Source organism: Podarcis liolepis, assembly GCF_965112155.1.
Source record: "Podarcis liolepis genome assembly, chromosome: 1".
NCBI lineage: Eukaryota > Metazoa > Chordata > Lepidosauria > Squamata > Lacertidae > Podarcis > Podarcis liolepis.
The window spans coordinates 106,884,021-106,937,677 of record NC_139554.1 but is presented as its reverse complement, the minus strand read 5'-3'; the positions used below and the strand labels follow the sequence as shown (position 1 = coordinate 106,937,677).

The 53,657-nt window shown below is 43.4% G+C and overlaps 1 protein-coding gene across 8 annotated transcripts; it reads right to left on the bottom strand.

Annotated features, from left to right (window-relative positions):
- Positions 1–1,005: 1,005 nt before the first annotated feature.
- On the bottom strand, positions 1,006–38,646 carry TANK (TRAF family member associated NFKB activator). Of its 8 annotated transcripts, none has more exons than XM_083494766.1 (10): positions 38,519–38,646; positions 31,050–31,152; positions 25,217–25,378; positions 21,400–21,508; positions 20,487–20,587; positions 13,598–13,777; positions 12,465–12,538; positions 11,280–11,398; positions 8,744–9,312; positions 1,006–3,714 (listed from the first exon to the last, which is right to left on the bottom strand). In XM_083494766.1, the coding sequence occupies exons 3-10, from the start codon at positions 25,313–25,315 to the stop codon at positions 3,541–3,543; spliced, it is 1,425 nt and encodes a 474-aa protein (XP_083350892.1). In that variant the 5' UTR covers positions 25,316–25,378; positions 31,050–31,152; positions 38,519–38,646; the 3' UTR covers positions 1,006–3,540. The 8 variants fall into 8 exon arrangements, with proteins under 8 accessions (XP_083350892.1, XP_083350890.1, XP_083350895.1 ...); XM_083494764.1 differs by lacking the exon at positions 38,519–38,646 and adding an exon at positions 34,746–35,092; XM_083494769.1 differs by lacking the exon at positions 38,519–38,646 and adding an exon at positions 34,746–34,902 and having other exon boundaries at positions 11,313–11,398.
- Positions 38,647–53,657: the final 15,011 nt, after the last annotated feature.

Below are 53,657 nucleotides of genomic sequence, written 5' to 3'. Positions count from 1 at the left end.
TGGGGGGGAGGAACCATTCTTTGCAGCATGGAGAAATATGATGACAGAAAGATCAGAAGAGCACAATGCTGACTTCCTCTCAAATATAAATTAAGTCAACTGCTTTGCAGTCCTTCCTTGATCTTTTATACACTGGACTGCTGGTGTATCTTAAGAGTTGGAAGATGAAAAAGGAATGTGAAAGCTTCTAGAAACTGATATGCAACCAAGTGTTTCACCCCTAACAGAAAAGCTCCAGTACAGAGCTTCAGCTAGTCAGCCTTGCAGGACACTATCTAAGCCAGCCTTTCTCAACCTGTGGGTCCCCAGATGTTGTTGAACTACAACTCCCATTACCCCTAGCTAGCAAGGCCAGAGCTCAGGGATGATGGGAGTTGTAGTCCAACCACATCTGGGGACCCACAGGTTGAGAACCGCTGGTAGGGAACCTGTGACCCTCCCTCCAATTGTTAAAATACAGTTTCCACCAGCTAAGGGAACTAGGCAAGCAGATGTAATAGGAGTCCCAACAGGAAGGCCACAGATTCCCCCTCCCTACACTTAAGATGTAAGGGGGCCAAGCAAGCAAGCTCATTCCAGCCCATTTTCATTTTTTTCTACCTAACTCTCAGTGTTTGTAGTACCTTACTGGCCTGTTTCTATTTGTTTTCTTGTTTTGGAAGGGGAATCCCCCCCTTTAATACTGTGGTTTTAAAAAACATTTTTTTTTTGTATTTCTGGGGATTCTGCTGCCCCACTTGTTTAAGCCAGCAGTGTTCCTTCATGTAGAGAGAGTAATATGTGCCAGCTCACAGGAAATATGTGTAGAGAGAAACCTAGGCAATGCAAAATACATGACTTAAAAAAAAAATCCCAGTTAGCCCTTTATTATACTGCCATCACATCTTACTACTTTTAACTTCAAGATGAAGGCCCTTTTTCAAGAAATGCGGTTTGTTCTCTTTCCAGAGTACACCCTGAAGAGAACAATTCATAAGCAAGCCTAAAGAAAAGTCTCAGAACGTGTTATGTCATACATGGATTTTTAAAAGGCTTGGCCTGGTAGTTTTATCGGAGTAAGACCAAACACACATTCTGGGTCACACCAGAGCCAAAACCCTGCACAACGCAGTTTATTTTAGCACAAAGGCAGTTAACAGTTTTTCAGAAACAGATGAGAGGCCGTAACCAAAGTTGTACAAAAATGTCTATATATCCAAATGCGTTTAAATTATGCAAGACATCCGGGTTCTCTCCATCCTTTCGATTTGCAAAATTGGGACTTTTATGTAAATACTAGACATTTGGGAAAAGTGAAGAAGTTTAGATATTAACAGCATATACAGACAGTTTTTAAACTCCTAACTATATAAAATTATTACATCTGGGCAAAAAAGAATAACAAACCAGTCCAAGATTATCACGTTGCAAACATAATCAGCTTGTTGAAAAATATTATACTGGTGGGGGGGGGGGCTTGAAGTGTCTCAGGTAAAGCCTGATGGCTATAAAACGCTCAGAATTAACAACTTATTTCACCTCTAAAATGGGAATGTTTTGTTTTTCAAAAAAACTCACCACAAACCTCCCCATGCAATACCCCAATAAAGCTAAATGTTTGTGTACTCATTATATATTATTAAAGCCTTTTACAATGTTCATCTCAGCCCCATTTAGCTGGTGAGACATGTTTTTTGACGCAAACAGATTGTCTTCATCCAGGGCCATCTATTGTTCTGACATTAACTATTGCCAGATCATTGACAAACCTAGTCCAACATTGCCTCTTCTGTCTGGCAGAAGATGTTCTCTGCTCTATTGCTGGCTTACGGCTCCTCCCTGCAACTCCTGGGCCCTTCATCTACTGACAACCCTCGAGGCCTCAGGTCCTCCCCACTGCCCACCAACACCAAGACTGGCAGCCATTTCTGCCTGCTCAATTGGCAGGAATTAAGGCATGCTTCCAGCTTCCTAAAGCTGGGAGAAGGGGATGAGGAAGGAGGAAAGGTAATGGTGAGGAAAGTGCAAAAGAGCTGCCTGGGAAATTGTGAAGGATGGACCTAGGATCCCTATCTTCCCTCAAGATGCTTGGGAAGGTAAGCATAGGAACACAGGAAGCTGCCTTATATCAAGCCACACTCAGTACTGTTTGTACTGGCTAGTAGTTATTTGCCACGTTTTTCAGCCCTATCAGGAAATGCCAGGGATTGACAGTGGGGTCTTCTGCATGCCAATAATATGCTCTACTATCGCACTACCACTTTTCTCCACAAAATTAACATTTATTGCAAGCAAATGCTATTATCCTCTACTGATACTTATCAACTATATCGGATAGGGGGACGGGGAAATCCACACAGAAACAGTTTCCCTGTGTGAAACTGCCTTCTCCACACCCAAAATTAAAGAGCTTGCTTACACATCATCGCAAAGTCAGTGACCTGGCTTATGCAGTTTACAAATCACAGGGTGAATTCGTTTCAGTTTAGGCACCATCTTCTTCCCTTTGCAACAGGGAATTTTTGTTTTTTTGAGATTGGGAGAGAAGACACACAAACACTGATTGTGCGAGTCCAATATTTATGCGGTAAACACGACACCATAGGTCAGTTTGAATATTCTATGCTAGCCTTAAACAATGGAATTTATGTTTCAGGAACAGGAATCCTCATTCCCAGAGGCAGGTTTGTTACTATAGCAGTGATATAATTTAAGTGAGATCACCTATGTGAGACCACTCACCAATCCTGAAAATGGACAAAGTGAAACAGCAAAGCCCTGCTCTAACTTTTTATTCTGTTCCAAACAGCCTCCTAGGAAATTGCTTGATGGCCACTAGTCACGGTTAATGTCTTTACTAAAGGCACTGATCCATTTATGTGTTACACTGGCACACTTAGGACCAGTAGCCAAGAAGGATGGGCCACTGGGCCACTAACACTAAATGCAAATGAGCCAGCCCATATGGCAAATGCATTTCTACGTGATAGGATCAGCACAGAGTAGGAACACAATTAAGGGTGCAATTCTAAACCAGGTGGAAAGTGAAGCTCCACTCTGACTAATTCATCTTCCCAAAGCCCCCCCTCCCCCTTACAAACCTGGTGCACAGGGTGGGAGAGCTGAATTGCTCTGAAAGCACTGCATCACATCTGTTTCTAGCTGGAGTTCAGTACTGTATCATTCACAATGGCAAAAGTAAATATTTGTTTTGATGATCAAAAAGATCCCAGTGAATAAAAGTGAAAGCAAAGGCACAATGGTGTTATAGTTACCAAGTCAAGTCCTTCTTCCCCCCCTCGACCAGATAGTCGCAATCTTCAGTTCTTCCCAACCCCTGTTCTCAGGAAGATATGCCTTTGTTGGTGGCATTGCAGTTATTTTCCTTTTACGCATTTGAAATTGGCTTAAATCGTATTAACATAGCTCCGGGTCGGTTCTGGTATAGATGTTGCGCAAAGCTCTGGAATTATGATGAGCAGTTGGGCTGGAATCAAAGTACAGCAACACCTGGTTTCAACAACAGCAGCAACAACAACAAAAATCTGTACTCCGGTGACACTAGGACTTCAAGTTGAAGTGTGAATTCAGATGCCTCAGAAAGTCCTCTGATGTACTAGATGGCGGAAAAACTTTCTGACAGAATTCACATATTCCAGTCTGATCAAGTTCTGAGTCTGCAGAAGGAAGTGCCAATACATCATTGTCTTGAGTGTGATATGGCTCCCAGAGCGGCTGTAAGAAGCAGAGGGTAGAAAAAGAAGAGTTATGAACGCAAATATTTCACCAGCTAGGGATGTTGCTGCTAGGTAGATCTAAATATGCGGCCTCAAATGAATACTCCTAGAATGAAATCTTGCCAATATTTTCATCAGCTAAAACATATATTCTTGATAATTCTGGATTGATAAATGTATATACTATACTTTCCTATTTCAATGCATGTTTATATCAGGGCACTGATATTCAAATTACATGAGAATTACGACTGAAGTGGTACCCCCATTTTAAAAATAAACACCAAGAAAATATATCTTACCAATCACTTCGATCATGTAACTTATGAGGGCATACAAGCAACTTGGATTTGGAGCTGGAACAAGCAACTTGGGCTCAGAAGGCTTTTAAAAATAAAATGTATATAATTTATGTATCTAATGTGTGAAAGTGTGCCTATGTACATGTGAGTGTGAGCATAGCAAGCCTCTATGTCATTCATATGTACCAGTATCTCAAAAATTCTGAAGCAAAGTGGTTTATTTTTTAAAAAAAGGGGGGGGGGAACACTCACAATTTCTCTGAGTAATTTTTTTGTCTAAACAATATTTAATACTGGCCACAACGCCTTAGCAGATTTCTGTTGTGGCCTTTTTCCTTTTTACTCCGGTCAGTCATCAATCCACGAAGAACACAGGCTAATTAGGTGTAATTACATCAAGTTCTAACAAACAGTCTACTTTTCTGTTGGTGTAAATTGCTTCGGAAACCTGTCTAGGCACTGACGCGTGTTTTAAATATCACTGCGGAAGTGTGCTTTTAATTACTTATTTGCAACTCCACCTTGATTTAAACTGGCAGTTTTAATAACTGTAATAGGAGTCATGACTAGATGGCCACAATATGCATGCTGTATTTGAAATATTTGATCAAATTCACACCAGCTGGAGGGCCTTAGCTTGCAAGTATTTTACTCATTGAGTTTTGAGCTTGATTCAGGCAGGCTCTACTTCAGGGTTCTTGGCTAACACACATTTATTCAGGATTTTTATTACTTTATTGTAGATGGCATTCAGCTGCTACTGTAATTTTTATTTTGGATCTCTGCTGGTAACCCCACCCAATAAAAGTATGGCTACGAATATTTGCAAGAATGTTATTGTTAGAAGTGTGAACCAATTAATTATCTGCCTTTTAACTGACTGAAGTTGTGGTAACATGAGAACTGATTGGATTAATCAATGCTGGTGCTTATTTTTAAGATACTGAAGAAAGCATGCACTTAAAAACATGGCTTTCAGTTTGTGAGCGCTTGCAGTCCTAAAGATGAATTATAGCTCAAAATAAATTTAACTATGCAACCTTCCCCCTGCCAAATAACACTCATGCAAATGTTGAAGTGTTGTGTTGAACTGGAGCTACATGCTCACATTTACATGGATGAAAATGCTCTTAATGTTTGTGTGTCTCAAAATCAGGAGCCCTGCTTGCTAGACTAGCTCCCCAGACGACACAGAATGAAGGGATGAATCAAAATCCTAATCCTTCAATTCAGTCTCTACTCCTGTTTTCAGTATTACAGTTTTCAATCCAGGTGTTTAAGAAACTGCTATATACTAAGGAAGCAGGCTCAAGTTTTTATATTTAGTGTCTGCAAGGAAGAGCTAAATTTATTACATCAGCTGAGAGCCACAGCTCTAATGACATACGGTTGCCAATTACACTGCATTTAAGTTTCCTCTCCTCGTTGTTATTTGTTAACGCATGTACTAAATGCATGACAGAAAGCTCTTGTCTACAGGAGGGGTGGGAGAGAATATCAGGCAAGTAAGATGGCACTATCAGGATGTCAGCAATGGTGAATAGTATAGAACAAGGACTTATGTGCTTTCAATGTGTCTTCAACCTGGCCATTTTTTACCATGCAAACAGGATGGTGGGCTGACTCAAGCTGTCTTTGTGTGAAAGTGAAGCCATGTTCTCCACCAGGAATTGCTGTCACTGTCTTACAAAGTACATTTCAAATCAGACCCTGCAAAGGTTTTCAGGCCAGCTCTACAGTTCGTATGGGCAAGCATGAGGCTATCATCGCAGCTCTCTCAGTAACAGGGACAGAGCCCTTTTAACATGCCTTGTGAATTGGGACCCTTATTTTCAGCAAGTATTTTGTGACTCCATTTTTCACATTTTCCCTACTGCCGCTAAAAAGAAAGGGGGGGGGCTAGGCACACATTTTCAAATGATGGAAACTTTATGCAACCTATTGTTAACTGGACTCAAAGTGATGAGATTTTGCATCTGTTAAAAAAAAATCACCCTTAAACTAAAAAGGTTCGAAAACATTGAGGAAGCAACAAGAAAGGTAACAACATGTTTAGCAAATCTATGCAGCTGTCAATTTAGAAGATTTTAAAGGAACGGTGGCTTTTATTTGCCTAGGTGATTAGAGAAAATGCACAACTTTAATCAAAGACCTTCCTGTATACAACAAACAAATATTGGAAGTATTTTCTGTCACCAGTTGTCTCTCCAAATGTAGACACATAAAATATCAAGGCTTCCTGGCTACTACTAAATTACAGCACAGGCCACTTATATTTTAAAATGTAAGCTTTTCCTTATTTTTCAAGTATATGAATTTTTATAGTCTCATGCCCTGCACATTCTGACAGTTCAACACCAATTCTTATGCACTTTTAAAGCTGCATGCTTCTCTATCAACTTGCAATCACATACCAGCTGTTTCACATGCTTTAATATACAATGCAGAGTGCCATCTACTGAGAAATGAATAGTTAAAAAAACAAGCAGGAGACATGATGGAGAAAAAGAGGAAGAAGAACGAACAGATGATTTACAAACCACAGGAATCTCAGTGGTAACAGAAGAAATAGTTTCATTTGCTTTGATTCAGCCCAACTCAGAATTTGGTGCGGTAAAGACAAAAGCAAAAACTATCCAGGCATCAAATAATTCTAATGCAAAATCTAGACCCCTAATATAGGATGAAAAAGGAAACTAGTATGAATATATAATAAATAGTGCATTACCAAACTGCAGGTCATCATTATTATTTTAGGATGTAATAGATTGAAGGCACACTCAGGAATTTGGGCATATGTGTCTAAATTAAGAGTGCTACAATGAACTTGGGAAAAAAGTAAGAGGTGTAGCTCATTAAATCTTCAATAATTTGTAGCGAGGATCCATTACTCATAAAAGTGGTGACTGTAATTCATGACTACATTAACACTACGCAGTGTGATCAATATGCCTCTTAAAACCTGCGCACGCTTGCACTTTAATTCATCTGCTTTCAACAGGGTTAGTCGATTTAGATGACAGTAACGCCACAGTAAGTATGTTAAACAGATCACAGCAGAGTTTTTAAGAGGTATTTGCAAAAAATGACGGGCATGCTTATCAGTTTTAATATGGATCATTTCAGATCAAACTATATCCTCTCATTCTGTGACTGCCGAAAATGGCAGATCATCATCAAATAAGTTCACATGGGTTTAAACCAGATGTAGCACATGGGTTTAAACCTGCCAAGTTCCAAGAGGTTAACTCCCTATAAGTGTGTATAGGATTTCAGCCTAAAATAAACCAAAGGAGGTCCAATCTGCCACTAGGAACAGATCTTGAGAGGCCACCTCCCTTTTTCTTAAACATTGGAGAGGCAGCGCCATGAGAGAGGAGAGAAAGAAAATAAGAAAATTGGGGGTAGGGGGAGAAGCAGCCTGCAGTGAGGGGTGGAAAGAAAGGAGCAGACAAAAGGATGGGAGAATGGCACGTAGCCAAATAACTTTTTTTGGTGAGTTTTGAGGAAGCCAAACTGGAGTCACTTCCGAATTGAAGCCATACATGTTGCCTGCTCACAAAACTGCCTAATGTGGAAGGATTACATGCACACAAAAATTCAGCAGGAAGCTAAAATAAATGAACATTGGTTTTGTACATATGAAGCAGGAACAGTTATCAACTTAGAACTGACCCTGGAACACGGAAAAGTGCATGCACGTGTCTTTCATCAGCTTCTCGCTCCATATTAAAAAAGCGGTTGTGCGATATGTGCAGGGGCTTTTGAAAAATAATAATCCTCTGTGCACATAATCCAGAGCAGACTCCCAAAGCATGGATGAGAAGAAGCAGTGTGCAATGGTTAGAGCGACAGGTTATGGCCTGAGAAGACATTGAGTTCAAGCCCCCATTCAGCCTTGACTCTCGGTCACTTTCTCAGCCTAAGCTACCACAATGGGTTAGGAACATAGGAATCAGGCTCCTACTAGATCAGACTATTTGTCCAAATAGCCCTGTACTGTCCACTCAGACTGGCAGCAGCAGTTTGCCAGGCAGAGATGTGTCTTTCCCATCACTTTCTTTTAATGGGAGGTGCCAGGGACTAAATCTGCAAACTCCTGCATGCACTGAGCTATGAGATGATAAAGGGGGGGGGGGAGAAAAACATATAGACACAAATAGAGAAAAGGCAGAATAAAAATGTAATAAAAAACAAACAAACAAAAAGAGCTTCCCTGTTTTCTACAATTCCAGAGATGACTATGCACACGCACCTACAATGTGCACACAGAAATGCCTGGAAGAAAACCTGCACTGACTGGAAGAGAGGTGTGTACAACAGACTGCCTGTGTGGGCATTTGGCCTGGGGTCTACATACAAGAAATGAGCTTAAATATACTCTTCAGTCATTCAAATATCCCTAGCTAGAAGGCCCCAAAAAATTAACTTGCAGCCTAGTTTCAAAGCATGCTGCATCAGCAGATGGAAGGCTTAGAATAGGGAATACCGGCTGCTGGTCTAAACACAATATCACAAATTATGACATTACAGTGGTGGCACAAGGATATCAGGCCGTTGTGCTAATGCAAACGTTTTGAATCAGAGCAGTGGGCAGATGGGAAAAGAAATGTTGCACCGGGTATGCATTAGGTTGAGCAAGTTCAGCTACCTGCTCAGTTTTACAGCTTTACAGAATCATCACATCATACGTAAACACAAAAGGAAATAGAAAACAGCAGATACCTGCTGAGGGACTCCAACAGGGCTCTTGTTATCTTCTAAAGACGGAAGTTTTATTTCAGGGATATCTTCATCTGGAAAGACAGTGGCTCCAAAGTTGTATGCATAAGGCACTTGAAAACACAGAGGCTTGTCCACAGGACTCTGTACGAGTGCGTTTGTGTGGGCGGCTGATGATTTGGCTGGCAGGTTATGTGCGGCTGAAGTGCTTGAGTCAGCGCCATGGCCCTCAAACATGTTGTGCTTCACCTCGCTGTAGCTCATGTCCTGGTCTCCAAGGTCCCTATGAAACGGCTGATCTTGAAGCATGTTCTCAGTCATCACAAGACAGGGGATTCCTGGAGCATCTGGGGTGCTCTCCAAGAAAGCAGCATCGTTGTCTATGGGCGGGAACTTGACATTAAACTGAGAAAGGGACTCCACAGAGTTTTCTTCCTCATCCTGCCCCATCCCGCTTGGAGTGGTGGATGGGAAGTGTGGGGCACCTCTGTTTAGATCCTTTTTAACCCAAGGATTACAGAGGTCATCTGCTTGTTCATCAGTGCACTGGATAGGCGTGGAGAATGGAATTTCTGTAAAGACAGGTGAAAAGGAAATGATTAAACAGTACCTAAGTCTCTGGTTTAAAGCACGTAACTTCAACTGACTGACAAATTTAATTTCTCCAAAGACCAGCAAGGTCAATTTATCAGTTTGACACACCACAGACTGATACTGTGACTCCTCCATGCCAACCCATTGACTCCCCTATACAAGAATAAAATTTGCCAGAACTCTTGTTTGGGGCCAAAATTTCAAGCCCCGCAATTGCCCTTGTGCCTTGCCATCCCCAACGCTCTCCACTAACAAGATTTATATACCGCTTCAACAACAAAACTTCTAAGCAGTTTCCCTAAAATGTTAAGATTTAAATATTAGATATACTATATTTCATTTCCATAAACTATTAGATAATATTAGATGTTTAAAAACAAGTTAGGCTAAAACTTTTCAAAATAAAATCCATTCGCCAGACTTGTTTTTCAGGGGGGGGGGTCCTCTCTCACTACTTAAGATAGAATATAATGATGATATTTATATTCCATGCTATACAGAAAGCATTTTCTAGACACTATGAATAACTCTACCTATTATTGCGATTTCATTTTGGCAAGAATTGGGTTGCGTCACAGATAATTTGTCTCTAGCTGAGGAATGACAGGTGACTGGATTGGTGTGTGTGTGTGTTTCTTAAGAAACTGTGGCTTATGCAACCATTTCAATACACGCCTAGTGTCTAGCCATGCACATCCATTTGCCACAGGGTGCCTTCAGTCCACTTTTGGGAAGCTACAAAAAAAGCAACTTAAATGCAGGTTAACTGTGGCGCACCGAAAAGGCAAACCCGAACTGAACTGATCCCTCGAGTGAGCGGTACATGGCTATCACCAGCTCAACACATGCTGGCCTCCTCCTATGGATGCTGCGCACTGAAGTTAGCTGTAAATGCCAGTACTAGAAATTAGGTGCAGTTACTGTTAGATGGCAAAAGTGTGGTATACAAGGTTTTGAGCAGCAACAAAACGAGTGGATTAGATCAAAGATGCTCCCCAGAAGCCTCTAACCAGTCGTTGTTGGGAGTGCTGGTGTTGGTCTCTTATGAGAAGGGTTGAAAAATGTTTATAAAATAAAGACATTAAACAGAATTAGGCTGCAATCCAATACCCAGTTACCTGGGAGCAAGCCTCACTGAACTCAGCGGGGATTCATTCTAAGCAGACATGCCTAGCACTGCACGCCTCCATCTCCAAAACAAAATGCATTAATTCAAAGTGCACGCAATGAGCTCAGAGCATTGCTGCACAAGCCCTGCCGAAATCAGTTTACATTACAGACAGGTGCTCCGCTCTCCTGCTTCAACAGAAATTGAGCATCTAAGGTTGTGCGGCAAACCGCAGCGAGGCATACACAAAGCAGATATTAAAATGCACTCCGATAGGTATCTGCACAATCGCCTTTCCACACAACAGGCCAAAAACCTGCCGTATAAATTCCGATCTATATTTTTGCTCCTAGCCAGATAACTAAAGGCAGCGTCACTGATCATGTTGTTATCGAACGGAGGTGATCTCTGTACGACAGATAGGTGTGTGGGAGAGAGAAAACAGGGGCAGCCTTCACTGGCGAAGGGAAGAAAGAGCGTTCACTGTGTTGCAAGCAGATAGGTCAAGAAAAACAAGGCAACCGGCAGCTTCTCAAGACATGCACTTGCAGCAAAATGAACAGTCACATCACACTGCACAAGTGACGTGTGTGTGTGCGCTCTCTCTCTCTTTTTCTATCACACACACACACACATTTCTTTTTATATTTCGGTCACCAGGGTTATTGCAATGTAGGACCATTTCATCAATTATAGAGCGCCACACAGAAGTCAGGGCAAGTCCCGGGTAGCGCTGGAAAGCGCATGCATCATATATATCACATTCCAAAAACGAAGCATGTTTTCCCCCCCAACTGAAACAGCTGAATCACAGTAAGAGCTGCAGTAAAGCGATACCAGTTACAGGTTCTCTCCGTAGTTTAAATTTACTCAGCTGGTCCGTCTGTGCTTTAGCTAGTGCGCGTATGTGATGAAATTCTTCCTTCATGCCCCAGAAAACAGCCTCAAGTTCGTCCCTTCCAAAAACAAAATAAATAAAAATACATTATTTCAGATATAAAGCACCACGTTCTGTTCCACTCTTTTGTCTTTATCAAGCCTAACCCTGGGAAATTTTGGCACCCGGTATACCTGAAAGCCAGACTCAGGGAATGGAAAGAGACGTGATGTACGAGATCTGCGACCTGATATTGCAGCGTTGTTGTTTTTTATAGAAAAACAATAATCTGTAAAGCAGCCGGCGTGTGTGTTGTCGTCTCCCATTTTGACTGCATTTAACCATTTCCCCCTGCACAGTCTCCTCGATCTAAATGGCTGCTATGACCCCCTCTGGGGAAAACAAACATATAGGCATGGCATAGGTACTGCACTCATCTTTTTCTTTCTCTCTCTTTTTCCAATAGGCCTTAAATACCAGGAACTGGGAGCCAGTTTATACTAGGGAAACGGTGCAGATAGATGTGTGCTAAAATCGCAAGCACCGTTGCTCTGATTAAAACAACAACAACAACACCACAGAGTGCTCCAAGAACGGCTGTGTGCACGTTTCACAAAGCAGTCTCTGCCATGGATGGAGACAGGCAAACCCTGAGCAGGGCTGCTGTGGTACATAGCACAAGAGGCCCTAGTAGGGCAGGTAGTGGCAGACTTTGCCCATTCCCCCTCCATAGTGATAGAAGCTCTGCATTGGGGAGCTCCAGCTCAGCTCCCGAGTCCCTCCTTGTTTCAGGGCTAGAATGCCCAGGTGAAAACAGGTTCATGAACACTAAAGGGGGCAAGCAAGGGCACAGGGAGCCAGCCACTTGATCTTCCATCCGGACTTCACATTCAGGGGACAGAGAAAGGGATGAGGGCCGTGCTGAGGCACAGGGTGCAGCCACTCCTTTGACCAAACCTGCCGATGCTCAAAAGTGGCTCTAGATACCTTTTTTCAATATTTAGCAGTGGCAAGGGAGAATAGGAGCGCTCCTGACTTTTTAAAAATCAGAGAACAAGGGTAAACATGAGATGACTACTAAAAAGAAAACAGGTTCCTTAAATAAATAAATAAAAAATAAGGGGGGGGGGATAAGTGTGATGTACCTTTCACAGGCAGCTGTACCGAAGGCCCCCAGAGATAATTCCTGCCTAGATGAAGCATGTTTTCCATTCCTTGCCTTTTAAAAAAGATTGTAAGTATAAACAAAGGAAGAAGCTTGCATTTATAACAGCCTAACAAAATGAATCAACACATTAAACAGGCGCGTACAGTAGCAGCTTAACAATGGCACTAGCCTTCCCCTCCCCTTTTAATATAAAAAAGTAAAATGCAATCGTTCTAAATAATGGCTTGGAAAATGTCTTAGATGGAAATTGAACATGTCCACACCTTCATTTACATGAAGGCACCAGAAGATTCCCAAAGTATTTGGGTGGATGTTGAGATGAGTGGGAGATGCTATATACACTGATACAGAGCTTACACAGAGGACATAGTTAATCTGCAGCTCCAACAGTTAATTCTCTGAGCTTCATTTCCTTTTCATTAGAAGATTTTGTCATTATTCACCCCCCCCCCTTTTTATGGAATATTTTTGCTTCAATGTTTTCTGGTATTTGATCCAATCCTCTTCAAACAAATGATAAAACTGGGACAGAGAGCCACATTCTACGCATCAAATCATAGCCATATATATATATATATATATATATATAGCCAGAAAACTATGAGCAGAGACTCTACTACATACCTTCAATAAGCTGGGCCAGGGCTGAGACCGTGTGTTTTATCATGCATGAAGAGAAGTTATTATATTTGACTACCACCTTGTGGGTTAGCACAGTATTACATGGGCGTTTTATTCAAAAGCCTGAAACTGAAGTCGTTACGATAATCCGTCTTTTATATGGCTTTCAGAAACTTTGAAAGGTTGTCTGGCAAAATGAAGCTAACGTATTTGTCTCTGAAGCACAAACACAAAAGGCAAGGCTGAATGTGCACTGGCTTTCGAAAACCATACTCCGCAACAGGTAGAAAAGCATTTGAAAAACGACTGCTTCCAAATTATATGCAAAAAGGAGGGAATACAGCATGTGCATAATACACATGCGCCAAAGAGCCCAAATACATGGCCTAATCCTCATTCTACAAGGATCATCTGCATGAACAATTTCCATATGCATACAGTGTTATTTATAGGCAGAGATTTGGGTCTCCCTCCCCTTGATAATCTTACCTCTTTCTCGTTTCTTGGTCCTGGCATGGAATTTTGTGCCTCACTTATTTCTTTCAGCTGTTTCTTCAGAAGCCGTATTTCATCTTCTTTGATGGCGATAATAGATTCAAATTTCTTTTCTTTCAAATTGCTTTCCTCTTCGGTTTCTTTTAACTTTACACTCTCACTGTCCAATTGTTCCTGAAACAGAAAGAAGCACATACAGCACAGTTGGCTAATTTCTCAGTCTTTGAGGAACGCCGTGGCAGAATAGACTACTGCAGGCGAAATTAAGTCTTGGCAATCTGTGAAAAAGGCAAATTCCACGTCAGGGATCATTAGGGAAAGGATCGAAAACAAAAGCTGCCAAAATCGCTAACACCTTTGTGCAGATGTAGGGCCCCACCCAGTACAGTACTTGGAATCTGGCATTCAGTTCTGGCTGGTGCACTTCCAAAAGGATATTGCAGATCTGGGAAAGGTTCAGAAAGGGGCAAGCAAAATGATCAGGAGGCTAAAGCAGCTCCCCTATGAGGAAAGGTTACAATATTTGGGAATTCAAAGTATGGGGGTCAGGGGGGAGAAAGGCAAGTGAGGTGTATAAATTTATTTATTTAGTTTGACTTACATGCTGCTTGCTTGTAAAGAACCTCAAAGTGGTTTACAAAAGCATATCGTTTCTATGGGAAATTTCCAACCAGTGTGGTCTTGTAGCTATTTCGAATTCAGCCCAGTTTCAGCTTACCTTACTTCCCTGTAGATGTTACACATGGGTGAAAACAGCACCCACCTCAGACATATAATTAGTTGTCGTACTCAAAACACAGCCTGATCCTACACACTCGGATCCCCTTGGCATTTTAGCAAATTTCCATCTCGTGTGGTGGAGGAAGATACTCTTTCCCGATAGATACCCTCCAAAAGCAAAAAATCTTAAATATTCACTGGAGCAGGGGGACAGGATTTCTGAATCGAAGAAGTCTAAAAAATAAATACTATGGAGAAAGTAAGACAAAGAGAAGTCTTTCTGTCTCTTTCATAATACAAGAACAAGGAGGCCATCCAACAGAGGTGAACGCTGGGAGATTTAGGACAGACAAAATGTGCTTCCTCATAGAATCCTTTTGTTTAAATAACTGTCTTGTTGCAGATGCCTTTGTCACTTTGTGTGTAAAACACACAATTGAGCTATGGAATTTGCTATGATGATGGCCACCTATTTAAGATGCCTTTAAAACAGGATTCGACAAATTTGTGTATGATAAGGCTCTCTTTGAGGTTCAGCATGCCTCTGAATACTAGTTCCTGTGGAGCCACAATGGGAGAGGGGTGAATGCGTTTGGGGGCTTCCTATAGACACCTGGTTGGCTACCGTAGCAAATGAGATGCTGGACTAGAATGGTCTTCAGTCTGATCAAGCTGGTCCTTTCTTTACATATCCTTAAAATGAATTCAGCCTGTACGCACTACCCCATCAGGTTAGGCTGAAATAATTAATAACCATTTATGGCAGCATGAAGTTACATCTCATTGTGGACAATTATTCAAAACAATGGTGCGTTATTTTGAATACTGAAAATAGTCACCATAGCGGCGTGCATATTAGTGCCTATAAATGTGGGAAATGTTGTCTCATTCCATTTATACACTCTGCTCACTAATATTTAATTAGTTTTAGGATGTGCTGGAATCAAGATAAAGTACATTTAAAGAAGGTGACAATAGTCTTCAAGGGTTGTAATTTCTGGAACAGTTGGAATGTAGCTATTTAGCACTTAATGACTTAGGATTTTTGCAAGACTCAAGCTATAAAACTTCAAAAGGGGAGAAATTAAGGCTTTTAAAAAGTCGGCTCCTGCAATGTTATACCATTAATTTTCAGTTTTTTGTTTTGTTTTTTACAAAAGGGAAACAGAACCATAATTCACTCAGCATGTGTGTGTAAACTCAATTTTATTTTTTTTGCAGGCTAAGTGGGAAAGAAAGGCACATGCAAGGCATAGTCAGAAACGAGGAAATAAACAGCGCCCTAGATTTTTAAAAATGACACAAAATCAGGGAGCTGATGGAAACTTGAGAGGCGTTGCGCTCCCTTAGGGTTTTGTCTGTTTATACAACGGCAACTAAAATATCTGAAATAAATTTGCTACTGCTCAAACTCTGAAAAATAAAACAATCTTATCAAAGTAAGCAGCGCCCTTCACCAGACACTTATATTTGGTTAAAATAAAAAAGTTAATCTGACCGTAATGGTCCTTGATCCAGAGTGTGTTATTTGGCCAACCCGCTTACAGCTCAGCCCACAATCCTGATAAGTCCCTCCACTGAGAGCTGAGGGAAAGATTCCTTGCAGGAGTTTTGCCTCTCAGTCACACCACGCTAAATACCATCCTTTTGTTATTGCTGCACTCCATGCCAATGGCAAAAATAACAGAAGCCTCATGAGAGATTTGCTCTTTAAGTGTAAGGCAGGACCAAACATAAAGCAAGAGAAAAAGAGGGCTAGCAAATGTTCTTACAGCACCCCCCTCTGTCTCACAAACTCCTTTTCCTTTTGTGACTTCTACTGGGCTGAGGGGCCAATTCAAACACTTCACAGAAATGAAGGCCGCCAGCGTGTCTACCCAGTGTTAGGATGGCACCTGAGGCAGGAAAAGCGACTCCACGGAGCCAGCCAAGCTTGGCGCATCCCACACCCCACTCCAGGAGAAAAGGACCTTGCTGAGAAATACTGTACTTTTCTGCGTATAAGACAAGGTTTTTCCATGTTAAAATAATGTGAAAAAATTGGGGTCGTCGTATACATGGGTAGTGCAGAGGAGGGGGGGACAAGGGATTGTTTGCTACCGCGACCAGGAGATTGAAAGCGGTGATAGTGCGGGTGATTGGTGGCTGCGGCAATGGCTGCTGCTGAGGCAATTGTGTGGGTGGCTGATGGCGAGCGATGGCTGATGGCGAGCGGTCAGACGATTGGTGTCTTCTGGGTCGCATGCTATCGGAAGTGTTGGTCAGGCGGGTCAAGAACTCTGGGCAATCCTCCCCCCCCCCCAAGCTCAACAACTCTGGACAATCTCTCCTCATTTTCTTAATTCTGAGTCTCCAAAAATAGGGGGAGTCTTATACACGGGGGCGTGTTATACAAGGGAAAATACGGTAGCTAAACCCTGCCCTTGCACCCAGAGCCCCACTGCCCCAGGCCATTGCTTCTCGGGCCTGTTGCTCCATGCACAGCCCTGGCAGTCAGAACGGGTCTGGTGCTCAGCCAATTCTAACAGCGACAAAACAAAACAAAAGCGTACTCTCAACAGGAAGCCTCGGCAATCTCATCTCTCTCTCTCGGTGCCATCTCTCTGACAAGTGTAGCTGTTTCTAAACACCTGTTGGCTGCATTCACAATTTATATTTTAGGTGCGCTCTTTAAAAACGCAATGTGCGAAGTAATCCTAAGGCAATTACCTTCAATGACTCAGTGTCAGACGGAAAGAAACTCAGTAAGGTTACTCGGGACAGACTTGGTTTGATGCAATAGATGAAAGGGGCTTTTCTCTACAGTCCCCTGTGGCTGCCCTCTTCCTCCCAGAGGTTTGATCACCCAAGCAATTTTCAGCTGGAGGTCTAGAAGTGTGGCATCAAAGCACCACCCGTGTTCCATTAATGTGAGCACAGTCGGACCTTGGTTGTTGAACGCCTTGGCACTTGGATGTTTTGCCTCCCAAACGCCGCAAACCCGGAAGTGTTCCAGTTTACAAACGTTTTTTGGAAGCCGAACATCTGTTTCGCTTGTTGTCATTGTTTCCGGGACAAATCAGCCAATCATAAGCCGCGCCTTGGTTTGCATCTGTTGAACAACCAAGTTATGACTGTATTGAGATGTTACAAGATAACACTTCCATCTCCAAAATGTGGTGTAGTGGTTAAGAGCAGTAGTGTCGTAATCTGGGGAACCGAGTTCGCATCTCCGCTCCTCCACATGCAGCTGCTGGGTGACCTTGGGCCAGTCACACTTCTCTGAAGTCTCACAGCCTCACTCACCTCACAGAGCGTTTGTTGTGGGGGAGGAAGGGAAAGGAGAATGTTAGCTGCTTTGAGACTCCTTCGGGCAGTGATAAAGCAGGAATATCAAATCCAAACTCTTCTTCTCTTCAAACAGCCTTTGGCCATCGTTGCAAATTGTAGTCCGACCAGGCAGACTTAAACGGATTGCTCTAAGGCAGGCATGTCCAACCGGTCAATTGCGACCTACTGGTCAATTGTAGGATGTTCCTGGTCAATCCTGGTTGATCTTGGGATCCTTAGCGATCACCAGGCTGCCGCCCCCAGCTTAACAACTCTGTTCTCTCCTAAAAAAAGCTGGGCAATGACAATGGGTAGATCGCTGCCAGTTTTATTATACCGGGAGTAGATCGCAGTCTCCAGATAGGTAGATGTGCCTGCTCTAAGACATGCCTTATGCGGCAACTCTTCCTATCTCAGTTCAGGTTTTATGGGCTACCACGTGATGGAGGTGGGCAGCAACTCCTTCTGGATTCAAGTCATTGTAACTCCAGTTTTATCAACCATATTTAGCAAGAAAGCTGTGACCATGTTAGCCTTTCTCACCCCCATTAAACTTCATTGAATTGTTTTCATTATACATATAAAACCCCCAAAAATCTAAATAAAACCAACCCCCCCCAAAAAAAGAGAAAATGCAAAGTCTGCTATCAAAGGTAGAACTTAATCCTTGTCTCCTACTATTAGTCTTTGAAAGCTTTTGTGAAATTGAAAATGGACACCAAGACTGGATTCAGACATGGATCTAGCAACTAAGCACCATTTTCCGAATATTGGATTGTGTGGGCCCATGTGTAGTCCTCTTGATGCATACAAAGTAAGGTGGATGCACATATCTTCCATCCTTGTCTTCTATCCTTTCTACCTTTTCTAAACTGGGTGCACAGATATCCATACTTAAGCCTGTACAGATGTCACACCATGTGTGTGACCAGGGGGTGAACACGTGACCCTTCCAACATATTTATAGTATCGCTGATTTGTAACTGTGTAAAAGACTGAAGAACAGTCTCAAAGATAAGCAAACAAAAACAGAATCAGAAGTGAAAGGAAGATTTTGGCACTGGAGTGTTCAAACATCATGCCTTGCAACCCAATCTTAGCACAACAGGTCTTAATTTTAAAAAAACAACACATTGGAAAGAAGAACTTCACTTCCTGATCTGGTGTCATAAGAGAATTGTGTGTGTAGGGGGAAAAGGGAGGGAAAATGAACTAGCTATAGTAAGTCAAGTCAATAAAAATTTAGCAGGTAGCACTAAAAAGCAAGAAATGAGTACCCAGTGAGAACAAAAAAGGACAGAATGCTGGCTATAGGACACACTGCCATGGAGAGAGAGTGTGAGGAACTGTAAATATCACTGGTACCTCGGTTTACGAACAGTCCTGTTTACGAACAATTCTGTTTACAAACTCTGCAAAACCGGAAGTAGTGTTCCAGTTTGCGAACTTTACCTTGGTCTACGAACGGAAGCCGAACCGTGGAAGGGCACCAGTGGCAGGAGGCCTCATTAGGGAAAGCGCGCCTTGGTTTAAGAACGGATTTGGTTTAAGAACGGACTTCAGGAACGGATTTAGTTCGTAAACTGAGGTACCACTGGTATATGCATTCATGAATAATAGACTTTGCATTTTCACAGAGCATTCTATGCACGTCCAAAACCAGTTGACAGCTTGCCATTTGAAATAGTGCAACTATGTAGGCAACTATTAAAGAACTATGTTGCTCCCCGCTGTTACCCACGTAACTACTCTGTTCTCAACTCATATTGCTGGCTATTCAAAGGTTTTTAGGAGGGCAAACTGATAACTAGACTTCATAGCAGAGTGAGTCAAATGACGAGTGTCTTCAGCAAAACAAGGGTAAGAAAAATACACCTATAAAACGACACGCTATCCATATCTGTATGAGTGCTGTGCCAAGCGACTCTCCTGATTTTTCACTCTTTATCAATCAATGAGAAGAAAAGTTGCATTTGAAAATTATCAAAGGAGATTAAAACGTTGGTGAAAAATCTCGTGGGTGGGGTGCTTACCTTATCTTTGGGGTGACAGAGGGGCGTTTGTGAGCATCTTCTCTTTCATTCTACATCATCTCACTAACGGCCTGCATTCTGAAGTCTCCCCAGCTTTCCAAGTGTCAATTAAAGCTCAAGAAATGTTCCCGTGGGACTTTTTCAAACGTGGAAGTGCGGGCAGCCAGGGAGGCTGCAGCACACTGGAGAAATGTTTATGGGAAAGAACAATGCACGCACACCACCCCTTGGCCAGCTCAAAATGACAAGCTCAGCTGAAAACCACCTCAAATTCCAAAGAAATTTTCAAGTGCCCAGAGAAGGCAAAGAGTACTGGAAGCCTTTTCTGCAGAAGAAAACCTCGTTCCAGTTCCCTCCATTGCCAATTCTGCATTATCTGTAGCAACAAGATTTCTCATCTGCTGGAGACTTCAATGCCATTCAGATACGTAAAAAGAACACTGGAAAGAGTCACAGAACCAGATCATCAACTCTTCCACGTTGGTATAACTTGGGCAACTTCACCATAAGCGCAGAAATTTACCAGGCTTAATCGATGATAAAGGAACAATAACAGGCACAAATGTGGATGTTGCAATAAGTCCCCCATCCTGACATGACTGCAAGGAGGTTGGAAGTTTTCACTTCCTTTTTAATTAACCATAGTTTGTGTGCCATCCGTACCCTAAGCTGTGCGATCTGTCGAAGCAAGGCTCATGGTTTGAAGTTGGCTTGTTTCTAACAAACCATAATTATGATTCATCACAGTTTGTCTAGTTCAAATGTGCTTATCATGCCATTATTATTTTTATTTTAGAATTATCTTGTGAAAAGCACCCTACCTTTAAAAGCTTCTCTCTTTGCATTGCCAACTGCAGCTTTTCATACAGCTGATCAGCATTCAAGTTCAGTAACGTACCATTTCTTCTGGTTTCGCTGTCTTCTGGTAGGTGGTCATGCACATATGAAAAAAACCCAAACATAATGGTATATCATACATGGCGTTTCACACATGGCATACAATAGGGAATCAAATAATGCAACTTCCACAAAATCAGGTTGGGATTGTTCTCGGTACACGCAGATAATCTCTATATAGGAAAATAAGTGCACACTAACATTTGAAGTACAGTGCAGTTTCCTCCTTAGATAGACAAGGCAGCAGTTTTGAGACATGAGCATGCTTAACACAGTATAGCACTGCAATCTTCTTAAAATGATGTCTTCTAGGAACTGAAGAATGCCATGTGATATAAGTATTTATTTTCAACCTGCTCCTCTTAAAACTATTCAAACCCTTCATCCCCCATTCCTTTTTTTCCTATGGAATGCTTTTTCTTTCTTTTTTCTCTCCCTCTTTATTATTTAGCTTTTTATACTCCCATTTTCTCTTTTCATAAAACCGCCCACTTCTCTCTCCCTTATAGCTTCCTTCTCCAGAAGCAGGACTTTGCCAGGACACCCCAAGGCATGGATCCAGAAGCAGGTGCTTGAAGGTATGAAGTGACCTAGACATTGTTCTCCTCAGCCCTTCACTACTGAGTAATCACAATCAGCAACCATTCACTGGCCCCTGAGTCCAGATACATGATAAAAAAGCAGTTTGTGTTGGGGAAACCCAGTGGATTGTGGTGGTGTAGATAGATAGATAGATAGCTAGATAGACAGATGATAGCTAGATAGACAGATGATAGATAGATAGATAGATAGATGATAGATAGATAGATAGATGATAGAGATTTGAAAATTACCTACCTTTGTTGCAGCTCAAAGAAGCCAACTGTGAGTTGAGTTTTGTGACAGTGCTTGTAAGAAATACAATTTGGTTTTGTTGTTCACATATCTGCTTTTCATAGCTGTCTGTCTGTAAAGATAATTTAATTCGAAGTAGTCATTTTGTGACGACAACAGGCTAACACAGGGAAGTACAACACCTGGCTTTGTCACAGCAGCTATGCCTATAAAAAAGTTATCCCCTGTGCTATTGCTCTGGCTCTCCCTCTGTAGAAATTCCTATTTCCCTCCCTCTGCCTCTTTATTTATTTACTGCATTTTCATCCTTTCTCCAAGGACAGGCATATAGGATTTCATTCCACCAACATGTTCTCCTCACCACAACCCAGCGACGTAGGCCAACAGATATAGACTGGCCCAGGTTCACCCAGAGAGGCTCGTGGGCTGAATGCAGGCCTGTCTTCACAATTATCCAGCTCTAGTTTAGAAGTTAAGCCCTGTGCCATCACAGGGGTGTACTGCGATGCCAAGTTATTGCCAAGATAAAAGTCTGCCCTCTTGCATGATCAAAAGTATTTGCTTGGGACATAGGAAGTTTGTCTTACACTGAATTAGACCATTGGTCCATATAGCTCCGAATTTAACTACACTGATTGGTAGTGGCTCTCCAGGATTCCTGACTGAGGTATCTCCCAGCTCTACTTTGAATTAAATGCCCCAGCCCCAGCCCTTCTCCAAAAGCTGGATAATGGAAACCCCATGATTTATTTAGCCACTTTCATTCTTCAGAGGGGGAGAAAAATACCCTCTCAAACCCCCAATACACCCAAGAGTCTCCCTACAGCCTGATTCAAAATAAAGCACCAAACAGCTGTTGCTTCACCAACCCATTAAAAAGCCAAAGAGGTCAGCATTTTCCAGCAGCCAAGGAGACCTCAGGAAACAGAAGAAGAAGAAGAAAAAGTCACCAAGACCCAAATTGAAAATGTACAACAGCAATGTCTTGTCAACACTTCTGTACAGAGCACAGGCATGACAGCTAAAACAGACAGAAGAGAAGATGCTTTTGACAGCCAGCGTGCACAAATAATTCTTTTAGAGTCAGATGGCAGCAACAAGTTACCGACTAGAAGATATACTTGACAAGCAAACATCCCTCTACACCCAGCGCCATCTGGCTGAGATGACTCCGGCTTCTATACACGACACAGTTCCAATCGTCAAAGAGTAGCAAAACAAGCAGCCAATCAGCTACTTGCGGAATCAGCTATTGGCCACAAGCTGGAGGGTATGCCAACACAGAATCGAGAACATGCAGTAAAGGTGTGTGTGTGTGTGTGTGTGTGTGTGTGTGTGTTGGGGGAGAGAACAAGAATCAGAGCAAAGTCAACTTGTGTGGGTCATCTGAATTCCAAGTTTTCTATGGTTTGTTCCATAGTGTTTATGGTTCTGTACCCAATTTCGGAGGCCAATTGCCAAAGAAGCAGGCTCCCTGCCTTGAGAATAAACCTGGTAAGACTGTGTTGAGTAAGCAGGCCAACAAACAGGATTTTTTATGGTGGGGCTGTGAATCATTATAGAATAACCAGAACATTAAAAAAAGGTGGCCAAATAGATTTAAGGTTATTCACTTGTATTGGTGAAAAAAGTGGGATACTGAGGCAAACTTTTATCCCTTTTATCTCCATGAGGAGAAGAGATCAATTTTAAGGGTTTTTTAAAACAAAAAATAAAAAGGAATACAACCCTATCCCATTTTTTGAAAAATGAAAACTGAAAATTTAGGGGGGAGTGTGAACTATCCTGGCAGGGGACAGCTACCCACGGGCCTCACTCCAAGACTCCAACACTGTGAGTAAGCAGAGTTTGTACAAAACCCAACAGGGAAGCTTGTGTAAATTGGGAGGAAAGTGTCAGCACTCTTCTCCATTGAAGCTATCAAGTGATGAAGATCGCAAATGTGCTTTAACTACTGCAAGCACTTAGCCTTCAAGGCAAAGGAGACCTAGGTTCAAGTCCATGCTGGGTGACCTTGGGCCAGTCACTACCTCGCAGGGTCAAACAGGGAGAGACACACACTATCCTCCTGCCTGTCCTTAGGCCATTCACCAGCCTAGTGAGGGGAAGGAGGGTGTAAATGAAAGCTGTTAAATGTGCTATAAATCTTAACTTTGAAAGTTGCAAAGCAAAACAACGACAGCCACATTTCAAGGGGATGTCTGTGGGCACACTCCATATGTTCTCGACTCCCACCAGTCCTAGTCAGCATGGCCAATGGTTAGGGAGATGAGAATTCGAGTTCAGCAACATCTGGAGGGCCACAGGTCCCCAACCTTGTTTTAAGGGAACAAATATGTGTAGAGGACGGAGTGGAGATCTGATTTCCCTTAGTACAAGGGTGGGGAACCTCAGGTTCGGAGACCAAATGCAGCCTCTCAATTGGCTCTCAGAACTCTCCCCAGGGCCACAGCCCTCTCTGACCCTGTTTCACCCCCCGCCCAAGTGACTTTGTCTGGCTGGAATGTGTCTTGGGATGATGCCTCTCAACTGCCGGGAGAGGATGGAGAGGCCGTACATAGAAGCTAGCCTATTGGACGAAGGTAAATTGTTGCATTTGCTGCTCCGCCCACTTTAGCCTCTGGCCCCACCCACCACTGGCACACATTGAGGGGAAGGTTGCCCAGAAGGGAATGCGCGTCCCCATCCCTGCCTTAGCAGGCTCAGCCAATCGGAGCTCAGCCAATCCCAGAAGCGGCAAGAGTTGCTATCTCCTCAAGCATGACACACTCCGCTTCTGGTGCAGCAAGCAGTCACACAGTCCACTGCTGTAGCTCTCAGCCATTTCAAGTCCTTAGGTTTTTCAATCTAAGTGCCAGGCCGATTCATCTCTGAGGATTCCTGGAAGGGACGCAGAGCATTAGTGCCGTGCGTCTTGAAAATGCTTGCTGGGGTTGTTACAAAAGGCTCGCCAGCACATTCCTCCTCCTGTCGTCTTAATTATTCAGACAGGGTCTAAAAGTGCAGTCAGTTCCAAGCACCCAGAAGCCACAAATGGCTTCCTAGCCCAAAGTGCCTTACATGAAGGCAGTCTGGGGGAAAAATAAAGCTGGCTCTTTTTAACAATAAATGCTGGTGCTTTTTAAAAGCTTTTAAAATTCTGAATTTTATCAGAAAACGCTGTTTCTGATAGTTAGGAAGAGCTGGTCTGGCTTTTGGTTTAAGTAAGAATTTTTCAAGCAGCTTGGAATTTGGGGTTGCCGGCTGGTGAACTACCCAACAGCACAATCCAGCCAGAGTAAATCTTATTACTGGAGAAATTAAGCCCATGCTTAGCTGCCCCCCATGGAAACAAATGGGGTTAATTCACAACCCTTGGCATGGCATCCAAGCAATTTTTCTCTTTTGAAATAACGCACCAGCTATATTTAACACGAAAGTGGGGAAGTTCCAAACGACTGCTTCTTTTCGCACTTCCTCTTGCAAAAAGGAGGGACCCTACTTTACTTTGCTTCCGGCCAGGCACTGCCTGCTTTGGGGAGGGAAACCAGAGAAGCAGTATCTATAATATGCATTTCAAGGCCTCTCCACAGTTAAAAGCTGGTAACAACCTGCACCCCAGACAGCTGCAAAAACCTCCGTTTTATGGACAAGGGCCGCATGGCACAATTTCACACCTGCAAGGAGCAGATCACCCCAGATAATTAACAGAATTTCCCTGGCGTTATCCAACTGTGTTGACCATTCCTCTTTGTGTGTGAAATCGGGAGTCGACTTTTCTTTGGGAGCCATCAGAAACATAATCTTAGCCTGTAGCGCTAGACATAAAACAGCCACGTACCTTTTGCTTCAGCTCTTTCACAGCGGAGTCTCTATCCATGCATGCCTGTCTGAAGGCTTCGTACGCCTTATTGAGCTGCTCTGCAATATTCTTATCCATGCTTCCTTCCAGCAGTGTCTCATCACTGAAGAAGTTACAAATGCAGCAGACCTGGCTGCGTTACTGAAAAAGGAAAGGAAAGCATTGGTTGCCTACACTGCAGTTTGGCCCAGGGCAAGGAGGACTTTCCCTCAAGCTACCCCAGCACTCAGCTGTGACCCAATGTACACTTGGAACGCAGCATTAAGTCCTCCAGTGTCCACGATACTTTCTCCACAAATATAGAGAGACTCCAACACAACAGTCATCGGTAAAAGCTACTACTAGGTTGCACCAGTTATTGACCAAAACTTTGCAGTTTGCCGTAGCCACAGACTATTGCTAGCTGCGAAACCAAATCCAATTATCTTTCCTCAGATCTAATACCAAACAAACAAGAACAGCTTCCAGAACATAATTAATTAAATGTGACAAATTTCTAATTTAAACAGAGTCAACTTTGGCACTAGCAGGCTTCTGCTCCCCCCCCCCCCACTTTTCTATTTATCATCTAAGGCAAACCATTATGATTATTTAAGGAACCTTTACCAATTTCTACAAGCTACAGAAGCTCGGATCCTTTGGAGGCAGACACATTCCCTTCTGCTGAGACTGCATTTTTTCCCCAATTAAAAACAGGTTACTAAAAATAAGGATTTCTGCTAGTCGAAGAGATTTAGGCTGCGATTCCAGGCAAGTTTACCTGGAAGTAAGCCCTGCTGAGCTCAGTGAGACTTATTTCTGAGTAGGCCTCAGTAGCGGCTGGTGTGAGAGGGCAGAGTCGCCTTTCCAACATTAGCATTTCTGTGGAGGGGCAGAGTTGGCAGTGAGGTCAGGGGCTGTGTGGGCACACTTGCAAAGTCAGTCTGGAGCACCTACCCACCCCAGTCTCACTAATGCCCCTCCCCAGCCTGGCCCTGATAAGCTGCAATGATTCCAGTGCTAGGTGGGCGGCTCTGACCTACCACACAAGCTGCTAAGGGTAGACATGCTTGGAACTGGATGTCTGCTCCGCCATCTTGCCATCTTTTAACTACCTTTTCTTTTCTTAAAATAAATAAATAAATCCCCATCTGCACTATACATATAAAGCAGTGCTATACCACCTTAAACAGCTTTCCCCCAAAGAATCCTGGGAAATGAAGTTTGTCCAGGCAACTGAGAGTTGTTAGGAGACCCCTATTCTTTTCACAGAGCTACAATTCCCAGAGGGGTTTAACAATCTCCCTAGGGAACTCTGAGGGGAATAACCTAACAAACTACCGTTCCCAGGATTCTTTGGGGGAAGCCATGACTGTTAAAAGGGGTATGACGCTGCTTAAAATGTACCGTGCAGATGGAGCCAAAGAAAGACAAGTTCAGAATGAAGTCAAGGCTACACTATTAACTGGGAGTATATTCCTCTGGCAAATATATTCCCTGGCAAATAGATGGGGAAGAAATGGAGGCAGTGAGAGATTTTACTTTCTTGGGCTCCATGATCACTGTAGATGGTGACAGCAGCCAGGAAATTAAGAGACGCCTGCTTCTTGGGAGAAAAGCAATGACAAACCTAGACAGCATCTTAAAAAGTAGAGACATCACCTTGCCGACAAAGGTTCATATAGTTAAAGCTATGGTTTTCCCAGAAGTGATGTATAGAAGTGAAAGCTGGACCATAAAGAAGGCTGATCGCTGAAGAATTGATGCTTTTGAATTATGGTGCTGGAGGAGACTCTTGAGAGTCCCATGGACTGCAAGAAGATCAAACCTATCCATTCTTAAGGAAATCAGCCCTGAGTGCTCACTGGAAGAACAGATCGTGAAGCTGAGGCTCCAATACTCTGGCCACCTCATGAGAAGAGAAGACTCCCTGGAAAAGACCCTGATGTTGGGAAAGATGGAAGGCACAAGGAGAAGGGGACGACAGAGGACGAGATGGTTGGATAGTGTTCTCGGAGCTACCAGCATGAGTTTGACCAAACTGCGGGAGGCAGTGGAAGACAGAAGTGCCTGGCGTGCTCTGGTCCATGGGGTCACGAAGAGTCGGACACGACTAAATGACTAAACAACAACAACAATATTCCACTGAACTCCATGTGACTTATTTTTGAGTAGGCATCTATAGGATTGCCCTGTAAATGCTCTGCGTAGCAAGCAGATTATTTCACATGCAATTAACCTATTAGTATTTTAAAAGGTTTAGAAATGGCTTGCAATCAGGGTTCCTGGGCCATATAAGACCTGCCTCCAGGCAATGAATTATTTTACAAAAAAATAACCAAACCCAGAAACACCCCCTGCCATTTAAACCAAAATAATTTTTCTTATGTACAAGATGGCAAATGACTACTCAAATCTTGTGGACCTGTAAATCTTGCAGACTTCCTTGCCTGGCTGGAGTTGATATGTGTATCTCATAACTAAAAGCCTAGCTTAGGAAATTGGCCAGGGATAAAACCTCCCTTAAGCTGTTCTTGGCGAAGTGAGCTTCTGTTGCTGAAGGGAGACAGAGGACAAGTCAGTTTCGCTCTTCCTGAGGAGCACGTGCCAGTTAAATGCAAGGAACCAGCCAAACAAACAAACACCCACACAGGCAGAGTGATATTTCCTCAACTCTAAAGCTGCCTGCCCTAGAAGGTGAAGATGGGGGTTAGGTTGGATTGGATATTATCTCTGTAAATTATGTTGGGTCTCCTCTTGTGTGAAGCTATACATATATTAAACAAAACATCTACAGTGGTACCTCGGGTTAAGTACTTAATTCGTTCCGGAGGTCCTTTTTTAACCTGAAACTGTTCTTAACCTGAAGCACCACTTTAGCTAATGGCGCCTCCAGCTGCCGCCGCGCCACCACAGCACGATTTCTGTTCTCATCCTAAAGCAAAGTTCTTAACCTGAGGTACTATTTCTGGGTTAGCGGAGTGTGTAACCTGAAGTGTATGTAACCTGAGGTACCACTGTACAGTAAAAAAAAATAAAAATCCATTATAATGAGACAGGTATACTGTAACTGCCTACCCGACATGATAAAATAAACCACATGCCCACACATACATCTGAACAACAAAAGTAAAACACCCCAAAGTCAGGCCATTTTTACTGTCCAAATGCCTGGCAGAATAAAAACACATTTGCCTGGCACCAGACAGAAACAAAGTCTGTGCCAGGCAAGACTTCCTGGTGAGGCCGTTCCACAGTCTTGCATGGGGGCAAAGGCTGTGGTTAGCAAACATTATTATAGCATCCTACCTTTCCTACCAAGGAACTCGGGGCAACTCAGCCACATTAGTAAAGCAAGAGGGGGAATGAGACAGAACCCGATGTTGGCAAGAATGTTAACCACTCCCTCCTCTGCCATGTGTTTGTGGGTTTAGCATGAAGGGAGATGATGGTCAGAAGCTCTTCTTCCTATCAATGCCAAATATGCAGCCTTGGCACGATCCTAGGATCCAGTTGCTGGTGCGATTGTCCAAACACATCCCAAGTGACTTGTCAAAAGTCAACTAGCAATTTGCACGGAGACCTGCTGAATTACTTCACCCCAATTGTACCACACTACTCTGGGTACCACACCCAGGGCAGACCATGTTCATCTTACAGCACCACTACCCCTGGATTGAGGAAGGCGTGCTTCATTTTATCTTGCTACCGTTCTCTCCTGATGCTCTAGCAGCCAGTTTCCACACTCTGGTCAGATTTTGCAGCTTAGAATCATAGAACTGTAGAGATAGAAGGGACCCCAAGGGTCATCTAGTTCAACCCCCTGCAATGCAGGGACCTGACCAGGCAATGTTTGAGGGCAGCTATTTGTTTCACATATGTGGCCATTGTTGTCATGGTGCTTTTTCCCTGCAAACTCTGAGCATTCGAGTAAGGCAGAATCCGAATGCTTAGGCTTCTGTGTCCATGTTTGTTGCCTTTAACACAGGGGTGAGAGCTCATCCTCTCCTAACACAAATGCAGAGCAAGGCATGGCATACAGGTTACTCAGGTAAGGAAGGTTACAAAACCGCCTAGGCTTGAGACAGAATTACAGTGGTACCTCGGGTTAAGAACTTAATTCATTCTGGAGGTCCGTTCTTAACCTGAAACTGTTCTTAACCCGAAGCACCACTTTAGCTAATGGGGCCTCCCACTGCCGGAGCACGGTTTCTGTTCTCATCCTGAAGCAAAGTTCTTAACTCGAGGTACTATTTCTGGGTTAGCAGAGTCTGTAACCTGAAGCGTCTGTAACCCGAGGTACCACTGTAATGCTCTGCCTCCATCACTGAACACCAAGAGTTTTGACGTTAATGCATGCCCTGAAAGCACGCTCTTCCAACGAAAGATTTAAAAATTTCAGAAGAAAGAGAAAACACCGTTCTTTACTCATCACTCAAGTCACTACATATTGTTTCTCCCTGAAAGCTTCTGCACACAAAACAGTGGCGATGTCCCAAGACGTTTTGATGTCTGGAGTTCAAAAATACAAACAGGGCCCCCTTGGTGGTGAGAACATCACCATTATCAGGTAGGACCAGCCTTGCTCATTCCTAGCATTCTTTCCGTATTATTAGAAAGTTAAATTTTAGGAAATCCTTTGGGAGTATATGTGGGGGGGGGGGGAAGAATCCTCAAACCCCCCCCCCCACACTGCTGCTCCTGAGCAACGGAGGATATGGTTTAAAAAACTACAGGTGGGCTTAGAACTTTAGCCCTATCTCAGGTGTTCTAATAAAGTTTTGACGAAGCACATGGGCGGGGGGCGCTGTGAGGACAACCCGGCTAACTCATCTTCATATACTCTAACTATATTTTCTTCATGTTTTGGAACCATGATTTTCCACAGTTCTTAAGTGCACAGGGACCCTAGGGAGGAAGGTGATGAAAACAAAGACAGGAGTGGGCGGGGCTAGAGTTCTCATTCCTACACTCCCCACCCACCTCGTGCATTTAGTCGACACATTAGAACGCCCAACTGGAGCTTTCCTTTACAGTGGTACCTCAGGTTACATACACTTCAGGTTACAGACTTTGCTAACCCAGAAATATTAGCTCGGGTTAAGAACTTTGCTTCAGGATGAGAACAGAAATCGTGATCCGGTGGCGTGGCAGCAGCAGCGGGAGGCCCCATTAGCTAAAGTGATACCTCAGGTTAAGAACAGTTTCAGGTTAAGAACGGACCTCCGGAACGAATTAAGTTCTTAACCCGAGGTTCTTTCTTTCTTTCTGGAAGTGAACAGTTTGGGTCAGCTCTATACGTGTAAAAAGCATAATTTCAAAATCTCAAGTATCTTGATAAGTGTGCTGTGTTGTTTGCATACATACATAATATACTTTGAAGCTTACTTTTTCACCTTTTCTGCAATTACACTGAAGATGCCTATGCACTGTTTAGCAAACTGTTGCAAGTTATGTCTTGCAGAATTTTTTTTTAACTAAAACCAAGTGTCATGATTGGCTACAGTGAAGTTTAGAACCTGCTTTTCCAACCTCACTTACAAGGAAAAACAGAGAAACCAGTGGGTGGCCCAAATGCAGGCATCTAATGTCTGGGGTGAAAAACAATATTTTTTTGTTTACTTATTCCAAGGACAGCATTCAGTGGGGTAGTCAACCTCAGGACGATCCTTAACGTTCTTTTAAAAACATTTTCTAAAACTCTGTTAGGGTTAGAGATGTTTCTGAGATGGACTGTGTTGCAAGAAATTAGATTTCTTGCAACACAAGGAAATACAAACAAAGCTTTAGGCAGACAAGTCTGCATTTCTTAAAGCATCAAATTGATACAGACCATTTGCAAACGCTCTGGCAGGAATAGCAAAAGTGATCTTGAACCATGTCATCTTCTCTCAGTGAAGTTTTTTCATAGTTCCCCTGGAATTAAGCTTTTGGTCCTGCAAGAAAGAAGTGCCACAGGTTCAGATTCTCCATAGGAAGCTGCCTTACATGGAGTCAGGAATGCAGCTATGATTAAGTGGGCACAAGACATTGGTCATAACATCATGTTTGCTGACTGGGAACAGTTGTGGACCACCGGTATGAAATTTACGGCATGTAATGCCTTAAAGGAAAATATTATGAAAATGATTTATAGGTGGTACATGACCCCAGTCAAGCTAGCAAAGATTTACCATTTGCCTGACAATAAGTGTTGGAAATGTAAGGAAACTGAAGGTACTTTTTATCACCTTTGGTGGACGTGCCCGAAGATTAAGGCTTTCTGGGAAATGATATATAATGAAATGAAAAAAGGTGCTTAAATGTACCTTCCCTAAGAAACCAGAGGCCTTTCTCTTGGGCATTGTCGGCCAATTGGTGTCAAAGAAAGATAGAACTTTTTTTTATGTACGCCACCACAGCAGCAAGAGTACTCATCGCAAAGCATTGGAAGACCCAAGATCTACCCACTTTGGAAGAATGGCAGATGAAGGTGATAGACTATATGGGACTGGCTGAAATGACTGGCAGAATCCGTGATCAGGGGAAAGAGACGGCGGAAGAAGATTGGAAGAAATTTAAAGTTTATCTTAAGAAACATTGTAAAATCAATGAATGCTAAAATGTCGTGGTTTTAAGGGGGGAAAAGGAGACTACAGCTGTAAAAGATTAAGTAAAAGAAAAGAATAAGGGAAAATCTGACAAAACTAAGTGTTAGGATTTGCTGAAATAATTTTGGAAATTGGGATGTAGAAAGGGGAGGTATGGGGAAGTCGGCGAAGTAAGGTTTAAGAAAAAGGGATATGAAATTATACATGTTTGTTTGTGTGTTTGTTTGTTTGTATTGTGTATTGTTTGTGTTTATAAAAACTGTGAAAAACCAAAAAAAAAATTAAAAAAAAAAATACATGGAGTCAGGAATGGGGTTTGGATGAGGATGCCGGTCTCTTCCAGAACAGAGTCGTACCACTGGGACAATGGGCCTGTTTCTCTCTCCACTCTGGCTGGAGGCCCCTGTCAGGAGGAAAGTCACTGTCAGCAGGTCTCTCCGCCAATGGCACCAAGTGGGACGCCACAGAACAACTTTAATACCCCCATCCCACCCCCTGAGAGGCACAATCCTCAGGCCACTTAGCTATGCCAACCTGGAGAAAGTTTAGAGAAGTGGAAGAAGTGCCTCACCCACCACCACAACCACCTTCTGCCCTGGCCAGCAACGGTGGATCTTGCCACGTCACTCCTCCCCAGTCCCATGTTAGGACTGCTCTGTAAACGTGCACAGGGTTGCAGCCCGAGAGAGCAAACCTGTGCCTGTCTCCTCTAAGTCAATCCCACTGTTTTGCTCCCCGGAATGTGCATTTAGGATTGAAATCCTGTCAGCTGAATACAGAAGTTCAAGCTTGATCTTCTATTTACAACTTTCCATCAACATCACTGTAAATGTTTCCATAGCATGTTTTTCCTGTCCTCAGCTGGTGAAAAAACAAACAAAAAGCCCCTCCAATATAGAGTAAGGCATGCAGCCCCACTGATTTCAATAGGACTTAACCCCAAACTACTCTGCACAGGCTGCATCCTTAGGGAGACTCCGGACACCAGAGCTTGTGAGAAGAATGGAAATGTTAAAGAGACCCATGCTGCTGTTTTTGTACCTCACTGTGGAAAATGAGGCCTACTACATCTCACTACAGTCAACCTCACCCCCTTCCCAAAGCAAGACCGTGTAGCCATCAGCAATCCAGGTCAGTGGGAGACATCAAAAAGTGGACATAGGGCAAAAAAGAGAAAGCAATGATTGAAGCATGCCAACCCACTCAATATAAGGGAAGAAAAGCACTTCTAATCTGATCTTAATTATAGTGACCAGTTAGCCCCCAAACTAAATCAGGGGTAGGCAGAAGGTAGAACTTATCTACTAAATAATCTCTGGGTGATAAGCAAGGACTGATGACCTCAAGTTGTTCACAATAGTAGCAAAAAAAGAAAAAAAAAGTTTCCTTCTTTCACACCTTAAACTATGTACAGTGGTACCTCGGGTTAAGAACTTAATTAGTTCTGGAGGTCCGTTCTTAACCTGAAACTGTTCTTAACCTGAAGCACCACTTTAGCTAATGGGGCCTCCCGCTGCTGCCGTGCCGCCGGAGCACGATATCCTGAAGCAAAGTTCTTAACCCGAGGTGATATAACTGGGTTAGCAGAGTCTGTAACCTGAAGCATATATAACCTGAAGTGTATGTAACCCGAGGTACCACTGTATTTAATATTTTAGGTTATTTACTCCATTTATGTCACGGAACTCACGGTGGTGTACACGCTTCTCTTCCTCCCCATTTCATCCTCACAACACCCCTGTGAGGTAGGGTTAGGTTGAAAGGTAGCAACTGGCCCAAGATCACCTAGGGAGCTTTGTGGGAGAGTCATGATTGGAAACCTGGCCTTCCAGGTCCCAACCGGACAGAGTTGGGGACTACAATGCAGTCAGCAGACCCCCCCCCACTTGTCAATCATTACCATGACATCAGGGGAGCCAACTTCAAATGAAAGATACCCAGGACGAATTCAGAATTCTTTCATTCTAAGTGTTTGTCTTTCTGTCCACTTTTACAGTCTTCCACTCTGGATTCTAGTTCCAGTTGTGAGCGATAAGGTGAAGGAGAAAGGGGGATGGGAGGCACACTTGATGTCATCCGAGCTCACAAGAGATGAACGTGATTTTCTCACAGGGCTTTTGCACAAAACAGCCTCGAAAACAACCAACAGGAAGCTTTCCCTGTCCCTTGCCCTTCTCAAAATAAAAAAATTCCTTCCAGTAGCACCTTAAAGACCAACTAAGTTAGTTCTTGGTATGAGCTTTCGTGTGCATGCACACTTCTTCAGATACACACGGCAGACCAACACGGCTACCTTGCCCTTCTGTTCCTGTGAAGGGCACACACACATTTAAACACCCAATTCCTTTTCTCTTACTTAAGGGGCCAACCCAGAACCCACCCAGTCCTTTCTTGTTCCAGGTGCAGCTGGCTCTGGACAGAAACAGCCACCTAAACGCCTCCCTATCCCTCTGTTTGCATGCGTGTGTTTTCCTCCCTAGGCACTTCCGCCCTTCTAAGGAAATGCATGAGCGACAGACGCACTGAAAGTAGCCCTTCAAACTTCTTCAGGCCGAGTTAGTGAGCAGAAAGACGCCGGGAAGTTTTTATTTGGGGGGGGGGTGGCGCGCGGAAAAGAAAAATCAACACTAGTTAGGCGGCATTCCCATGCACACTGAGTTTGGGAGCAGATCCCTCCGACTAAATCCAGGCTTACAAAAAGAAAAGGGGAAAGAGAAGTAAGCAAGTTTATGATCGCGCCGTTTTGAGAAACACACGCCAGCTTTTCTGAGATGCGGCTGAGCACCACACTTTTTTGCTGCGGAAATGCTCGCAGAGGGTTAAAGGAGGGCAAGGGACAACTACAAAAAGAAGGTGAAGTATCTAGCAATAGCTGGTAACAGAGAGGAGAAGGGCGATCGCCCTCGTTTGCTTAGCCTGGGATACAGCGGGCTACTTACAAAGGTAAGGAAACTCACGGATTTCGCAGCCACCTCCGCTCCGCTCGCCTCTCCAAGCGCCCGGGCGCAAAGCGGCGGCCCTGACGCGCAACCCAGGAACCACAATCCACTTCCTGCTGCCTTCCGCGGGCCATGTGACTGGGCGCGTAAAATTGCGCGCGGCGCCTCCGAGAGCGCCTTGCCCAAGCGGGGTCAGCGGGGTGAGGTCCCAGAGCCGGTCCCCGCCCGTCTAGGGCCGCCTCCTCTCCCCCCTTTCCACGGGCCAGATCCCCCGCTGCTGCTGCCTTCGCCCAAGAAAAAGAAGAGGGCGACTGCCTGGCTGCTCCTGGCCGCAGTCCGCACACCACTGGCTGCTTTCCAGTCCTTTCCCTGCGTCTCCTCCCTTCTAGCTAAGTTCGTCGGACCCGATCCAAGCCCGCCTGGAAAGCGTGAAGGCGAAAGCGCCTTGTTTGCCCCCTTGCTCTTGAGTCAGGGGTGGATGCAGCCCAGGCGCTTCGTCCTTGGCTGTTGGCCCTGCTGGCCGGGGCAGATGGGAGTCTGAGTTCAATGACATCTGGAAGGTCCAGGTGTCTGGAAGTTCCCCTGCAGTGCTGTGCAGAGGAGAGCCTCCTAGTCTCAGTCCTAACTGATGCACCGTCCAATGGGGAACAGAGAAGAAGAAAAAAGAAGGGAGATGTGGGTTGGGGAACCAACATCTGGAAGCCACACATACCCACTCTTGCTATGTAGTGCAGAGATGTAATTATGCCCTGGTGGGATTTGAAACGGGGTTACTTGCTTGCTTCCTGCTCAGTTTTTGCTCCCCGCACCATCCTTGCAACTGTTTGACCAGCCAGATGAGTCTTTATTTGCCTCATTGCAACAGAGAGCTCATCAGAGCTCATACAGCCCACTGACACTACTGCACTAGACTTCAGCAGGTGGGTTGGGACCCATTACTGGGCTACATCGTAATCCAAAATGGGTTGGAACATTAGCACTACCAACAGATGGTTTTTAAAAATTAATTAATGGGTTCCCAAATGCATGCACAATCCGCCATAATTGGCATAGTTTCTCTAGTTGTTTGAGAAAAGTATTAAGACATTTCCTTCTTGGTGTCTTGACAGTAGCACATGGTGCTTTCTGTATAGCGGTACCTCAGGTTAAGAACTTAATTCGTTCTGGAGGTCCGTTCTTAACCTGAAACTGTTCTTAACCTGAGGTACCACTTTAGCTAATGGGGCCTCCTGTTGCAACCACGCCGCCGGAGCATGATTTCTGTTCTCATCCTGAAGCAGGGGCGCCGACTTATAAAAAATATTGGGGGGGGGCCATACCGGGGTCCATACTGGCGGCAGGATGGCAGTGGTGCTTTTGCATGCAAGAACCGGCCTGCCCTCCCCAGGCTTCGCGCTGGGAGGCGGCCACCCCCTCCTACCAACGTCACCTTAGCCGAACCCAGAAAAAAAGCCCCGCTCCGGCAGCGGGAACTCCCGTCCCCTCCATTCTCCCCTCACCCCGGTCCCTCGCCGGCGACGAATACGCCGTTCCTCGGCCCCGCGGCTCCATTCCTTTCTAAAGTCCCGCCGCTGGGGGTCTTCCTCTGACTGACCGACCTGCCCGCCCCTTCTCAGGAGCTCCCGGTCACTTTGGGAGGCGCACGCCGGAGTCCCCTACGCCGTTTTTGGCAAGGTGCCTAATAATTTTCTTAAATTATTGGGGGGCAGAGCCCCCCCAAACGAATTTTTGAGGGGGCTCGGGCCCCCTCAAGCCCCATGGAGTCGGCGCCTATGTCCTGAAGTAAAGGTCTTAACCCGAGGTACTATTTCTGGGTTAGCGGCATCTGTAACCTGAAGCGTCTGTAACCCGAGGTACCACTGTATAAAATGTATAAAAAAATACATTTGGGATGGAATTCATTAATAGCCCATCCTCTATCCACATTTTCAAACACTAGATGGCCCACATCAAGGGGATAAATGTCTCCTACCCCACAAAAACTCTTCTGTCTAATAATGGTAACATCATCCATCTTACGTGAAGCAAAAATAAAATAATGTCCAACATTCTATCTAGTAAAATCCAGGTCCTAATCTAAACATTCATAATTCAGATACAGAGGTTTAGGCATGTGTTGTCTCTCTTATCAAGATTAATGGGAGTCCAAGGTACAGTGCAGCTTACAGTATAGTCAACTTACAGTATTTTTCCGTCTATAAGATGCCCCCATGTATAAGACGCCCCCTATTTTGGGGGACTCAGATTTAAGAAAATGGGGGGAGATGGCCCCGTGTATAAGATGCCCCCTAATTTTTGACATTATTTTTTAGGGAAAAAACCTAGTCTTATACACGGAAAAATATGGTACATGTTGACTTAGAAGTAAGTACCAAAGCAATGGGTTTGTTTCAGGTGAAGTATGCATAGGAGTACAGTCTTACTTTAGTATGATGAATGTGAGTAAAGTGATTATTTTTTGCACTCATCTGTACCTGTACCTGTCCACCACGGTAGTTAATATAACAAAAATGGCTGGAATGGTATAATTCAGGCCCTTATGATGCCAGATGATCGACAGGTTGGTGTTTCTGCCTAGCTGTCAAAATTAGCCCATAGGAGATAAAGATCCGGTGCTCTGGGCCAAAAGGCTCCCCAATCCCAGCTGTAAGTGGTAGGACAAATATCTAACTTGCTTCTTCCCACCAATGATTGAGCATAATCCATTGGCAAATTCTCTTGTGCCAGCCCCCTTGTAACAATTGGGAGTAGTGCAATAAATCTGACAGTGCTTCCTGATGGGTTGTGCCTAGTATAATGTTACATCTGCATTAAAAGCTCAGTATTATTATAGATGTTCTCCTAGTACTAAATCACTGTAAAATATCATTACTAATCCTAGTCCAGGGATGTGCTGTTATTATGGGATGGGTTGTACTTCTCCATGACTGTTAAAATGTATGTGTTTTTTAAAAATGTTTCTTGAACGTAAGCAATTTATAGGACAGTTGTGCACACGTCAAGTACAGTGTTAGTGAGACCTCAACCACCAACCACCTTAATTTTCCAGGGGTATCTCTATAAATTATCATGTGAAAGTTTTATGTACATTTGTGTCACCGGCCTGGTCCTCTAGTTTTTTAAGTACCTAGCAAGACCCCCCTGTGCTCTAGTACTAAACTACCATAAGGCACCACCATAAAAACAGCACACAAATCATGTCCGCAGTGTTATGCATGATTGTACCAGAATTGTGATGACTGAGCAGAACACATATATAAGTCTCAGTGCTAGAGGATGAGTAAAATTTGATTCCAATGGAGACCCACAGGAAGTTCATATTAGGAGGAGAAGGGATATATCCAATCTTAACAAAAACAATTATAACTTTTTTAAAGCAGAGAATGGATTTACCGAGGCAACCTATTGAATTTTAACATGCTATATTTGTGAGGCTGCTGTCAATGCACAGCCCCAGTTGTGTTTACTGAAAAGTAAATCCACTAAGTTCAATGGGACTTTCTTCCTAGTCAAATGTGTTTAAGACTGCAACCTCATTTTCGTAGCCTATGGGTGGGCACAAAGGTTAAGAATCAAAAGACGAGCCCAACTTTAATTACTTTAACAGAAGCACCAGATCAGTTAAAATTAATATTAGAATTGTATATCCCATGCCCTTTCTTCAAAATAGTGATTTGATATAAGGCAGCATACTGCTAACTTCACACCGTATATTTCAGCAGCACCAAACAGTCTTTGTTTATGGGTTATATACAAAGAAATATTTTGGTTACCTTGCACGTAATCTCTTGATGAACCTTTTAATTTTGCCTCCGTTCCTAATAATAACAAAGTAGATAATGTTCTCAGAATCGGAAAGCTTTCTCCCCAGGAACTTAAGAAAAGTACAACTCAACACTGTCTCCTGTTTAGTTTATGACTGACGTTAGATGGGAACTTCCACTGAGAAATCCCCCACTTGAGAACTTCCTTGTATGTAGCCACAGACAGCCAATCATTATGAAACGTGTTCTCTCTAAATGAGAATTTAAAGTGAAAACAAGCTGTAAGTAGACGACTCTAGACCAGGAAAGAATCTCATGCACTTCAGAAAGGCCACACATAACAGCAGTGCAGTAGTACAGAGGAATTACCCCACCCCCTAAATATATGTATTATCAAAGTAATCACAATGCTCTCCAAATCAGACAACAGGGCAAATAATAATTATATATTAAGGTCAGATTCACATATTACATGTTAAAACCTGCAAGTACTTGTAGACGACATTTTGTGTGCTTAAAAAAATGGAATATATGATACTAAAAACCTCGATGCAAACTTTATTTCTTCAGTGCTATGTTTGCCAAGGGTTCGTTCACACATGCAAGTCTTCATTTGATGTTACAGCCAGCAAGTGATGAACATGAATGTGTGAATTACATTTCGTGGGGAATGGCACCTTTCCTTTAGCACATGTAAGACGGTGAAGGTGTTCTAAATTAACATAGTGAGAATAGCTCAGTTGGATATCCTGTATAGCTCAGTTGGTTAGTGTGTGGTGCTGATAGCGCCAAGGTTGCAAGTTTGAGCCCTGAATGGCAGAAGTTTTCAGCCTTTTTGAGTCCACAGCTCCCTTGACCAATGACATCCTTTCTGTGGCACCTTGTGGGGCTCAGGGGCCCAGTTATGTCACTCTTTGCCTGCAGAGCTGGCAGCCTCTCGCCTTTTTTTGAACACCCTCCCATGTGGAGTGTTCCCTTGGCCTCCTCTCCCCTCCCTTCTCCTTGGGAGTCCTCTGGGCAGCCGCTGTTGCTGCCCTTGGTCTCTGAACACCTCCTCACACTGCCCCATAGGGACATAGGATGTGTCTGTCAATTCCCAACAGCAAGGGCTGGTAGACTGGCTGGCTGGGCTTTTTCGCCTGCTTGCTTACTCTTAGGCCGCATCAGCTCCTGCAACCGGTACCCCCTGGCCAGCCCCAGAGGCACCACTCGCCTGGGGAGCTTGTAGCCAGGGCTGCTGCAACAAAGAGTCGTGCAAGCCTTTGGGAGGCAGAGATGTGAGAGGGCATCAGAGGGAGGGAGGGAAGGAAGGAAAGGAAGAGGGACATAGGCCAGGGTGCCATGACACACTGGTTGAAAACCACTGCCATATGGGACAGCTGCATGTTGCTGCCTTGCAGGGGGTTGGACTAGATGATCCTCAGGGTCCCTTCCAACTCTACAATTCTATGGTATCTCAGGGTGGGGGAAAAGAGACTGTAAATGAAAACAAAGTCCACACTTTGCATTTTTTCTTTTTTACCAACCCTTCAATCTGAGCACCTGGACGCAACTCCCAAATTGGTCAGTTCAGATATATTTGGATTTGTTAGACATTCTTGGTGGCATTTCAAAGTCAGACAATGCTCCTGCTCTTTATATTGTTGGGTATAGAAGGAGTCTTCCTTTGGAATTGTTTAAACATGTAAAATCTGTTTCTTTGAGATTTTTGAGTGGTTACTGCTTTTTTCTGTCTATTTGATTGCAACCGGATCATCGGGCCTACTGGCAATTGTTTAAATTGGCAGGCAGCCCAACATTGCAATTCTTTTGAAGATTTAGGGTTTGGAAAATAGCAACTGTTTGGCTCTTCAGTGGTGGGTCTCCAGGATATGGTAATTTTCACCTTGCCTCTCCTGTCTCCTCTGCCGAAGATGTTTTCGCACATTAAAAGCCTCTCTTGCATGATTTGTGCATTTAAATGTCCATGTGGAGGAAAGCCATTTAAAAATCTAATATGCATCCTGGCCAATATAGACTTCAAATTTACATTACAGTTCTGGGAAATGCAAAAGCCATTTAAACCTCCTCTGTGTTTTGTTTTTGTTTTTTAAAGTGGGGGTGGGGAACCAGTAATAAGGTGGAACACACTTTGAATAAGCCCTATATTGCTTCTAGAAGGTACTAATGCTTGGCCCTTTCCAGGGCACAGAAGATGCCTTATATGTTGCCATGATTCAAAATTAGTCCCTGGAAGAAATCACCAAGACACCACTTTTAGCTGACAATGGAGATTGCAGTACACACATTATTTGAATGCACACATCATTTGAATGGTTATATACTGTACTGTTTTGTCAGCCAAATATATATACTGGCAACCCAAGCAGATGGCTGGGCTATAAATGTTGATATGGTGATGGTGATGATTAGTACAGTGGTACCTTGGTTTCCTTGGGAGAAAAGCAATGACAAACCTAGACAGCATCTTAAAAAGCAGGACATCACCTTGCCAACAAAGGTCCTTATAGTGAAAGCTATGGTTTTCCCATTAGTGATGTATGGAAGTGAGAGCTGGACCATAAAGAAGGCTGATCATGAAAGAATTGATGCTTTTGAATTATAGTGCTGGAGGAGACTCTTGAGAGTCCCATGGACTGCAAGAAGATCAAACCTATCTGTAATGTGTATGAGTTGCTCGTGCGTAAGTTGCCGCCTCTCCAGGCTTTGTTGCCTTGCTAAACCTTTCAGTCTGGACAGCCCTTCACTTCGTGGCTGCCTCAGTCGCTAGCAGAATCCGTCAGTGGGCGTTTCTTAAATCTTTTCCAACATAAAAGTTCTTTGACACCCAGTCTCCTCCTACTCTCTCTGCGCGGAAGTCTTCTGCGCAGGGTGGGCGTGGGTAGCGGAGGACCCGTGCTCTCCCCGCTGGTGTCCAGTGAAGAGTCCTGGAGCCCTCTCGCCGATTCCCCCATCAGCCCCTCTATATCCCTGGTGCTGCGCTGATTTGCTTCCTCATTTGCGGAGCTGCCTCTCTCCCTGCTGGGACCTTCTCCAGCATCATTTGAGAGCCTTCCCTCCGCCTCTAGCTCCGATGTCAGTTCTTAAGGAACTGACTATCCATTCTTAAGGAAATCAGCCCTGAGTGCTCACTGGAAGGACAGATCCTGAAGTTGAGGCTCCAAGACTTTGGCCACCTCATGAGAAGAGAAGACTCCCTGGAAAAGACCCTGATGTTGGGAAAGATGGAGGGCACAAGGAGAAGGGGATGACAGAGGACGAGATGGTTGGACAGTGTTCTCAAAGCTATCAGCATGAGTTTGACCAAACTGCGGGAGGCAGTGGAAGACAGGAGTGCCTGGCATGCTCTGGTCCATGGGGTCACGAAGAGTCAGACACGACTAAACGATGACGACCTTAGTTTACGAACGTAATCCGTTCTGGAAGTCCGTTCTTAAACCAAAGCGTTCTTAAACCAAGGTGTTCTTTCCCACAGCAGCAGAAGCGGAACATGTTCTGCTTCCAAGGCAAAGTTCACAAACCAAAACACCTACTTCCGGGTTTGCAGCGTTCTTAATCCAAGTTGTTCATAAACTACCGTAAGGTGTTCTTAAACCAAGGTACCACTGTAGTATGCCCCAATGGGATGCCCCAATTTTCATTGGAGAAATGTTGGAGGGATGAGATTCTGCTGGTGGCTAACAACATGTCTAAAACAATAATATCATAAAATCATGGGCTAATCTAAAACAAATGAAAATATAATTGATTGGCGAAGAAGTCATGTTGCAGTGTGTTAGTGTAGAGCCTTGCTGATTTTTTTAAAGGCCTAAATGAGTCCTCACATGTAGAACGCTAGGGGATTAAAAAAAAAATGGGTATGTGTATGAACAGTGCTGGCTCCAAGATTTTAGGGGCCCTCAGGCATGGCACCCTCAGTATCGCCACTTTACCTGGAACCTCTGTTGGGAAAATTTGTTGTTTCTGAACTACAATAGCATAGCTGGGTACATGGCAACCCACGGTGGAAATGAATTTCCTGTTTGGAGATTTTGCAAAAAAAGAAAGGGGAAAAAAGAGAGCAAAAGCTCAACAACTTTTGTGTCTGGATTTTCACATATTTTTATGAAAATTGGCAACCCAACCAAAACTACTCTGTCCCCTGCCACAGATAGGATGCAAGAAAAAACGCATTGCAGGTTTATTGTGTGCTGATGAAATGCAACAGCCCTTTAACAGATGCTAAATTGTTCGTCTGGAAGGCTTTAAGAGCGTTTTGCTGGGACAAGTATTGTGCAGCTGCTTATGAGTAGCATTCTTTAGTAGCTGTCTTCTACAGTATATCTAAGCAGGCTACAGACAAAGTTATCTAGAACATGACTCCATCCTTGCCAGAATGAGCTTCTGAAGACTAACCTACTTACCTGGAGGGTAGATAGTGCCAATCCCCATAAGGATGTACCCGTTTTCATTGGTAAATGTGTAACAATGGGGCTGATGAGTTACACTAGCAGAAGCCCATACTGTACAAGGATGTCCATTAGCACAACAGCAGCCATGCAGGCCAGATGAGATTCTGAACTGTAAAAATTGTTACAATGGCAAATGCAGTATAATAAATAGAGATTTCACTATATAAATAAAGGTGTCTCGCTGATTCAACTATGGATTATTCATAAACATGAGAACCCTGCCCAAGGTAATTTGTTTTTTTACATACAGTATTTGCATAAAGGTCTGCAAAAGAGGAAGAATTGTGAACATGCCTCAACACATTTGTTGAGTAAATGTCTTCTTTGTTTAAGGGGTTTGAGTGTGTTTTGTTTGGTGCTAGGCAGCCAGTTGCTTAGCCATCCATAGATCTTCAAAATATATTCTAGATAAATGCTATGCAGAAATTTCACTAGGCTTAGTGACTTTCACACAGCTGCACAGTTCGGGGGTGGGGGGTGGGGAGCGGTGGCGGAGAATAGAGAATAGAGAGTTTCTTCACAAGCAGCCTTCCAGTCAGCTCAGTTTCATCATCATAAAAAGTTAATCACTTAATTTCTCAAGCAGTCATCATGCAATTTCCATATTTCATTCCTAGACTAAGTGAGGAGAAAACAACAATCAGTGGAATTAGGGATTTCCTATAATTACTTGATTCTGGACAGAAGGTTTTGCAAGTGAGAAGCAAGTGTGCTTCATGGTCTCAGCAGCAGAGAGCTGCCACGGCTTTGAAATTGCAAACCATACCAGCTGCAGCTCTCTAGGGCAAATACTGTAAAATCAGCTGTGATTTGTGTCACCGCAATTGTGGGAAGGGCAATTGTGGTGGATGTGCTCTAAAGTCTTTTACCTTCCTTGACGTTTGCAAAAAAATGATAAATGTAGTCATGATCTAGATCCATTGCTTTCAAGTGTATGTTCACAGCTACAAGTCCTAACCTGTGTGTCTCTTGCAACCCTTGGGGTGAAGGGAGTACAGTATTTTGTGTCATGAGAATACTCCTGCCTGCCCCAACTCTTGGGATTGATGGCTGTGTTGTTTTATATATGCAGCTGTCTTTTCTTAATAATTTTATTATTGCATATTTTACTTGCTTGTAAATCACTCTGGGACTTTTTAGTGGGAAGTGGTATAGGCCCTACATATTTAATAAACCTACTCTAATAAACCTAGCTTAAGCACCCAAGATATTACAAAGCTAACAGATATCAGAGTCAAAATAAAAAATTCCTTCCAGTAGCACCTTAAAGACCAACTAAGTTAGTTCTTGGTATGAGCTTTCGTGTGCATGCACACTTCTTCAGATACTGTATCTTCAGTATCTGAAGAAGTGTGCATGCACACGAAAGCTCATACCAAGAACTAACTTAGTTGGTCTTTAAGGTGCTACTGGAAGGAATTTTTTATTTTGACTATGGCAGACCAACACGGCTACCTATCTACTACTGGAACCATGGAAGGCACCACATTGAGCCGCATGAAATGGAAGGGTATCTGAAGAAGTGTGCATGCACACGAAAGCTCATACCAAGAACTAACTTAGTTGGTCTTTAAGGTGCTACTGGAAGGAATTTTTTATTTTGACTATGGCAGACCAACACGGCTACCTATCTACTACTGGAACCATGGAAGGCACCACATTGAGCCGCATGAAATGGAAGGGTATCTGAAGAAGTGTGCATGCACACGAAAGCTCATACCAAGAACTAACTTAGTTGGTCTTTAAGGTGCTACTGGAAGGAATTTTTTATTTTGACTATGGCAGACCAACACGGCTACCTATCTACTACTGGAACCATGGAAGATATCAGAGTGTCACTGTTTTGTTACACGATTGCTTATGGCATGATAATTTTGCAGCGCGATCATTTATGTTTTATGATCTTTTAAGATTTCACAACAATTCGAAATTGTGACTGTCCTAATTGGGATCTTTGGCTTTCAGTGGTGAATAATTCCATCATTGCATGGGTCAGCTGCAAGGAACTGGGACTGTGCTGACCCCCAGTGACAGAACCAGGTTTGCTAGGATCCACACAGGTTGTAGAATCCAAAAGAAGGAGTGAGCCACAAAACAATGAGCTGCTTGCTACCTATTTCTTGCAGTTATTTCCCCGTCCCCATTTCCGGTTTAAACCAGACATAGGGGAAGATGCCATCTGGGCAAGCCCTTCGCAAAGGAAAATCACACACACACACACACACATTTGCCTGGCACAAGTTCAATATCTTTTCCTCGCCAGCTGTTAAAGTCATTTTCATATCTCTTGCTGCTTTTTTCCAAGTGAAAACACACCTGTTCTTCTAACACAGTACTCATTTTCTGTTGGCTGCCTACATGCAAGAGATGCAAGAGCATCTTTATGTGAGGCACACAGAACGGATCATCTGATTTTCTTATTTTTCTTATTCAAAAGAGCTAGGAAATGAAATGAGAAGAATGGAAAGGAAGGAGGGTGTATCCGCTGTAGCTTGTATTCTTCAGAGACTGGAGGCTCACACACTGACAGCAGATAAGAATGAATGCTCCCTTATTACTGCTGTGCCAAACATTTCCCCTGTGTTCCCTCCCGCCGCTGCCCACCTCAAGCATTCTTCAACAATTTATGAGAAAAGAAATTGCATCTGAAAATTATGAATGAGGAGATAAAATTTCAGAAAAATTCTTACAGGTGCAGGGCTTTTGTTGGGCTTACCTTTCTTTCAAGGTGGTCCAGGGTAGTAGTAGTAGTAGTAATAATAAGAATAAGAATAAGAATAAGAATAAGAATAAGAATAAGAATAATTTATACCACCCCCCATCTAGCTGAGTTTCCCCAGCCACTCTGGGTGGCTTTCAACAGAATATTAAAATACAATAATCTATTAAACATTAAAAGCTTCCCTAAACAGGGCTGTCTTCAGATGTGTTTGTGATGCCATTTATTTTGCTCCACAAATCATCTCTTTGGTGGTCTGTCAGCGCCAGTCGTCTGCACTTCCTAATAATAATAATTACAACAACAACAACACTTTTATTATTTATACCCTGCCGATCTGGCTGGGTTTCCCTTGACTGGCGTAGTGGGGGGGCAGCTGTCCCCCCAAAAATCAATACAAATCTGAGGTTCTGCCCCCCCTAACAAAAACCCTAGCTATTCCCATGCTTAAAAGCAAAAGCAGTGAAAACACCAGTTTCAGGCACACAGTAGCCTGGTTTTCCTCCACCTCAAATAAAAGCTCAGGGGAAGTCAACCTGAGGTAATTTCTCCCAGAGGACTTTATTCAGATCAGGAAGTGCAGGCAGCTGGGACAGCTGCACAGTGCTGAAGAAATGTTTGACAGAAACACACGCAGAGTTCTTACACAGCCACATCACAACAATAAGTTAAATCCCAACCCTGATCACACCCCGCAGCCCCAAATCTAAAGTGAAGAAGAGGCGGAAAAACTGAAGTTTCTTTCACAGAAATAAAACATAAAGCCATAATAAAAACCATTAAATAGTTAAAGACACACCACAATAAACTGTTTTGGAAGGATGTCTTCTCAATAGCTAACATAGGTCTGGCAAACAGGTAAAACAACCAGAGATGCTCCTGCAGTTGATCTCAGTGTCTGAGCTGGGATATAAGGGTTCAGAAGATAACTGAGGTGCCCTGGAGCTAAGTTGTTCAGGACTTTGTAAATTAATACTATAACAAGATTTATTAATACAAGTTGGTGGCCTTTTCTACTTCTTGTGTCAGGTCCTCTGAAAAGATTTCCTCCAATAGAGGAATGTCCGTTAAGGCCAGTTTGGAAAGGTCTGGTCCGCCATCTTGATTCAAAATGGTGTCCAATAGTATCCAAATATAGATGAAAATATGTCCTTTCATATCAGGAACCATCATGCCCAATTTGGTTATGATATCTTTAGAGGTGTGCAAATGCATAGCGAACAGAATGACAAACAACGTTCCAAAATAGATAGTAGACAGGAGTAGCTGTAGTATTTTTATTAAAAAAAAAACTATCAGTGCAATATTAATTCATCTTTCACCCTGTAAAATGAGAAAACTCAGAACGGAAATGCAGCAATTACTGCCAAAGCCTCGCTCGCATTTCACTGTATTGCTATGAAACAACAGGGGATTTGATTACTCAGCCTTCTATCTGTGTGTAGATGTTTGGGAATATTTCTTCATTTAGACCTTTATGAGCATTTTTATAGAAATGGGCAAAATAATGGAAAGAGGTGGTGGTGGTGAGTGAAGCACCAATGAGGTCACAGTACTTCTTTAGAGGGTTGAGCTTGGGTTCGAACAGGGTTGGGTAACCTGTGGATTAATTTCAAAAGCCCTCTTCAAGCAGTCAAATTGGAGTTTTGGCAGGAGCAAACTGTCTCTCTCCTGGCAGCCCACTGGGTGGAAGGAAGAGGACCGGATTTAGGTTTGATGAGGCCCTAAGCTACTGAAGGTAATGGGGCCCTTTATATGTCTAGCTGTCATTTGTCAACAACAAATTGTCGCTGTTTTTTGTGTTGTGCTATATGGTAAATTATGGACCTAATAGGTATCTAAAGCCATTTGCACATAACAAAATATGTATTTTATCAAAGTAATTGTTGAATTGAAATACAATTAAGAATTCTTTGGGGGCTCCCAAGAGAGTGGGGCCCTAAGCTATAGCTTGTTTTAAAAGGTAAAGGACCCCTGACTGTTAAATCCAGTCATGAATGACTCTGGGGTTGTGGCACTCATCTCTCTTTACTGGCTGAGGGAACTGACATTTGTCCGCAGACAGTTTTTCCGGGTCATGTGGCCAGCATGACTCTGGTGAAACCAGAGTAGGGCACTGAAACGCCGTTTACCTTCCCGCTGGGGCGGTACCTATTTATCTACTTGCACTTTGATGTGCTTTCAAACTGCTAGGTTGGCAGGAGCTGGGACCGAGCAACAGAAGCTCACCCTGTTGCGGGGATTTGAACAGCCAACCTTCCAATCGGTAAGCCCTAGGCTCAGTGGTTTAGACCACAGCGCCACCCGCGTCCCCCTATAGTTTGTTTAGCTTATATGTAAATCCGGCACTGGGGTGAAGGGGGGAAGAGAGAGACACAACAAGAGAGAAAGCGGGCATCAGAAAGAGAGAAAAGGGGTGTCAAAAGGAGAGAGAAGGGTAGACCAGATTGTCCGACCTCTGTCTTCAGTCTCACCAGCATGCCAGCATGCACAGCTTTTGAGGAATCTACCTAGTTGACACACAAAGCACTGACTAGGACGGGGCTGGGAACAGGAGAGGCCTGGATTCAATCTTTCCCCAAACTGGAAATTGGCTTTCCCAAAGATGACTGCACTAAACTCTTAGCTCTTCATGCAGTTCAGCATGCTGGATAGAATGCTTTAACTCATGCAGCAGTTTTTTCCACAAATAGAACCTCATCCAGGAAGTGGATCTGTGACCAGAAGTCTGCATCTTTCTGCATATTCCTCTTCCAGGCAGGTTGCAAGCTTCTGCTGCTTCTCCTTACCTAATTTTGTGTCGTATGTAATTGAGCTCTTTCCATAGCTTTTGATTATTCTAGCAGTTTGATGACCTCTTTCCGATATATCACAAGTGCCTACATTATAATTGTTTGGATATTTTTATTTTGGTGGTGTGTGTCCCCCCCTCCCATTTTATTCGAGTCTTTTTTAAAAAGTTCCAATCTGTATTCCGCCCATCTGGTTAGTCCAGCACTCTTCTTAATTAGTAAAATGCCATCCTGTCAGATTCGCTCCTGCCAGGAAAGTCATTCAGTTACCAGATCACTTCTTCACCTCCATCATATATCTGAACATTTTAAAACTGAGATGCATCACATTCTTCTCTAGTGGGGGGGGGGGGCGGAGGGAGAGAAGGAAAATCAGGGCAGCAATGCTAATTAAGAAGAATTTTGCATTAGCCTTGACTATGAAACAGTCCTTGGATTGTATACCCAGAAGTGTAATAAAACGCATACCTGCGTTCCATTTCAATTAACCTTAATTTATTTAAGAACAACAACAAAAACATCAACAGAAATAACTTATTTCTCACTCCCCCACCCTCTATTATCTATTCTCATCCCAGGCAGGCTGTACAATATTTAATGCATATTGCAAAGAAATGATCTTCACAATAGCTGGGGAATATCCAAGGAAATAAAAACACCATTATAGGTCCTTTCATTATTATTATTATTATTATTATTATTATTATTATTATTATTATTATTATTTTCTTTTAGCCTGTTCTTCCCTTCAGGAGCCATGTAAAGAGAACATGTTGGCTATTAAATCAGAAGCCTTATGTTGAATGTATCAGTTATATTACAAAAACATAATTATTTTGCTTCCATCTCCCAATTATACCAAATAGAATGCCAACCATTTTCAAATTACTGGATGAGAGAAGTTTATTTATTCATCAGCTGAAGAAATAAAACTTCAGCCAGTCAAACAGCGCAGCATATTGGAAAAACAAAACATTATTTCTAAAAAAGTGTCTATTTTATAATAAAACGATAACACCATGGCAAACATATGGGGGCATATGGGGGACATTTGATTGGTCTGTAAACAATTCGCACAGAGAAGGAAGCCATGCATCAAATAAGAATGAATTGGGACTCCTGTTCACCAACACTCGCCTTTCCTATATAACAGTCAGTGTTGGTGATTTTCAACACCATTTTTAAAGCCGTTTTAGAAGACCCATAATATTGGGACATACAAAATCAATTATCGCTTGGAGGCAGGGGTGGGGAATGTTATCTTCAGTGGCCAGGGAATAAACATCCCTAGGCTTTAGCTGAAAGACATAATAAAAACCACACATTTAAAACCCTGTCAAACTTGATACTAATACATAGCATAGTTTAGGAATGGCAGTAAATCCATCTTTCTGTCCGTACATTAATTTCTGGACGACAGAGTGCAGCATGAATTATCCTACTGCAGGGCCTCAGAGAAGATCTGCAATTTGCCTGCTTAGGATCATTAGAAGAATTCTGCTGGATCAGGTCGAAGATCCATCTCACCCAGAATCTTCTTCTCATAGTGACCAGCCGATTCCTATGGGGAGCCTGCTAGCAGGACACTGTCCCCCTCTGCAGTTTCCAGCAGTTGGTTTTCAAAAGCATACTACCTCTTACATCACTACCATGTCCCCCTCTTACTTGCCTCTTTTCTAAAGTAAAAAGCCCTTCCTTGTAGGGGAGTTGCTTTTGTAGCCTCTCTTTGATGTTGGTCTCCCCACCTTGCAACAGATGCTCTCAACACCCTTGATACTAGGTCATGGCCTGCCTGGTACCACCTCTTGCAATATGATGGCTTTTGTTTCTAGTGAGAGAAACTGCACTACAGCAGCAGCATGTGGACTGACGGACAGGCACCATCTCCTTCTAGGCTTTGACCAAGCACTAGCCCTTTGAAACTTGGCTTCCCAGTTTGCCAAGAGGATTGATTTTGCACCTCCACAACATTAACATCCTGCTTCTTATAGTCATAAGTGCACCGGCACAGTCTGTTGAAACAGTGCCAGATATCTCGGAGCAACCAGAAATACAGGTGCTTCTGAAGGATGAGTGTGTGATTTATGAACATTTTTTGTGTGCGCATGTGTATGCTGAGGTGGTGGAAATATTGTACTTCCTACCAGCGGCAAAAGCGAAAAGGACCAGATAAGTGTGGCATGCCAGCAAAATATCTCATCAATGTTTATTTCTGAGCTTAGAGGATCTGCCTAACTTTGCAGGTGTTTCCAGAAGCATCCACGTTGTCCATTTTCTTCATGATGACCCCTTGGCATGAGTGTCTCTTTCCTGAAGAGGCCGAAGGGATAAGACCTGCTGCTTCAGTTAACATGTTATGAGACACTGGGCACAATACCAAGCAATGCACAATTGAGCCACAAGTACCGTATGGCTAGGATGTAACAGCTGAAAAACATTGCTATGAAAACATACTGGTCTATATTTCATCATCTCTTCGGACAGCACATTTCCTGCTCAGATGCTTAGGCCTCATTAAGGCACGCATGTCTGGAGAATAAAATCTGCACCAGAGAATTTTTTAATAGAACAGCACTTGACTTTAGAAAACTGTGTTATAAAGGAGAAAAACTCATTTGTTCTAATGGTTTTATTCATGACACAAGTGTGGATTCAAATCTTCCATCGCAAGTTGCAAAAGATATTCTATAGATTACCAATGTGATACCTTATTGCAGGCCTGAATAACTGGTCAAATTGAATGCAACCCTTGTGTGTACAGCCACCTATGGCCAATTTGTGGAATAATTATATAGTCACTAGGTGGCACTGGACTTAGTTATATCTGAGTGGAGTCAGGAGTTTCCTATTTCTGTTCTGGTCTTGCTTTAAGAGAGACAATAAAGTTCTTGACTAGCTTCCAGGCTGGTGTGCTCCTGTAAAAGCCTTCCATGGCAACCAGTAACCTCCTGTTTCTGCTGTCTGTGTCTAAAAATCAAGGATGTTATCAGGCCTCAGGACATGACTGGTGGGCAACATTCACCTGGGTGGGTCAGAAGTCATGCAGGGTTTGCCTTACTGGCTGGTGGGAAATGAACAGCAAATCCTCCAGCTCACTGACATGAAGGTGGAAATGGTGGATGCAGTTGTTTCACTGGGCTCTTATCTGCTGAGCAGTACCCTGCTCCCAGTTCTATTTTTCTAGAAAACGAGGTACCAGAACTCACCACAAATGCTTTCCTTGTTCTCTTATACAGTAATGGCAATGGCACCCGCCTGAGAGGTGCTGGAATCGAGTTCCGGTGAATTTTGCCTGCTCCCAAAATGAATTTTGTTTGTTTGTTTTGAAGATGTGTAGGCACCAGTCTTATTGACCCCTGATATTTGCTGCCCAATGACACCCCAAATTTGTGGGGTGCTGCTCTGTAGATGACCATGTCATACATACTGATAGTTGGGTCAGGGTCGTTGTTGTTTTTATTGTTATTTCATTTGTTCCTTGCCTTATACCAAATGGTCTCAAGATGCCTTAGAACTCCACTTAAACACACACACACACACACACACACACACACACACACACACACAATTTCAGGACAAAGATGACCCAGAAGATCAAAAACCCAATAAGCAGCCAGCACCAAAAGTGATCAAACCCTAGTTCTCAGGATAGGACACCCATCTCCCCCAGCACCAAAAGTCAAGAGCAGCGTGACTAGGCTCTCCTTCCCTGAAGTTTTTGTCTATCTTCAAAGTCCTTTGTGGACCAGAAACAGAAACATATTAGAGGCTGATTAGGAATCCCTTAAGAATGACTGGTGGAGAAATGAGCAGCAGAAGCTCATGCATAGGGAGCATGCTCTCAGGGAAAACTCCCAAGCTAAGTGTGAGCAGGCAGTGGAGGAAGGGAGAGCCTTTTTGTCCAAAGTAGACGCTTGCCGTGCTGTGTCGGCACAGAAGCCTCTAGCAGCCTGTACCAGCTTGTATGAATGTCACTGGCCTGCGCTGTACCTCCTCACTCTCATTCTGTTCTCCCTTGCCCTCAGTTGTTCACTTTCCTGTCTCCGGCTGGACCCGAACGGAGAATCATCTTTTAAAAGCACCGAAACTGCCAAGATTCACCGAATCAAACTGGTCCTGTAATACAGACCTGTCTATTTTAGGAAAAGTTTAATTAGAACAAGCATGCCTTCCAGATGAATATAAAGCGTTGGGGATAGCGCTACACCCATAGCTATAGCTCCTCTCCCCCATATGCCAGCTTGGTAGTGGGTGATCCTGGTATAATTATTGCAAGAACTATTTTTTCCAGCTCTCCTGGCTGTTGTTAACACGTGTAGCAGCAAAGGGGGGGGGGGGAGAAGAGCACAGAGCTAACATTAGACAATAGAAAGTCTTTGCGAACAATGAGTCAATTACTTCTAAAGAACAGGGACACTGGAGGCGAGGGAAAGCAGGGGGCATTCTGAAACTTCAGATGGTTCAGAAAATAGCCGTCAGGTTATTGACTGCGATTGGCTCTTTTGTATATATCTCAGCCTCAACAGTTAAAGCATCTTCACTTGGTTTCCAGCTTGTGCTGGATGGCATAAATTGAAGCACTGGTTCACCTGTCCATCTTTTAAGTTCACCACCACAAACCCTTTTAGGTGCACCTTTTCTTTCAGGGGATAGTTGAGTGGTGAGCAGATAGGGTCTTTTCTGGGGTGGTGCCTGGGTTATGAAACACCCTCTTCAGAGATACTTGCCCACATATGCTACTGAGTTTTAGGCACCAGGTCAAAACCTTTTCGTATATTCTTGGTTTTAATGAGCAACAATTCTTTCTTTTTTATTGTTGCTGCTATTGTTTTATTGGTGGCATTTTATGGCTGCTTGTGTTTTGCTGTCTTTGTTCTTTGTTTACATTATTGTTGGAATCTGTTTTGGGGCAGTTTAAGAAATGCTGACCCTGTCTCCCTTTCTCCTTTGTTTTCCCTCTGTGTAATTTTAGACCTTGGGACAAAGATCTGTCTTCTTCTATGCTGTATTGTGTGACCTAATTAAAAGGCTTGTTGCGGGGCTTGTTGCTGTTGGCCTCCATCTGTCTCAAGAGACAATGGAGTGTGCCTCCACAGCGCCAAAGTGACCTCCCCAGGGCACAAGCCAGGCAAGTGCGTGTGGAGGTCCTGGGCTGCCCAGACGAGAAGACCTCGCTGATGTGGTCC

Excerpts from the sequence above, each read along its gene's own strand:
- TANK (XM_083494766.1), bottom strand. The coding sequence starts at position 25,315 with ATGGATAAGAATATTGCAGAGCAGCTCAATAAGGCGTACGAAGCCTTC. Across the intron at positions 13,778-20,486 it reads AAAGAGAGAAGCTTTTAAAG|GAACAATTGGACAGTGAGAG; the intron begins GTAGGGTGCTTT and ends TTTCTGTTTCAG. Across the intron at positions 3,715-8,743 it reads CTGTTGGAGTCCCTCAGCAG|CCGCTCTGGGAGCCATATCA; the intron begins GTATCTGCTGTT and ends TGCTTCTTACAG.